Source organism: Coenobita brevimanus, chromosome 38 (assembly GCF_032717465.1).
Source record: "Coenobita brevimanus isolate Jiangsu-jjx chromosome 38, ASM3271746v2, whole genome shotgun sequence".
NCBI classification, from domain to species: Eukaryota; Metazoa; Arthropoda; class Malacostraca; order Decapoda; family Coenobitidae; genus Coenobita; species Coenobita brevimanus.
Window position 1 is genome coordinate 51,348,439 of NC_136991.1, and position 72,089 is coordinate 51,420,527.

The 72,089-nt window shown below is 43.5% G+C and overlaps 4 protein-coding genes across 4 annotated transcripts in view; 3 read left to right on the forward strand and 1 right to left on the reverse strand.

Moving 5' to 3' along the window:
* Positions 1–14,145: 14,145 nt before the first annotated feature.
* On the reverse strand, positions 14,146–18,491 carry xmas (RRM_XMAS2 and SAC3_GANP domain-containing protein xmas). The gene has a single exon (XM_080269844.1). It carries the CDS (start codon positions 18,396–18,398, stop codon positions 14,376–14,378), a length of 4,023 nt encoding a protein of 1,340 aa, XP_080125970.1. The 5' UTR covers positions 18,399–18,491; the 3' UTR covers positions 14,146–14,375.
* Positions 18,492–26,547: 8,056 nt separating this feature from the next.
* On the forward strand, positions 26,548–27,642 carry LOC145396602 (protein FAM200C-like). The gene is made up of 2 exons (XM_080269977.1): positions 26,548–26,570; positions 27,105–27,642. The coding sequence occupies exons 1-2, from the start codon at positions 26,548–26,550 to the stop codon at positions 27,640–27,642; spliced, it is 561 nt and encodes a 186-aa protein (XP_080126103.1).
* Positions 27,643–29,380: 1,738 nt separating this feature from the next.
* LOC145396535 (uncharacterized) lies at positions 29,381–58,307 on the forward strand. Its single transcript, XM_080269916.1, has 7 exons — positions 29,381–29,426; positions 41,785–42,336; positions 44,179–44,301; positions 44,860–44,967; positions 52,433–52,558; positions 53,025–53,249; positions 53,569–58,307. The coding sequence occupies exons 1-7, from the start codon at positions 29,403–29,405 to the stop codon at positions 55,699–55,701; spliced, it is 3,291 nt and encodes a 1,096-aa protein (XP_080126042.1). The 5' UTR covers positions 29,381–29,402; the 3' UTR covers positions 55,702–58,307.
* Positions 58,308–65,254: 6,947 nt separating this feature from the next.
* Positions 65,255–72,089, forward strand: part of LOC145396471 (trace amine-associated receptor 13c) — a 26,417-nt gene continuing 19,582 nt past the window's right edge. The window contains exon 1 of the mRNA XM_080269845.1: positions 65,255–65,455. Coding sequence (XP_080125971.1) covers positions 65,255–65,455 — 201 coding nt within the window. The remainder of the gene's footprint in view (positions 65,456–72,089) is intronic.

Below are 72,089 nucleotides of genomic sequence, written 5' to 3' on the forward strand. Positions count from 1 at the left end.
GGATGCTCTAAGCTTATATCAGTAAAGATTAATAATCCAAGTACTACTATAACGTATCATTTACTTTACCCTTCCTAACTTCAGATGTTTTTACTTGTTGCTGGGGCAGGTCTACTCGTAACATTTTTCACAGTGACTTTTCCAATATTACATCTTAGCCTTCTTTTTTTATGTAATTTATCTCTTTTGACATCAATGCTTGTAGTAACATAACGAAATAATGAGGCAAAACAAGCAGAGTAAATCGCCACCGAGGGAACGTTACGAAATAAATATATTAGAACTAAACAGAATAGTACATGCTATTTGTCATTTTTGTGTAGATACAGGTAGCGTCAGCAACATAAGAGATACTACTGAGGTGTAATGTGCAGACTAAATCGCTACGGAAGACGTATTACGAATCCCCAGGTACACTGAGAATACGAGGGTGAGTCTACGTTGCCATGGATACCACTGGTCTTACCCCTCACACCGCAACGTTGCTGTCATCCTCACTCCGCGGTGACCAGCATAAAAATGGCGATATTTCTATAACTTCACCTCCCAGCTGTGTGTTTTTAGTACAGGCGGATGTGTTTATGGTTATTACAACACTGGATCACTTATGTATCGCCTGTGTACCTGAATAACATTATTTAAGCCAAAAATAATATTCATTCAATGTTGCCAATACAAGGAGGAAACGTACCATCTCAGTTACACTCTTAAAACAAATAAAAACAGTATTACTTTCTAGTTCGTCACAAAGAAATGGTTTGTATGATGTTAATATCAGCAGTAACTATATTTCCTACGCCACAACTCCTTTATTTTCTTATTATCCTTGTGCTAAAATCTACACCTTAACAACAGGCACTGCAGTCATGATGTGGGAACTGTTGTGTGTCAGTCTGTGCTGGAAAAGGTTCAATGTTTTGGTTGAACTGCTTCCTTCACGTCATGTAATGTGTGTTTAAGCTGCAGTTATCATTGATGCGGCTGTCTGGCTGAACCCAAGTGAACACATGCCATGTAACAATATTAATTGGACCATCAGCTGAGTAAATTAAACCCGAGTATTTAGGAAAATGCTGGAGCACGGACAGGTTCGAAGCATGGTTGGTCTGAAGTGGTTGGTGTGGTGGATGAAAGCAGGGTGTAGTGAAGAAAGGGAAAATAGGAAAGGATAGGCCAAGACTGATGCTGTGTGAGAACAGAACATTTGTTAGGGTAGGATAAGACGGGCAAGACGGCAGGTTAAATTTTACTGTACAAAATATACCAGGTAAAATGACTGGAAAGGCTCAGGTAACCTTATACCTGCTGTTTCTCTTCTTGGTATCCAAACCTGGCGGTCTTAACACAACACCACCAAGCAATGGAACTTAGTGTTTTAATGGTAATATTATTTTAGCTGCGTTGATTTATTTCTGTGCTATTACTGTTAATTATATAAGCAGGAAGGAGGCATTTTATTAGGTAGTTACGCAGTATGATTAAAACAGAAACTCTATCTACAGTAGCATCACAGTAGGCAAACCCGCCGATTTAGTTCAGCCAAAACCTGTGCTGTATTTACAAACTATTCTAAACATAAACTGTGTATAAAACTGCCTATAAATTCGTTTATATTCAATCAGGCAACTGATAAACATTTTATAACTTAATCAGTCAATATTAGTGTGCTAAAATATGAAAAAGAAACCACCTGTCATATTAGATAACTTACAGAGTTTGGTTTATCGTGTCCATCGTTTAGGATCCTTTATGAATACCTCCCTGAAGCTCTCACAACACCCACGGGCCATAGTTATAAATTATCCTATGCCTAAGTTCCATATAATATTCACTGACCACAATTTATCTCCATTCATAACGCTACCAAACACTTTACAATCGAACTAAGTGAGCATTACAGTGAAAAATTCAAAAGACAAATTTATTTCTGATATTTCACTGTTGTAGGAATGGGTTTATTGTAAGAAATGCCTAGAATGCTTTGTGAATAAGGCTGGCATAGTTCCCAGATCACACTGTATTACGGGATGAGTTTACGAAGCTTTACAACTCCAGTAGTTATGCATTAGAGACAGTAACGCAAGAATGATATGTTTTACGTATTACTAAGACAATGTGATGCTTTAATTTACTACAAACTAGAAACCTGATTTGTTTTCATTTGTTTTTAAGACCAAAGTGGGATGATGGTACTAGTCTGTAACTTGGCACCATTGTAAAAGTATTATTTTTGCCTTAAATAAACTTGTTCAGGTACAAACGCGATACAGAAATGCTGCTAATGTTGTAATATACTTATACCCACCCGCCTGTACCAAAGAAACAGGCATGGATGTTACGTTTGTGGAAATATCGTCATTCTTATGTGAGCCACCAAGGAGATAGGATGAGGGGGACGCTGTGTGCTCGCTCTCGCTCTACGTCAGGGGTTCCCACACAAGGGGCTGTGTGAGGGACTTGGATATTTCAGGGGGATTTAAACAGACATCGCCTGGGCTCCTCGGGTCACCTCGGCTGCGCCTTTACCTTTTACTAAACATATACAGTAGTGTTGGGTTTATTGTTGTTACTCATCCCCAGTCTGTCTGGCCTCGCAGACCAGTCGACTGTAGGTAATGAACTGCCCATTGGGGTCGACCCGTAGGTTCCCCACACTGTTGATGAGTCTGCGTCTTTAGGTTGTATGTTTAAACAAAAAAATGGGGACCGCGAGTCGCCCTCCAAGCTAACTGTTATGCTTAAACAAATTGTTTGTCATGGCGACTGTGGTTCAAGTAAAATAATTAAGAGAAAATGCTGTCTTAAAGTCTGGTCGAAAAAACTTTGAAAACTTTCGTTTCGTTCGTTTCCTAAGTTCCAACATGAACATTATTGTTAACTAAAGTGATCTGGTAACAACATGGCAGAAAGCATAACTCCTTTCGTCATATCAACGTGAAACCAAATAATAAAGATGTATCTTTGAAATCTGCATCCTATAACATGCCTTATTACATCTGGGGGGCCACCCTCCAGTTAGCGGTAGGGGGGGGGGGTAAATGACAGGTGGGTCGGGCCTAAAATTTCATATGGGTATAAAATCGTCAATTTTCACCCGGTTTACTTCAAATTTTTGATACGTGACATCTTTGACTAGACATCCTGTTGTGCAGTGACTTCTTAACTTCCATACTCACCTCCCTATTTCTCATTACTGCTTTTAGTGAACCAACAACCTTCCTTCCTTGTTGTACCCTTTCACGCACTTCATCCCCCAAAGTTCCATCCTTACTCATCACACTACCCAAGTACTTGAATGCCCTCACATTCTCCATATCCTCACCATCGAACCTCACTGCACATTCTTTGACTTCATTCCTCTCAAACACCATAACTTTACTTTTGTTTACATTAACTTTCAGCTTCCTCCTCCTACACACTGTCCCAAATTCATTCACCAAACCTTGCAACTCCCATTCATCTTCACTCAACAATACTGTATCATCAGCAAACAGCAACACCGGAATCTTCCAAATCTCACCCTCATTCATTAGAGTCACCCCCACATCCACTGCCCTACCTTGCACCTCCTTTACAATCTCATTCATGTATATATTAAACAGCCATGGAGACATCACACAACCCTGTTTCAGTACCACATTCAAAGAACTCAGCTCACCATCCACTCGCACCGTAGCCCTAGCTCCTTCGTACATACTCTTCACAGCACTCAACAATTTCCCCTCCACTCCATATATCCTTAATACCTTCCACATACCTTGCCTATCTATTCTGTCATAAGCTTTCTCCAAGTCCATGAAGGCAGCATACACTTTCTTTCCTATCTATCTATCTATCTATTGCCAGACGCCATAATCCCGTACGGGGTGGCCATTTGACTCTGAGTTATTTGTTTTACAGGGAGGGGCACTAACCCTCCACCAACCCACTTGACACGTAGGGAGCACGTGGTTTGGTTATATGGTTACCACCCAGCATTGTAAATGGTTTCTTGGCTTACAGGAAACCATTTGGCTTGTCACTCAATGTAAAGCCACCTGTAACGGAAAGAAAAGCATTAAGTAGTGACAGGAAACATGGGAGAAATAGGAAGAGAGGAGGGCAGGCACAGAAAAAGAATGATAAAGGCTAAGGAAGAAGTAGGCAGCACTACATCAAGTGAGTGGATGATGGTCGCCACCACCTACCACTACTTTCTTTCCCTTCTCTAGATATTTCTCCACTAAACGTCTTAGAACAAATATCTGATCTACACACCCTTTCCCCTTCCTAAATCCCCCTTGTTCTTCTCCAACTAGCTCCTCTGTCATATGCCTAATCCTATCAATGAGTATTCTACCATATATTTTACCAGTCACACTAAGAAGGCAAATACCCCTATGGTTACCACAAACTTCTCTCTCCCCTTTTCCTTTGTATAAAGGAACAATTATACCTGATTTCCAGTCCTCTGGAACCCTTCCCTCTTCCCATGCCAATCTACACAACTTCCATATCCACTCCACAACAATCTCACCCCCATACCTCAGCATTTCACCACGCACTCCATCAATTCCTGGGGCCTTTCCCAACTTGATCTTCATTGCTTCCATTACTTCCGCCCTACTGATCTCTTCCTCCTCTCATCTATTCTCCCAGCCATCCCCCAACCACTTATACTCGCACTGCTGCCACTCTCTACGTTCAACAAATCCTCAAAGTGCTCCTTCCATCTCCTCAATTTCTCTCTCTTCTCCACCAACAATCTATTATTCCTATCTTTCACTTCCCTACTATTTCCTCTTTCACACTGCCTTACTTTCTTTACCTCCTTCCAAAGTAATTTCTTACTCTCCCTCCATTTCACACTCAGATTTCTCCCAAACTCTTCATCCACTTTCTTCTTACTCTCCTTCACCAGTCTCTTGACCTCCCTTCTCCTGCTCATATATACCTCTCTCTTCTCTCATCTTCTCCCCTACCTCTACTCTCTAACCATTCACTATATGCCTTCTTCTTTTGTTCCACTGCTCGTTTCACCACATCATTCCACCATGCTGTCCCTTGCATCTCCTCCTCACTCCACAAACCACCTCACACGCTGCGCCTATCTCTTCCGTAAATATCTTACATACGTTTTCCACCCCTTCCATCTGCCCTAGCTCATACCTTCCCAATCTTTCTTCCACTATGCTCTTATACTCTGCCACTTTCTCACTATCTTGCAAAATTTCCACTCTTCTCACAGGAGCTGTTTCCTCCTGTCTTCCCCTTCGTCTCCTCAACCATTTTCTTTGCACCTTTACCTTGGTCACCACTAGGTGATGGTCCGAGACTCCATTCCCCCACCCTCTTGCATCCAACACTTGTTTTCTCATTCGCTCATCCACACACACGTAGGCTAGTTTCACACGAGCGTTTTTTTCCCGCGCGGTTTAGAAATCAATAAAGTTCAATGAGGCCCTTCGCACGCTGCCCGCGCGGCAATGATTTACCAGCCGCGTGCACTGCCAACCCGCGCGGCGGCAGGCGGTTTGGAATACTCTAGAAGTCTATGGAGCCCTTCAGAAGGGCGGTTTTTCCCCGAGCGGCAGTCGTGGTTCACCTAGCATCTATAATTACCTGTCATAATTATATGGATATGGATTAATTCATTTACTTATTTTTTTACTATTCATGCGGGTATATACTCGCATTACTCCCACTTTCCATGTTCAACGCAATTACTTTCTCATGCATAACCATTGCAAATCAGTTCCACTTCCCGTTTACCTATATAAAGGCAAATAAAGTTACTGTGCTACATATTACTTTTTCATTTACCTTACACTTACACTTACCTCACAGTCAGTGCAACAAAAAAATGGGAGAAATGGAGTTCCCCCGAGCTAAGCCCTGTATTGGACTATATAGCCCCGCTAGGGTTACAGGAGCGAGCTACCACCCCCGGCACGGCAGCCCGGGCGAGGCTCGAACTCACAATCCCCCGATTACGAGTCCAGCGCGCTACCACTGTGCTACCGCGCCCCCAGTCAGTGCAACAGTTTCTTCAGGAAAAATGGATGATCTCATAACTGTGTCTTGCCTTATAATACCATCTTTCAGTTTGCTCACAAGTTCTTCAAATGTAGGAGTTGACATGCGAAAATAATTGAAGAACTTTTCTTCATCAGCTTTCAGCTCAGAATATATCGTGTAGAATGCTCCTTGAAGGAGCCTAGAGCTGTTTATTGGGTGGGTCCACCATTTACGTTGTCTCTTCTTTTTTAACACCTTGTTCATTAAGTACACATAAATCACTCTCTTCTTTACGTCCTCCATCTCGAGCAATCACCGACAAACTGAGAGGTATTCTGGGCACTGCTGCATACGAACCGCGCGGGAAAAAAACGCTCGTGGGAAGACATGCCTCTTGTACACCTACCCGCGCGGCCTTACTACCGTGCGGGAAAAAACCGCTCGTGTGAAGCGAGCCGTAGTCTATCATTGCCTTTCGTTCAAGTTCACCATCCATGCTCCACATTACTCTCCATGTATACCGGTGGATCATCTTATGCCGAAAGTAGGTGTTGGCTACTGCCAACCCCCTACCAGCACAGATGTCCACCAAAGCACTACCATTTCCATCTACTTCACTTAACAAGTTCAAGAAATTTGCAAGTTAACTAAAGGCATCATTGTGAAGCAGAAAGATTTCCCTCTTGCTGCATATTGGAGAGATTGTTTTCCGAAATTCATGGATACTTCATTTAAATAGCATCAAATTCAACGTAGCACCATTTACGAAAATATTTTTAAATTATTACGATGCATCCAGGAGTAAGATGAACTTTGCAAAGAACGAAAATAGCAACAGTAATATACAAATGTGAGTGGGAAGAGGCTATCCATCTATTGCCAGACGCCTTAATCCCGTAAGGGGTGGCCACAAACAAATCGCCTCCATGTCGCCCTGTCCCCCGCCATTTCACTGCTCTGCTCCCAGCCCACACACCCCCTCTCTCATATACCTCTCCACTCCATCCCTCCATCTCATCCTTGGCCTCGCCCTTCCTCTCCCCCCTCTACCTCATTCATATACACTCTCCTCATTAGTCTCTCACTCTCCATCCTCTCCACATGGCCTAACCACCTCAGTGTGTTTCTCCTAACACCTCCTATCACATCCACGTCCACACCACAATGAACCTTCACTTCCTCATTTGTCAGTGTCTCTCCATGTGACCCGACATGCTCCTCTCAAATAACTCATTTCCACAGCTCTCACTCTTGTGTATGGATTATTTTTTTTTATTCATTTATTTTCCTTCCTCTGTTTTGTTATTAAAAAAAAAAAAAAAAAAGGTAGGGTTTAGCCCGTCTTCTACCATGTCAGCCTGATCGCCAACCATTTGACTGCCCTCCCTCCAACTCACATTTTTTCTCAAGTATCTCCCCTCTCCATCACTCCATCTCATCCTTGGTTCATTATCTGTTGGAAATTTGCAGGTGAAACTCCTGCCATACAGTTATGCAATTTGGAAGTTTTTGATGGTTTTAAGGGCATAACGTAGTGCAGAATTTCATTCTAGTGAAGGAAATGGTGTCAGTATGTACGGTAACCAGGGCAAGTGCAAGTCCAACCATGCATCCATCCTCTAACCCAGTGTTGCCCCATGAGGAGTGTAGGAGCCTGGGGCTAGGCAAGTTGGTCCCGACATATAAGATGAGAGTGACCAGCCTCACTCATCCCTGAGTGGCATTATGTTAGCAATAAACCCCAACCATCCCTTGGATATAAACCTGCACCAGCTCATTCTGATTGGAGTGCCTTAATACCCATTAAACCACCAGGTGCCATATTTTGGTTATACCTGACATGTCATTTTAGCAAATTACGATGCATGATCCCTAGTGTATCGTGGGTGGTCCTACCAGGTATGTACGGTATATGAACTTGGAGCAGTTGATTTCCACTGCACTAATACATTTTTTCTTTAAGACAAAGAATGATTTAGAGTGAACAATAGCTGATTTACTCTCACTGGACAGAAGACTGCAATCAGTATTTTCATTACTGACTTCTCTTTTTCAGTGGTTTTTCTCCTTCCCAGCAACTTGTTTTTATCCTGTGTGAGCTGGTTTGATGCTGCACGTTGTTGGAAATGTGATTTTGGATATTAAGTTAACCTCATCTGTCCCTACATCAGATACATCGGGAAGGGGATGAGGTGTTTTTGGTGAGGGACTGGTGTCGTTTGTTGTTGTGCATGATGAAGTACAGTAAGACCTCCTCAAGTCAGCATAATAGGGGCTGAGGCCTTGTCAACTTAGGCTAATTGCCAGCTTATGGTAATCACTTCTTCCTCTCAAAAAAAAAAAAAAAAAAAAGTGTCTGAGATCACCTACCATGTTTGCATACAGTAGTAGGGTGTAATCCAAACATGGAGGAGGCTTTTGGTAGGATGTAGAGGAGTTTGGGTTGTTATATGTTGGAATTTTGCTGACTTAGGATCAATTTTGCTTTTTTTTTGCCAGGAGATCAGTTTTCAAAAACGATTTTTTGAATGAATATTTTGGAACCGTGCCAACTTGTACATAATTTCAGCTAAGGTGGTTTTTACTATAATTCCATCTGAATATGCTATGATCCCTTTTGTTGTGGCTTGTGGTCAGTTTATTATCTAGAAACATGTTTCCAACAATCTTCAGTATCAAATTATTCCACTCAGGACAAAAACAAGCTGGTGAAAAAGAGAAAACTGCTGAAACAAAGGAGCCCATTAAGTAAATAATGACAAAGACTGTGACCTCTCCACATTGAATGCTGAGATGTTATAGGAGATGGGTAGTAAAATACATTAATAGCTATAAAGACAGGTTAAGGAAATAATGGATGAATAATATAATCCCATTTTGCCATTTAGCCTAATAATATGTAATCATCTAAAAGGGGATGCAAATCTCTGTCAGGTACAATCAAACTTACCCTAGGTTGTATTTCAGGAGACAGCAGCTGGAGAGTGGATGGGTGATGTTCATGGCAGCCAGTATTCACCACACCAGAAGAACTGATATGGATTTACGCTGGCCTTGTGTGGAAGGTAATAGTCGTTGTTGTTGTGGTTCCAGGCTGGAGTGTGATGCCTTCCCCTGGTGGTACCAACAATATAACTTGGTGGATTCACTACCTACTTATACAGTGTCCTTCAGCTTCCTGCCTATATCCCAAGAGGAAGTTGGTGAACTGCAGAAGGGAAACCTTAGCTTGCAGTCCACTGGGTTCACAGTTCAAAAAGTGTGGCTGCAACTACTCCTGCTGCATCTCATCTGAATGTAAACCCACTGGATTGCAGGTTGAAACTCTTTCAAGTCCACCATCCTCCTTTAGGGGGATAGGGAGGGAGGTGAGGGGTGTTTGTATAACTGGAGATACCCAGTTATATTAGTGCCACCACATGAAGGAATCCCTTTTGCACCAGGGTAATAGTAGCAGGAATAGCAGTACTGTAGTAGTTGGGAGGAAGATAAGAAACGTTTGCATAGCCAGGCAGCGGAACTGATTGGTTATATTGTTGTCTCTGCAAGAAGGCATCCCTCTCAAGCACCACTTTGCTTCATAAATCACCCTGATACTGAAGGGGTAAAGGAGGTAATATGTAAATCCTCCTAAACTGAATGGAATTGTGTGGATATAACAAGAATAAAGTATTTAAAAAATCACTGTCCAGCTCACCAAGATGCTTGCCTAATAAAGACTCTTCTTCCATGTCCACAGATGAATTGGGATCATGTCAGTGAAGCAGACACATCAGCCATTGGAAATCAAGGAACTACCTGAATAATGTGTTCCAAGAGTGGAAAAATGATGTTACATGGGACATGAAGGAATTACTGGAGAACAGTACAATAAAAAGTGCTGAAGGCAGAGGAATGAGGTTCTGTGGGGTATCATGGAATTACCAAAGTAATACACTGCAAGAATGAGAAATGGGGTTATGAGGGGCATAAAGGAGTTACTTAGGTACCGGAATAATACATTCTGAGAGTGAGACAGGGGATTATGTGGGGCATGAAAGAGTTACCTGAGTAATACATTCTGAGAGAAACGGGGTATTTGGGGCATGAAGGTAATAAGGAATTCTGAGGGTAGAGAAATGATATGTAGGGCATCAAGGAGTGACATGAGTAAAGAGTTTCATGAGTTGAGAAATGAGGGTACATCTTTTTGCTGTTTCTCAAAAGGATTGAAGCTTGTACTGCAGGCATAATTATCCCACCTTCATCGGTCTTCTTCAAGGGTATTAGGAAGTAGATAAAGGATGTTTGTACTAATGAGGCAGTTGAGCCTCCCAGTTACCTTAGTGCCACCACATTGAGATAACCAGGTGGGATGACGTAATGGAGGTGGTTAAGGAAGAACCTGATGTGAAGCTAGAGTGTGAGGTGAGTGAGGATGAGTGTGTCACTAAGGAGACTCCCCAAGATGCAGCCACCCTCTCAGCTGGAATTGGAAATTTCAGGTGTTTTGAGTGTGGGAAACTGTTTGTTTGTCAGAGTTCTCTTACCCGACACACAGTAGTTCATTCAGGAGTGAAGGAGTTTGAGTGTAGGGAATGTGGTAAAAAATTTGCTCAGAAAAGCAACTGTATGGTGCACCAGCTCATTCATTACGGAGTGAAGAAGTTACAGTGTGAGGAATGCGGTAAATTGTTCTCTCGGAAATATTGTCTCATTCAACACCTGGATGCTCATTAGGAATGAAGTTGTTCAAGTGTGACAAGTGTGGTAAATTATCTGGTTACAAAAGTGATCTCAACAAGCACTTACAAACCCATTCTGGAGTGACGTTCAGTTGTGATATATGTGGTAGAGAGTTTAATCTTAAGAGCACTCTTTTGAATCACCTGCCAATTCATTCAGAGGTGAAGAAGCTCAGTTGTGGTGAATGTGGTAAGGAGTTTAATCATAAAAGCAGCCTGGTCAAGCATCAGATTATACATTCAGGAGTGAAGCGGTTCCAGTGTGATGAATGTGGAAAGTTATTCACTGACAAGAGCAGCGTTACACAGCACTTACTGGTTCATACAGGAGTGAAAAAGTTTCAGTGTGATGAATGTGGTAAATGCTTTGGTCAGAATTGCCACCTGACCCAGCACCAATTAACTCATACAGGAGTAAAGAAATTTAAATGTGACACTTGTGGCAAACTATTTGGTCAGAAAGGAAATCTCTCAAAACACCTAATGATTCATTTGGGGGTGAGGAAGTTCAAGTGCAATGAATGTGGAAAGCAGTTTAACCATAAAAGCAGTCTCATTAAACACCTAGTGATTCATTCTGATGAGAAGCAGTTTATGTGTGATGAGTGTGGTAAGCAATTTACTCTGAATGGAAATCTCACAAAGCACTTACTAGCTCATACAGGAGTAAAGCAATTTAAGTGCAATGAATGTGGAAAGCTATTTGGTCAGAAGAGCCACCTTAATCAGCACTTGTTAATTCATTCAGGAGTGAAAAATTTTAAGTGTGATGAATGTGGCAAATTATTTACTCAGAAAAGCAGCCTTACACAGCACCTTCTAATTCATTTAGGCAGTAAGAAGTTCAAGTGCAGCGAGTGTGGTAAACTATTCAGTGAGAAGAGCACCCTCACCAAGCACTTGATAGTTCATGCAGCGCTGTAGGTACTAATGCAACTTTAATAGCCAGGTTTTCTGCATTTACTGTGGACTTATACCAAAAATGGACATAATAAAGGCAGTGTATAACAAGAATTTATTATATATATATATAATCTTATTGTTCAAACCCATCCTTATACCTGGAACACCTCTCTCACTGTCATCAGAACTTGGGGTTGCCCACACTTTCATGTTCTCAGCATTAATAACATGGCCTTAAAGATGAATGTGTGGCAATAACATATTTGTTCTACCCTGACAAAGAGTACCAACCCTTTTCAGCTTATTCAACTCAGTTGATGGCCATGTGTAGTCTGATTAGAGAGTCAGTTTGCATAGGAAGCAGGGAGACTCTTTCATACCTCATATTTAAGGCCCACTACTGTATATGCAATCAAAAACTTGTATTCAAGTTGTGGGACTGATCCAGTCCAGTCAGGTTAAAACACCCCTATTATAGGTTACATTACACATCACTCCCAGAGTCAGTGGTAGGTGACCCAATTATCTGATAAATTTTTGCTGATTTAACAGTTAACAATGTGCAATAAAAATACTTAGTTTTTTATATCACAATTAATTAGTACTGTATATCAAGAAGTTGTATTTCTGATTACCAAATACTTTTTTATTAAGTGGAATCCAGAACAATATGCTTTACCAGTGAGCTTTCCATAATATATTTTTAGTCTCTCACATGCATAAAAGCAGTTTAACCTGTGGATTGCGAGTCACAGCTCAGGCTGGGTAGCATTGCGTTGCGAGCCACAGCTCAGGCTGTGCTTACCTTCCAGTGACCATGCATCACCGCTAACTACTCCACCCCTACACAAACTTATGCATGGTGCTACGCAAAGACGGAGAGAGAGAGAGGTTTTTTCTATTTCACCAGATGATGCCCTGGATGTTTATCTTCAAGTTTATAATAAACAAAACTATTTTTTTTTTTTTCACTACACCCCTATGCAAACTTACACATGGCACTATGCAAAAAGAGAGAGAGAGAGAGAGATTTTTCACCAGATGATACCCTATATGTTTATCTTCAAGTTTATAATAAACTAAAAAAAAAAAAAATCATGTTTTGCATACCATGGGGTGGGATAAAAAAAAGGTAATTGCACAATCCACAGATTAAGCTCTTCAATCTGATGATGTATTATTCATTTCATTCTCTCAATCTGATGATGTATTATTCATTTCAATCTTGCTATATCCAGACAATCTGTTCACCTTACGATGTTTTTTGAACTCGAGGGGCTAGATACAGCCTTCATTTATCCCTTCATTACTTGGATGTTTTATAATCTGAATAAAATCATCTAACAGTAGCAAAAATAAGGTATACATTATTAGACTAAATGGGTAAATGTAAGTAAATAAAGTGAAACTGAAACATGTATATCCATAATATACAGTAAATATATGCTAACGAATGTAAAGAGTTATGATTACATTTGACCTCCAATTCATTTTCTTAGAAAGTCATTGCTATTAATGTCCACCTTAATTTAGCAGGGGTTTCCATCTTTCTCCATCTTATTTCCCATAGTTCTTTGGCAGGGTAGAACAGTACTACAGCTCTGCATCTTTTATACAGCACTTCTCTGTGACTAGCACCGTATTCTAGTGTTAAAATCTTGTTACAGTTCATTAGCACGATATTCTAGTTGTTGTTGTACTACCCCGTCTATCTGACTGAGTAGACCCAACAACTGCAGGCAAGCAGCCTCCCCTGCAGGATCATCCCGTGCAGTGAACCGATGTTCCCATGTGGCTGACAGTGCCTTGCCACAGCAAGGTGAGGGATTGGTGTGGCTTTGTTCCTGGATGAATGCTGATTTTGTCTCTCTCCATCCAGTTAACAGGGGCACCACAGTAGACTCCATATCACCCTGTTATTTGGCTTTCTGGTTACCACCCAGCATAGTAAATGGTTTCCTGAGTTACAAGAAACCATCTGGCTTGTCACAGTGTTTAGCCACCTGAAGCGGAAAGAAGAATTGTGACGGAAAGGATAAGAAGAGGACAGGCAGAACAGAATGACAAACATGAAGGAAGAAGTAGGCAGCATTGCACCAAGCGAGTGGAATATGGGCACCCCTATCTACCATCATTTCCTTGCTACAGCTCGGCATTCAAGATGGAAAGATGGCAAATTTTGGCCAAGTTAAAGTGGACATATTACTAGTATAATGTATAGTAACAGGGTACATTGCAAACATTATTTTGTCATCATCATCCTTATTATCATCATCCCAAACTCTTTTCCCAGCTAAGTATGGGGTGAGGTAAAGAGGTTATGATGAATAATGCGTGGAATATAGCCAATTATCTGTACATGGTATTAAACTGTTCTGTACATCACATTATGTTAACATATCCTCAACAAATACATCATCATCATCATCATCATCATCATCATCATCCGGACCTCCTTTCCCACCCAAGGGCAGGGTGATAAAAAAAAAAAAAAATAAATAAATAAACACGCATTGTCAGGATGTCTTGCCCAGTTAATGGCAGATGATTATATTTATCTGACAATGAATCATAGGTGCATGAGTGTTAATTCTGTCAGCATTAACTCTCATGGTTGGGACAAGCCAATTACAATATTGTAGCTAATGTCAGATAATGTATATTTAGATGAGTGAGTCTTAGGACCCTGAAAGTGTCAAAAGTAGTTTAAAATATATAACAATACTTAAAGCACATAAAATGAATGGTGTGTTAGAATGATTCCCCAAACAAATATTTGAGTTCCTCCTCAATTTCCAAAATGCTGGTCTCTGTTTTCATACTTAATTCTGCACATTTTTGTTTCTCGTCTTCAATATCAGTGAGCAGTTTGGTGGGCAATTTTTGCACTTTGGACTGATTGTTCCAAGGCTGATCTAATGTGTCTATCTTACGCTTACGAGATCCATTCATGCTTACATCCATCACAGCACAGGCCCATTCAGGGTCTGATGTGTCACAAGCATTCCACCATGACTCTGGGTAAACAAAACTCTCCATTCTCTTAGGCTGATAGAAAACGGTAGCATCAGGCAATTCTGACAACTGATGAGAAACACAGGCATAGATGAGCTCAGTCCATGGCAGCTGTAACACATGCAATTTACATTCTGCAAAGTCTTCATCTTCAATGCCAAAAACTGGTTCCAGAATCTGTCTTGTGTTCAAAAGAATAGTATTTAAGTGTGAAATGAGTCCAGTGGCATCCCCTTCAGATCCTACTACTTTCAAGCCATAGGAGTGAATGGCTTTGTTAATTCCCTGCCAGGTACTGAAACCTCCAACACTCAGCTTGGGAAGCATGACATGACTAAGCAGACGAGTGATATTCATGATGTCTGCTTTATTCCACGTGGGTGGAGGGACCTGACTCATGTGATTCAGCTCAGATGGAGGCCAGTCCAGGTTCTTAACATCATCATCATCAACTACCATTATTAAAAAGGTGATCACAGAGTTGAAAAGGTCAATCAATACAGAAGGATACATTGGGGACTTTCCATCTGCAGTTCTCTCATTATGTTTTACAAGAACTGGCTCCACAAACTTCTTTGCTACTAAACCAGATACAACACTGTTAAGGTGAGCTGCTGTTACTGTAAGAATATTACCATGCTGATGCCATGATCGAAATACCACATTCTGAAGTCTCTCTGAAACTTCAGGCTTCAACAAATCTTCTTCCATTAAACTCCAACCATCTTGTGTGGTGTTCTTACTCTCAAAGAAAATCTTGATACACGAGACTCTAGGCATTCTGGCAATTATTTGAGTTAACTTGTGATACTGAGAATCTTGTGTGCCCATATCAGAGGATACGAACACCACCAGTGAAGTGCCCTCTAAGTCCTCAGCAGAAATGGAATTCAGCAATGCCTCCGTTATGACCCATGCATACTCTATGCCCGTCTTCCTTGACACCACCCTAAAGCAGTGGGTTGATGGTTCCTCGAGATTCTCTGGATCTTCAAATCCCATTTTTGTTCTCAACCAGTGCCTGATGCCTGGGCTAGCTGAGCTATTCACACATAATAACACTTTAAAGTACTGGCTTATGATATTTAAGGATACTGGGGGTAATTTATTGACTTCTTCTTCCAGTCTGGTCTGCAGTGGCAGTGGCATCCAGGCACATTCTCTCATCAGCTGCTTTGTTAAAACTACCTTCTCTAAGCAGGCACTTAAGTCACACTCCAGTTTATTTAGCTTTATAATTGTCATATCCTCCACGGGTTGCCTGTGATAGCCCCATCCCAGTGCCTGATTCTGCTGTCTCAAGGTGAGCTGGGAACACATGGCTGGGAATGTCTCTTGTGACTGTTTGCGTCGTTGTGATCTTTGAGCTAGTTTACGCCATGCCTTAAATATCTCTCCCATCATTCTGAGGTTTATATTTCTTTGGAACTCCTTAATTCTCTGTTCTTGTTCTTCGGTGACAGCATCTAACGCTTCCTGGGAAATCTGTCTGAATTCCTCCGACAAAACTTCATTGATACATCTCTGAGGTATCTCTTCCAGTAATTCTTTAAGAGCTACTTCAGTCTTAATTTCCTTCATGGCTTCTTGGCATATCTGTACAATTTGTTCCTGGATAAACTGGTCACTGTAATCGGCATGGATACTCACAGACATTCTTTCATGCATTTCCTCAATAATCCTGCGCTCTTTTTCCTCTCTCTCCCTCTGACGTCTTAATCTTTCCTTCTCTTCCTTTTCTACCTCTAAGTAACCCTCTTGACTCAGATTTTTAAGTTCACGAGTGACTCCGTCTTCTAAAATTTCTTGAGTGATTGCATTTGCAGTTTCCTTTAGAACCATATCATGTCTAAGCACCTTAAAAACATCACTGCATATCTGGGTAAGCATTTCACTAAGAGCGCTGGATTCAATCATATTATAAATATCTTTCATCCGTGCCAGTAGCTGATAGTTTTGCTGGGTTTCAGGTTTTGTAACAGAGGCGATGGCACTGCCCAAAGGTGACTGGGTAATGTGTTGTTTCTGCTGATCTGATGCATCCTTGGACTCTGGCTTGAGATATCCTTGGTCATTGAAGCTGTTGTGTGGTGTGTGTGTGAGGACAGGGTTGTCTGGCAGGGGACCTCCTTGGATCACCTCACTCACTGAACAATTCCGCTTCACCTCCACCAGCCTCACGGGTCTCACTACTGATGGCCATTCTTCTGGGTGTGCTATGAACGACTGCTTGTCCAGAATTACACTGTCTTCCTCAACACTCACTCCATGTGTTGTGAGGTAACTTACAGCATCATCATCATCCTCAAAACCAAGCATATTTATGATGGTATGTAAAGGTATTGACTGTTTCCCTGTAAAGGTATAAGCCCTCATCATGGTATCCAGGGCTTTTGACCGCACTTGTCTGAAATATCTAAGCAAGAGACAACCCTGTAGATATGTGGCTTGTTGAATCAGCTTGAAAAACTTGATATAATTATTAAACATGACAGCCAAAATAACCTTTAGAGCAAACTGAACTTGGGCTGACTTCTGCACTTCTTCTCTAAACTTTGAGTATTGGTGAACAATTGTTTCACCATCATTGAGATTTAGAAGCATTTCATACGCTCGAAACTCTGGTTCGGTATCAAAGTACTTATCTTTCTCTGAAAGGTCATAGTAGAGCTCTTTCAGGGTCTGCAGACTCTTGGTGAGGTGTTCTGTGTTCATCTTAGCATCAAAGAGATCAGCCGGTTCCCCACACAGTCGTGCAGCTGCATAAATATGGAAACGAGTACATCTCTCCATGATGACCACTGCAATGTCATCAGTTAACTGCTGCTGCATCAGGTCATTGCGTACAGCCCTGGTGCGATTCCAAAGGTAATTGTACCACACATCCAGCAACATGCCTTCCTCATCCACCCGACTGATCACATTGCATATCAGGAAGTCCATTGTTCTTAGCAACACTGGGCCAGGCCTCAGCTCGTGAGGGAGAGGCTCCTCCTTGTCTGCACTGCTTCTGGAGAACTTCTTGGTCACCAGCCTGTGATCCAGGATCCCATCTGTCATCTCAAAGGGGCTCAGATCATACTGGACATCCCGCATGTAGCGCTCAAGTTCAGGGCACATATCTGGGCAAGTGGCAGATAAATAAGCTGCTTTGTTCAGGTCAGAAGTCCGCTGAAATTTCTTCCTCAGGAGTCTGTCTCTCTCTTTGAGGATCAGGAACCGTGCATTGCTATCAATCCCCTGGGAATTAAGATCATATTTCTGGCTAACACTTGATGACTCATTTTCTGCTGACTTTGATTTCACCCTGGATTCCTTCTTTTTAGAAACTGTTGGTTTTGTTTTTTCTGGGGTATCTGTATGCTTGGATGTGATTCTGTATCTGGCTGTGGCCAAAGGTTGTGGCATCACGATGTCCTGTTCACATGGTCGCTTTAAGGGTGTGTATGGGTCAATATCAGGAGTTGGGGGTTGGTGAACATGCTGTAGTGTCTTTATGGCCTTCTTCTTGGACAACATGGCTTCATTACTCCCTTCTTCACTCCTGCGCCTGGCTGGGGTGCCATAGAATATTTTGACCTCGGGTAACTTGGGGTGGATCTTTCTCCCCTTCTTTTTGGCCCTGGAAGCCTCTGCATGGGTGCTGTACTGAACGGTTGCTTGATTCACCTTAGTATTCAGTATCACTCTCTTGACGTCGCCATATTTTGCAAAGTGTGTTCTTAGAATTTCTTTTTCCATGCAACAGTCGGGAATCATGGCAACAATAATTTTGGTCAACTCCTTTTTGCTGATTTCAGGTGAGCTTCCACTGGGAGATACTGGATCTGATTTCCCTATAAATGAAATATCTGGTGATTCTGGTTCATTGGAACTTATAGAACAAGCTGCTGGTATATCTAGTTTTATTTGTGGAGTCTTGGCACCAGCACCAGCAGTAGTGAACAATGATTTACTTCTAGACTTTGACTTACTACTCACACCAGTCTGGCCTTCTTTAGAACCACCAAATATACTAGACACTGAAGAACTTACATTATCAGCAGAGGTGTTGTCACCAGTATGGCTTGCTTTTGGAGATGCAGCTAACGGTGCAGGTGGATATATGTTGGAATCTTTCACTGTGTCACTCTTACTTCTACTTGGACTCTTCACTTTAGCTGAAGTTTCCAGTGCTCCTGCAGAGGATAATACCCCACTACCTCCAAATGAACCACCAAATATGTTTGTAGGTTTACCCTGGTTTGAGCTACTCTCATTTCCTGAGCTTCTTTTGAGAAGATTTGGGGTGAATGTTGCTCCAGAAACAACACCCGTGTCACACTCTGCAGAATGCTGTTCTTCACATGCCTTGGAGTTCTTTGCATCATCTGCCTTTCCTGCTTGTAAGTCATCTTTGGACTTTTTTATGGCACCCCCAAACACAGATGTGACTGGTGATGATGACTGGATGTTACCACCACCAAATATATTCACATTTGTGGTAGGCATTGGCTTTGCAGAAGCTAAGCTGGATGATGGCAGTCCCTTCAGCCCTGTTGTTGCACTGGTTTCTGTTACACTCAGGCCTGCTGCTGTACCAGTTTTAGGTGTAAAGGTGATACCTGTACTTCCCTTTACTTTTCCAGGATCACCAAAACTCCCAGAAAAAGTCACCGGATTGTTCTGAGGCTGGAAAAGTGAGGGAGGAAATACTGAGGCACTGGAGGTTGCTGATGCAGGTTGCTGGGTGGAAAACACAGTCAATTTGTTGCTGGATTGCAACGGTGATATTACGCTGGAGGAGAAAACTGACGATGCTATAGTGGATAATGGCGGGGAGGTTATGGTGGAAGAGAAAACAGGTGATGCTGTACCAGAGAATGGCAGGGATGTTATGTTCGAAGAGAACACAGCTGCAGTAGTTGCTGCAGGAAACATAGATGATGCAGCTGTGGAGGTTAATGGTGATACTAAGCTAGGGGAGAACACAGGTGTTGGCATTGTAGGGATTATTACTGATGATGTGGAAGTCATAAGTGATGCAGAGGTGGTGGAGAACACAGGAGGCACTGCACTTGGGAATACAGGCACAGATGTTTTAATTCCATCTTGGGTGGAGGCTTGGGTACAAAACACTTGGGCTGGGGAAGATGAAGCTGCAGAGAATGCAAATGGGTTGGCTTGGGGCTGTGACTCATTCTTGTTGTTGGGCATGTTTCGGTCCTAGCACAACCTGAAATATCAGTCACTTTTATAGTAGGCCTACACACTGTAGTCTACACTACAGTGTTATCAAGGGCAAAAGTTCACTGACACTCCCCTGCCAGCAGTGTGTCCTGACTTCCATAGGTTTAATTTCTTCCAGACATCTGAAAGTATCCTTCCCTCTCACACTCTTTACTGTCTCTTCATGGTTTTGTCACATAATAAAAATGTTCATGTAACATCACTGTCTCAGCCAGTGAGGAAGTGTTAGCACACGTTTTATCATGAAAGTACTTTTTCAAAACTTTCAGCTTAATAATACAGTATAATTAATAAAACAAGAGATTATCATAAATCAACTGCCATCAAATCCCACATTATTAATAAGAAATAATAATAATAATAATCATCATCATTCATGGCAGGTAAGGACGCTCACCATCCACTCACTCGATGTAATGCTGCTTTGGATGTCTGCCCTTTCCTCTCTTCCTTCCTTCCTCTTCTGTCTTTCTTTTTTTTTTTCATTCTTTCCTCTTCCTTCTGCCTATGGGTGACTTTACACTCCCTCTTCTGTCTTTCTTTCCTTCATTCTTTCCTCTTCATTCTGCCTATGGGTGACTCTACACTAAGTGACAAGCCAAATGGCTTCCTGTGCACCAGGGAACCATTTACTACACTGGGTGGTAACCATATAACCAAATTATGGCACCTGGTGGTTTAGTAAATAATTATGGTGCTCCAATTGGATTGACCCAGTGCAGGTTTATACCTAAGGGACGGTTGGGGCTTGGGCTATTGCTCGCATAATGCCACTCAGGGATGAGTGAGGCTGGTCATTCTCATCTTAAATGTCAGGATCAACTTGCCTAGCCCCGAGCTCCTCCGCTCCTCATGGGGCAACATAGGATTAGATGATGGATGGAAGGATGGATGAATAATAATCATCATCATCCGGACCTCCTTCCCCATCCTAGGGCAGGGTGAGGAGTAGCAATGTCCAAACAGCCAAGGTTTGCCCAATCCAATGGGCCATGGGTCATGTTCCCATTCACTCATCACTGAAGCTCTCAAAATCTTGGCTCCATCAGACAGGAAAAAAAAAAGTTTCACCACGTTCTGTGGCTTCACAAATGCCCATCTGACAGAGCCAATCCGAATGCTGTCACATTAAAAACGGGTATCAAATCCCTGGTTATGCACTTTTCCACACAAAATTCATCCAGCCAGCTCAGTCTCTTGTCAGTCCCCTAGCCTCACCAACTTCTGTACCTCTCTTCCTCACACACTCATCCAATATATCCCTCCACCTTCTTCTTGGTATCCTACCTCCTCCCTCCTTCAAATTTGCTCAGATATATCTTTTTCACCACTCTACTGTCATCCATTCTCTCCACATGACCAAACCATCTCAGTTCACTCTCTTCGATTCTGGTATCCACAGCCTTCCTCACTCCGCACCTTTCATGTATCACATTATTCCGTATTCTATCCACTCTGTACTCCACACAGATTCCTCAGCTGCCCCATCTCCACTGCACATACTCCTGTCTTTTCATTTTCATGCCACAACGTAGTCTTACTTTCATATGTTAAAGTTGGCGCTAGCACTCCTTCATGTAAATCTCGTACAGCTGCAATACTCAAGCCTCTGTTTCTTATCAAGGCCTTCATAGCACCAGCTACTTTCCTTCCTTGTGTCACTCTACTTTCCACTTCTTTGGCAGATTTTCCTCTCTTTTCTATCACTGTACCCAGGTATTTGAACTTTCTCACCAATTCCAGTCTCTCTCCATTCACTGTAGCATCATACTGGGAGTCATCTTCTTTCTCAATAACCATCACTTTACTCTTTTCTACATTTTCTCTCATGGCACAATGCTCACAGACATCTACAAAACTCTGCACTAGTCTACCAAGCTCTTGTCCGGTATTTGCAAGTAGCATCGCATCATCAGCATACAACAAATCTGAGATATTCCGTCCATCACCATTCATTACCAACGCCATCCCTCTCTCATGTTTTTACTTCTCTCATCACCCTATCCATATATACTGGTATACTGAACAACCATGGGGACATCACTCAACCTTGTCGCACGCCTACACTGATCGTGAACCATTCACTAAGATGCCCAGTTACCTTTACACATGCCTCACTACCATCATAAAAACTCTTGACGGCACCTAGCAGCTAGCCATCTACACCATACATGTGCACCACCTTCCACAATACTCCTCTGTCTAGTTTGTTGTATGCTGTTTCCAGATCTATAAATACCATAAACACCTTATTATTGTCCTCACATGCCTTCTCCATCATGTCTCACTGTAACTATCTGATCCACACATCCTCTGCCACTCCTAAAGCCACTCTGTCACTCTGTTCACCTCCCATTAGGACTTCAGATATCTCTCATGCATTCTCTATAATAATTCTTCCATGTATAAAATAAAACAACCGGGTGCTACCTTGGCAACATCCCTGGTTCATCATAGTGTATCCATCATACAGTGCAGGGACAGATCTGATACTTCTGAAAAGGGATGACCCAATTCTTTTGCAGAACTGTCAATTAATTAATTTGGATAATATAACCAAATGCACTTGATGATGATGATTATCAAATGCGCTTTGTGTGCTTCATTCACAGGACTACAGTAATATATGCAAATGCCAGTACAATAGGATGTAGCAATATATTTGTTACATATATTTTGGCAAATACCTTTGTTCTTTTACTCTATTCAATAACTGGTCTGCCAAAAATAGGGGGGGGGGGGGCATATATTCCCCACACCCCCTGTAAATCTGTGCCTACAGTGACATTTATGGATTATATTTCACTCTCATCTTAAATGTTGGGACCAACTGCCTAGCCCTGGGCTCCTATGCTCCTCATGGGGCAATGTAGGATTGGATGATGGATGGATGGATATACGGTACATCTTTTACTGGCTATGATGTTTATTTCTCCCACAAAAATGATGCAATCCATCCTAGGATGGCAAATGTCTGCCTGGAAGAAGGGGTATGCCGAACCCTCATTACTTTGGAAAATGATATAGGGAAACCTCAAAAATATTCATGATTTGACCTGTGTTACACCCAGTGAACCTGGGGATGTCTTAGTCAATGTACTCTTGTTATTTTCTGACAACTTTATTCAGTTTAGCAGAGACTTTTCAAACTGAAGAGAGTACATACAGCATTAAAAACTCCTTTATTATAGGAGGCCTTTCCTAGGCTGAACAGAATCATCTGTGAGTAGCAATAACAGAAACTAAAAAGGATGTCACCTGGATTCCAGGGGTTAACTGAGACATAAGACATGACTGAATGCTTACAGGTACCAGTGTCTGGTTCAGGACAGTTGAGTGGCTTCCTGGTCAACACAGGTCACTTGGTATATGGGCAAATGGCACTGACAATACCCATTGATTCTGAAAATAAAAATGCTTGATTTAACACACCCCTAGTTCAGTCCATCAATCTACTGCCAGACACTTTTATCCCAGAAGGAGTGGCCAACAACAAAATGCATCCATGTCACCTTATTCTCTGCCATCAGGCAGCCCATCCTCCAACTCGCACCACCTATAATCATATACTGTACCTCTCCACCCATCCCTCCAATGAATCTAATGTGAGTAAGGTAATTCCACTGTCAAGGAATGCATACTTGTATTTTATCATTTAGATAAAGCTTAGTGTCCATAATAATACACTATAAATCATAGTAAATGACCTAGCTTAATCATCTACCGAATGTATCAACCTATTGCCAGACGCCTTTGCCTAATTCCGTCAGGGGTGACCGCACCTATCTCTTGCCATTTTCATGCCCTTTCCCCAGCTCACAACCCCTCTCTCTCATAAACCTCTCCACTCCATCCTTCAAATACACTGTTAAAAAATCTGAAGGAAAAAACAATAAGTGAAAATCTGTACCTTTTAGTCCTGTAGTATAAAAGTGTAGCTATTTTTTTCTGTATAAAAATAAAATTGATTGCCTAGGCTGCTACTAAGTTTAAAATGTTGCAAGAATGCACCTGTTAAAAATGTGATTACAAAACTTTATCATTATTACATAGGAACCAAACTGAACAAGACCTAACCTAACCATGAAAGCAGCCTTCTTCAGTCCTAATCATGGCTTCACGTTAGTCATTTCCATGGAGGTGGCAGGTGGCAGTGACCATCATCCACTCACTTGATGTAGTGCTGCCCACTTCTTTCTTTGCCTTTATCATTCTGTTTTTGTGTCTGTCCTCCTCTCTTTCCATGTCTCCCATCTTTCCTGTCACTTTCTTATTACTCTTTCCTACTCAGATGTCTTTACATTTAGTGACAAGCCTAGTGGTTTCCTGCATACCAGGAAACCATTTACAATAGTGGGTGGTAACCATATAACCAAACCCTAAGTGTTAACAAGTGTTGACGAAGGATTAGTGCACCTCCCTGTAAAACAACGAACTCAAAGACAAATGGCCACCTCTTATGGGATCAAGGCATCTGGCTATTGATAGACAGATTTATAAATAACACTATGATGATAATCATTGTCTTAAACATTTCAACATTTCTGAATGGAAATTCCTGACTTTGCCCCCAAATTCAAATGCTTTAATTTCAAAATGAGTCATGGTATACTTCAAATGATCAAACATACAAATGCAGTGTGAACCCCTAAACTAATGGGATGCTGTGAAATAGTTTCAGAGAACTGAAACTGTTATTTTTTTATATATATCTGGGAATTTATTAATTCTGTTTCTAAAGTAGTTCATACATAAGTGTGCTGCTGGTGTTCATCACTTCCTTCCCTCCACATCAAGAGGCTGGCTTTGAGTTATAGAGCAAACTTGATAGGGTTAAAAAAAGGAGAAGGAAGCGTGAAGTTTCAGGGAAATTAAGAGGAACTATAAATTAACCTAACACTGTTGGACACAGTTCCCTTCACTACTAATACACAAATGGCAGGCGGAGAAGTTGTGCCAACCTGTTCACCTATTTCCGTTTCATGGTTTATCAGTAATATTAGAAATTACAAAAAAGGTGACATTCCTTAACCAGTTAGGAAATAACCAAAAAGAACATAAGCTTATGCTAAATTAAGCTACTCTACCATGAACTAAAGCTACGTTTTTGTCGTCCAAGCTGAGGGACTGGATTCAAAGCCATCTTCGGTGAATCCAAGCTGTGCCGTTTTTGTCTGCCAAAGTGTTACGAAGCCAGCCCTAGCATTTGTCGTTGAAACCATGACCATCTTCGAATCTCACCCAAGCGTGGTCGGGAGCAGTCTTGGTGCTGCTTGGGGGGAGTGATAGTGGCCATCAAGGACAAGTAAATGATAAATATCATGAAACTAGCAAATTAGGGTGCAGGTGGCTAATATTATTGACATTACAGCCAGTCCAGCACAAATAAGGACTATGTGTAAACTGTATATACGCCAGATGATCTTCGGCGAACCACTCTAATTACATTGAGACTGGCAAGAGTAATTTTTCAGTTCTCCGTATCCTGGAATTTTTGCGGACAGAAACCAAGCGCTCCAAGACTGGCTTCAAATCACAAGCTCCAACTTGGACAACAAGAACGCAGCTTAAGGTAATTAACTGGGAGGTCCGGAGCTCTGTGGTCGAATCCTGATATTACGACTGATTACTGTAATAGATTTAGTACCGTTGCCCTGGTACCTTAAACATCTTCATTGGAATTTATAAGTTAAATAGCCATTCCTTGATAGTTTCCTGCTAATATGATCAACACTAAATCAGTTATCTCACGTAAGGCAAAACAACAAACCTGTAGCAAGCTGATGCCCATAAAGATCCACAGCGTCACAGGAAGATGTAAACAATAAAGCGTTCGAGGAGACAACATTAGTACAGTAGTCTGTAAAGATTAGATTTATTTCTTTATAAAGGTGACTTGTAACTTTCAGTCTAATAGTCAAAAGTATAAGGTATCTAAATCATAATAATAGTTATAAGTAATTGCGAACGCCATGGACACCAGACTGAAAATTCAAACGGCACGGAAATTTGTATTGCCGTTTTTACTAGTTTCTGGTTTAAGAAATTTTTGCTGTGCTGGTGTGGTGTTCATATAAAGTTAGTGGGTGCGTTTATGTACTCAGAATTGCGTTAATTATATCAATATTAGTTGTTACTGGTGGTAAACTGGGTACATGCTATGACGTCCCTCTCGAAACATTATTTTAGTCCAATACGACATCCACCTTCTCTCTCTCTCTCTCTCTCTCTCTCTCTCTCTCTCTCTCTCTCTCAGAACTATTCATGGTTTATATTTTGCACTCCTACCTTTCTTCACCTCATTTATTATTGCAGTGGATATGCATGATGATGGTACTCACCAGTAGTAGTAGTGGTGGTGGTGGTAGCGGTATCGGGCCGCTAACGCTTGTCCTTCCGAGGGCACCCGGGCTTCGCCCTCGATTTTAACTCTTAGTTATCATGTATATTTGCATAAAACTTGACCTGGACCTGCTCTGACGTAGGCTACCGAGCATGCCCATGCGAAATTTCAGCTCATTCCAACAAGTAATATGGCCTGTAGAGGGTTCCCAGTGTCTGATGAAAAATCGAACACTAAAGTGGGCGTGGTTCGTGCTCGCAACTGACCGCATGCGATTATAATTATTTATACCATCGTTGTCAGCTGTCCGTTCCGCGTCTTTTGATGTCGATCTCGATGTCGAAATCCGAGGGGCTTAGGTGTGAACACACAGACACACACACACACACACACACACACACACACACACACACACGCACAGTGCTTATTCGCATAGTCCTATTGATAAGAAGGCCCATACAGTTGCAGAAACCTTGACCAAGCTATGTATCCTTGAAAGTGCAAAACATGTCCTCTGTCAAATAACAGTCAAGTCATGTGTAACATTAAAGACCAAGTTTTCACCAAAATAGTCATTAAAACATTTTGTCATTTAGTTAGTTGAGATCACTGATATGGCACATCTTACTTAGCTTCTCGTTTTTGCCTGATATGTTGATGGTCAAGACTTCCTGTTCTGTTATCCATTGGCCATGCAGGACAACAAAAGGAGAGGATGAAATGGATTTGATCTCAACTTCTTCCCATAAAGAAGGGCTACGATGGAAGGATGTACCGGTAATCGAGGTATGTACAGATGGTGCCTCAACAACGTTGGGGTCACTTTATGGATTCTTGGCACTTGTCAGGTGTAAGAGTCTTTCAGTGATTGAGATACTCTGCTTGATTCACAGAGAAACTCCTGCTTCCAAGACATTACTAGCAGCCCTGAATGCTAACTTAGAGACCATCATCAAAACAGTCAACTTCATCAAAGGGTCAGCCCTAAACCCGCGACTTTTCCGTGAACTGTGTGAAAATATGGATACGAAATACCAAGCAGTGTTGTTTCACACACAAGTCTGCTGGCTGTCAAAGGACAGCATGTTCGATCGGTTCTGTGAGCTTAATGGAGAAGAAAAAACCTGCCTGGCTCATCACAATAAAGTCGAACTATTCACCAGAACGAACATGCCAGAATTTCTGGTACATTTGACATACGTGGCAGACATCTTCGAAGTTCTACATGAGCACAGCCAGAAACTTCAGTGTAGACAGCTGTGCTACATCATCCACCATGCAGGGATTATCAATGTCCTCACTGTAAGGCTAAGGCTTTGTGGGAGACGGATTCAAGACGGTATTGTGACCCAATTCCACCGTCTTTCTGAAGTTATCAGTGAAGATGCCACCAACCAGGTGCTCAAGGTCAAGATCATTGATGAGTTCTAGAGGTACTTCTCACACAAAATACCAGTCATATTAACACGGCTCCGGCAAAGATCAAATATCATCTGGATGAGATCGTTGCAGAATTCCAGGAAGCTTTTGGAACTCAAACACAACACCAGCGACAGCTGAACTCCATGCTCTAAGTTTCAGTAAATTTTAGGCATAAATGTGCCCTAATTTTCACTGCTATTATTTCCCTATGTTGTTCAGTATCGTCTAGTTTCAGCATACCTGTTTTCTTCATTACGATGAAGTATAATATACGCCATCGTAGCGAAGAAAACAGGTGTGCCTAAATTAGACGATATTGTATTTAGTTTGTTCATGCTGCCTCCAGATGGTTTTATTCAATTTGGGAGACCATTCTTGTTGTGAAAGTGTGTGTGTGTGTGGATGTGTGTGTGTGGGTGTATGTTTAGTGGAGGCCATACCTAACTACTTCCGTTCTTAAACACTCCAAAAGCCGAATCAAATCGAATGTAAGAAGAATCAGATGAAATAGGTCAGTTTCTTTTTCTTTGACAAAGATACCCAACCTCATTCATTTAGTTGATGGCCAAGTGTAGTCAGACTGGTGGGTAACTTGCACTAGTAACCAAGGAGACGAATCCTACCTCTTAGCTGAGACTCACTACATTTCATGGAACCATGTCTTGATATTTGTGTTATTGGAATGGCCCAGTTTCGTCAGAGGAATACAAAGAACCCAAGTGCATCATCCGCAGCTAAAGGGTTAATGACTGTGTGTGTGTGTGTGTGTGTGTGTGTGTGTGTGTGTGTGTGTGTGTGTGTGTGTGTGTGTGTGTGTGTGTGTGTGTGTGTGTGTGTGTGTGTGTGTGTGTGTGTGTGTCTGTCTGTCTGTCTGTGTGTCTGTGTGTCTGTCTGTGTCTGTCTTTCAGTCTGTTTGTCTATGTCTGTTTTTTATAGTTGAGTGTGTCTGTTTTAGCTGCGTAAGCGCGCGTAAGCTCCCGTGTGTGTGTGTGTGTGTGTGTGTGTGTGTATGTGTGTGTGTGTGTGTGTGTGTGTGGAGCGTGTATGTGCTCATGTAAGTGTGTGGGTGATTCAGTGGTATGGCAGGCAGACGGAGGGTAGAGTGCGAGGGGGGGAGGTAGAGAGGGGGAGGAGGTAGATAGAGAGGGCAAGGGAAATAGTGAGGGACAGGAGTAGAGAGAGAGAGGCTGGGGTAGATGGACAGAGGCAGGGGTAGATAGAGAGGGGTAGGAGTAGATAGACAGGGGCAGGGGGTAGGTAGAGAGGGGCAAAAGTAAAAAGAGAGGCAGGGAGCAGACAGAGAGGGGATGGAAGGTATAGGGAGGGAGGGGTAGATGGAGAGGGGCAGGGGTAGACACGGGAGCAGGGGAGTAGATAGATAGAGTGGGGTAAGGGGTAGATAGAGAGGGGCAGGGGAGTAGATAGAGAACCGGGAGGGGGGGGGGGGATGTGTTGGCAGGGTCTCAGTCACTTAGTACCAATGTTGTCAATTTAGCGTTCTTTCAGCGACAGTTAACGAAAGTGGCTCCTGTTTAGCGACTGCATATAATATGTAATCACAAGAAATCTGATGGAATTTAAAGGATTTTCCCCAAACTTTTAACGGATTCGGCTGATTTTGACGTGACTTCTGCATTCTGATGGAGAATTAAGCGGTTTGTGAGAATGAATGTAGCGCTGTTTGCTAAGCTGGGCATGGCACCTACACTGGCACTCATATAGCAAGGGCAGTGTACTAGAGCAGTGTGTGGAGAAGTGACGCACCCCACATGCGTCTGTATACCCCGGCCAAGGTACTCATACACCTTTACTCACACCTAGAAATACACCTATACCTGTGACTCTTCCTCTCTACGTCCGGTTTTTCATCTGTGCCTCTGTGTCAACCTTCACACCTGCCTCTCTCCGTCTACCTTTATTTTTACGCCCAGTTTCAGCTAAACCTCTCTGCTTTCATCCCCATCTCTCTAGTCTACCTCCGCCTCAATCTTAACCTCAGTATCAACCTCCGCCCTCATCTTTCTACCTTCACCTCTCCGTCTACCTTCATTTTTACGTCCAGTTTCAATTGAACGCTTCTTCTTCCACCACCGTATCTCTAGTCCTCCTCCTCCTCCTCCACCTTCATCTCTCAACCTCCAGCTCAGTTTTAATCACAACCTCAACCTCCAACTCCATCTGCCTACTTACAACTCCACCTACACCTTTACTACTTTACGTCTACCTCCACTTTCCTGTTTTTATTTCCTTGTCTGCCACGGTCTATCAACCCTCAGCTCCGTTTCTGCCTGATTTCTTCTTCAGCCTCCATCCTCTCCCCACCACCTCCACCCTCATCCCCCTTCTCCAGTCCAATCCAACCCAACCTAACCTAACCCAATCCAACCCAAGCTAACCTAACCCAGTCCAACCTAACCCACATCAACCCAACCCAGTCTAACTTAATCCTACACCATAAAACTTACTCTAACCCACACCAACCCAGACCAGATTAAGACCAACCTAACCCAACCAAATTAACCCAACACTTCTAACCAAATCTAACCTAATTTGACCTAGCTCAACCTAACCCAGCTCAACCCAGCTTAACCCAACCCACCCTAACCCAACCCACCCTAACCCAGTCCAACCAACAAAACCCAACCAAACTTGACCAAACCTAACCCAACCCAGCCTGACAAAATCCAGTCAGTCAAACCCATCCCGTCCCAACTCAACCCAACCTAACCTAGCCTGACCTAACTTCACCTGTTAGCCACTTCTAGTTTTCTCTTGCTTTTTACACATTTGCATCCTCTCTCTCTCTCTCTCTCTCTCTCTCTCAGACAATTTTATTCAGCTGAGGCAATACATTTCGAAAAGGAGAGGTTAAATACAGATTTCATTAACCCCTTCACTACGACAGCTCTCCCCTAAACTATAGGCTGATCAAAAAGTTCCTGTGCACTTTTATATTGGTAGAGAGACTATGATTTATGATATTAGCTGTGATATTGAAAGGCATTTTGTATCAAATGAAGATGAATTTACCCTGAATAAAAATGTTAGAGTTGTGTTTTGGTTTAAAAGTAAATTCTGGATACATTTTTTTCTCTTTATTTCGCTTTATACAGCATACTCTCCAAGTGGACAGGGAATTCTTTTAGTCACCTTTTTCATCAAATCGTCTGTTTCGCTGCCGGAAGAAAAATACGTTCACGGAATGATTTTTTTTTTTTTTTTTACTCCGATCATTTGTTATATACAGCGTACTTTAGTCATTCTGACAATGGATGATTTTGTTCTTTTATGGGGGATGTATTGCCGTTAGAGGTGATATATTTTCCCTCTATAATTTGACCCTGATTTTCGTTTTTTACCCTATTATCACATGCAGCAGTGGCAGAGAAGGGCAAAACTACTGCTCAACATCATTTCCGTAGTACTTCTTCGTGACAAGCATCATGTAGCGTTAATCTTTTGTTAGAATTCAGCATTCATGATGGAGAGATGTCAGTTGTAGGTCAAGTTAGTGTAAAAAGAGTATAATCAATGCTATAGGCCTGACGTATTAATTTCAAGGAGCGATGAGGAAGTGAAGGAGCGTTGTGGTGTGCATGTGGATGTGATAGAATGCGTTAGGAGAGATACAGTGCATTGAGGTGATTTGGCCATGTGCAGAGGATGGAGAATGAGAAACTAACCAGGAGAAACTAGGAGAGTGTGAGTGAGGTGAAAGGGGGGACAGGGAGGGGAAGACCGAGGATGAGATGAAGGGATAGAGTAGAGAGGTATATGACAGAGAGTGATGTAAGCTGGGGGAGGGCAGCGAAATGGCAGGGGACAGGGCGACAAGGACTGTGGCCATCCATTACGGGATTAAGGTATCTGGATAGATGGATAGATAGATACATGAACTAATTCTGAGTTTAAAATATTTTATAATCATAGATGCAATTCTTAACCGAGCCACAGTTACTAATGACCTTGTGGATAAACTGCGAGGGAGACCACTTTCCCCCACTGGTTTATCTGTAGACGTGGCTGTGAATTCATCTCATGTGTGTTTTCTGGCCCAAACTGGCCTAAGAATCACCTCCACTCTTTAATACATCACGGCCTGCGACTCCGGTGACGTGTGTGTGTGTGTGTGTGTGTGTGTGTGTGTGTGTGTGTGTGTGTGTGTGTGTGTGTGTGTGTGTGTGTGTGTGTGTGTGTGTTTCTTATATGCTAGTGAAATAATGATTCTGGGGATAAAAATGATCCATTTCTCTGCTTTCTCCTTACCCAGTCCAACCCTTATTTTCGTTGGCTATATTTCTTAATACCTCTTCCTCAGCGATTTAGTTATACGTTATACCTTAATCCCGTCAGCTCGGATGACTTTTTAAGATTTATCCTTTGCTATTCCCAAGTTGTCATCATCATCATCATTAATATTATTATTATTATTGTTGTTGTTGTTGTTTTTGTTTTTGTTATTATTATTATTATTATTATTATTATTCCAGTAGGAATGTATTTACTGAACCAGAAGGGTCAGTTCTAGTATTCATGAATGTTTTGGCAGACAATGTAAAACTGAGAATTTGATATCAGCTCAAGAAGGACAGATTCATTCAGCTCTCGTGAAAGGCATAAAGGATGGAAGAAGCTCCTTTTTTTTTTCTTTTTTTTTTCGACAATCTGTGTAACACTTGCAAATGTTAAATCTGATTAGCCTGCATCATTACAAAGTGCAGTTTGCAGTGACACAGACAGGTCAGGCGTATTATCATGATGTGTTTCAGAAATTACCATCAAATACTGGGGTCTTGTCCACCACCTCTCCGTTATAGTAATGCAGTCCATGGAAACTCATCGCAGTCATAGAATTATATACACATCTTCCTTGACCGCTCACCTGCGTCAATATTCTACATTACTTTCATCCTCCTCCTCGTATTTTATCCCCTAAGAGGTGTAATAGGGGCCCCAAACTAAGCTACAGTTGTACACTATATTAATTTTAAGGAGAAATAATCAGCCCACCTCCACTAATGGCATTACATTATCGACCACCCTACAGTTACCTCTTGGAGATGGAAGTAGTGCAAGGATGTTACTCTGCTATGGGAATTTTGATCACTACACCACCAGTACCCCTCTGTCGATCTCTCCATAGCCAGGCACCTTAATCCTGTATGGGGTGGCCACGAACAAATCGCCTCCATGTCGCCCTGTCCCCTGTCATTTCGCTTAGCACCCCCAGCTTACACCCTCCTCTCTCATATGCCTCTCTACTCCATCTCATCCTCGGTCTCCCCCTCCCTCTCCCCTCCTCCACCTCACTGGTATACACTCTCCTAGTTAGCCTCTCACTCTCTATCCTCTCCATATGGCCAAACCACCTCAATGTATTTCTCCAAACACTTTCTATCACATCCGTTTTTTTCCTGCATTAGCTGTGTATAATAATTTAGCATAAGACTGGGTAACGCAATACACGAGTCGCCGTGTGTACTGATGCCCATTGCGTCTGCGTCTCGGATCGTAGGCCAATTTTTGCTTGGTGTCGCTTGCACTGGCCTGCCTGGCTTGGTGTCGCTTGCACTGGCATGCCTCGCAGCTTGCCCCAGTGCAGTCTTGGCCAAGCGCCCTGCCGTAATATTTATAAAGCTACCTGACCGGATTTTACGATAAACACTTCATAACATTTATCACCGTACAGCGTGTTTTTTCGTGTTTTTTTTTTTTTTCTTACTTGAATACGAGGCCTGGGGGAGCTGGGATTATGACTGAACAGTTGAGAGAAAGGATGGGACTTGAATATATTTGTGTTGTGATAAGAAGGGGTAGATTAAGGTGGTCTGGCCATGTCGAGAGGATGGAGGATGACAGTTAAGTGCAGAAAGTGAGAACTTTGAACGTCGGGGGTAAAGCTGCGAGAGGCAGACCGGAAAAGACCCGGGACGAGGTCATAGAGTGTGACCCCAGGGATAAGAGACTGAATAGGGATGCTGCCAGAGATTGAGCAGCATGGAGAGCCGCCATTAGCTGACCAAGACCGACGCCAGCATGTTGGAACCTTTATAAACGATACGACGATACGATACGACTTAAAGATTTTACGATAAACGAGTCTATAACACTTGTAGGTTTGGTCACTTTAATATTATGTTTCATTCATTGCTAAGTTGTTGGTATAGAGGAGTCGTATTTTAGTGCAGGCTTCGTGACACCATTTTCTTAGTGATTTAGTCTGCTATTTACATCCCGATATTGTCTTCTGTATAAATTTCTTTATACTGTATTTAGTACCGACATAATACAGGACGTTGAGGTGTAGTGTGTAGAATTAATCGCCGAGGAAGAGTTGCTACGAAGACATCATGCCACTTGGGAATTGGGAACAAGAACCTAACCAGTTTGTTATTATTATTATTATTATTATTATTATTATTATTATTATTATTATTATTGTTGTTGTTATTATTATTATTGTAGTTTTTTTTGTCACTCATATTTACGTTTCATTTATAATTGAATTGTTTGTGAATCAGTCCCACATCTATACGATTATATTCAGGTCAGGAGATACTTTGGGGGCATCATATTGTAGTGAGAGACTGACTGGGAGAGTGTGAGTGAGATGGAGGGGGAGAGGGAGGGGGAGACCGAGGATGAAATGGAGGGATGGAGTAGAGAGGTAAATGAGAGGGGTGTAGGTTGCGGGGAGGGCAGAGAAATGACAGGGGACAGGGCGACATGGAGGCGATTTGTTTGTAGCCACCCCTTACGGGATTAAGGCGTCTGGCTATAGATAAATAGATAGATATATAGATAGATAGCATGTAAGATGGAGAGAGGGCAATTTTAGGCCAAGTTAAAGAGAAAAAATGTATAATTCGAATGAAGAAGGAGGAGTGTTTATAAATAAGAGTAGCTGGTGGACATCTTGCCAGTCGCCTCAACACATTCCACGCATACCCTTCCCCTGTTCAACACTGACCACCTTCCACTCCCTGTTCTAGCTTCCTAACACCTTCTCCATTGAGATTTATTTTGCATATTGATTTACATATTCTGAGTGGTATAAGGAGTTCCACGGTACCTTTTCCTTAGCGATTTATTTTTGCATATTGCCCTTTTAACGTTCCCTTTTTTTACGTTATATAGTTATCGTGTTAATATCGACATAGTTTGCATCAGTAACATACAGGAGATTACTGACGTGTTAAGTGTATGGTAAATCGCTAAGAATGAGGTGTTAGGAGATGCCCCAGACCACTGATATTGCTTATTCCATTCGCTAAGAGAAGTCGTTCACTATGCTGTGAATATCATAACAAGGGAGAGAGAGAGAGAGAGAGAGAGGGAGAGTACATGCGTACGCGTGTACGTATACTCGTATGTACATTGTGTGTGTGTGTGTGTGTGTGTGTGTGTGTGTGTGTCATGGCCAATATTAGGCCTACTGCTCACTGCGTCTTATTCACACCTAGGGCATGTCCGTCACTTTCCTCCCTGACGCATCATATCAAAGAGAATCATCCATGACCAGGAAACCATACCAAACCTCTCTCAGCTTAGAAATCTTTGCCATCAGAGGACAGTGACAAGGCGAGGAGGTGAAATATTAGGCGAACATTTGTATCTATGGCCAGAGAAACATTCCAAGCCTCTCTTAGCATGGGAATATGAACAGAGGAAAGTGAGGAGCAGAAAAGATGAAGTATATGGCCAGCTTTTGTATCTATTGCTAGAAAAACATATCAAGCCTCTCTTAGCTTAGGAATATTGGCCAAGAGAGGAGGTGGGGTATTGGTCTTTCTTTTTTTTTTTTTTTTTTTTTTTTACCCTGGCTACACCTTTAGCCCTCTCGTGGCCGGAACAGCTCTGGTATTCTGCTCGTCAGGGAGTAAGGCATAGGGTCCTGAGTGTTAATACTGACACCATTAACTTTATGATCAAGCTAATTAAGAGTGAGTCATAGGAGCCTGAGAGTGTTAAGCTGCCATCATTGTCAGTTCTTTGCCTATAATTCTTTCACAGTTGGTCCAGATTTTCCTCCTTTAGCAGCTTATTTCATGTAGCTCAGTGACGAAAACGATAACACAAATCAGTGGTAGAATAAGACAGTACAGTATTGTGTTTCTAACCCTTTCCACAGCGCCTCCTTGTCACTAGTATCATATTGCGGTGTTCATTTCTTCTTACAACTCAGCATTCAAGACAGAGATGTCGATTTTAGGCCAAGTGAAAGCAATATGAGTCTCACATCATAGCTTAGTGTTAATCTCTTGTTACAGCTCAATATTCGGTATGGAGAAATGTCAGGTTTAGGCCAAGTTAAAGTGGAAAGATTATGGGAAGTACATTTAGTAGACGTGCCAATTTTAGGTCAAATTAAAGTAGAAAGAGTTGGTGAGTACACTGAGTAGACGCGTCAATTTTAGGCCAAGTTAAAGTAGAAAGAGTATAGTGACTACAGAAAATCTTGGCACAGTTGGAAGCCGCCAGCCACGTCAATCCCTGACTCACCCACACGCCCCCCCTCCTTCTCCAACTCTCACCCTCACCCGGACCCCCTACCCCACCCCCACCCCTGACAAGTGTTTTTACACCGTACAGGTCCACAACAGAGCCACCACCCTAACACACTCACTCATAATATAAACACACACACACACACACACACACACACACACACACACACACACACACACACACACAAACACATACACACACATTTTAACAGTGGCAGAACTAGCAGAAATTTATTTTATATATGAACTCAATTATACATTATGGGTTTACATAAGGAAAAGAGTGTCTGAGAGAGAGAGAGAGAGAGAGAGAGAGAGAGAGAGAGAGAGAGAGAGAGAGTCACAATCTAACCAGCTAATTTCTCTATCACAACTAGGTCTGTTTCTTGTGGTATTGACAAGGACAGGGGAACTCAGAGCCTTCCTGCGTGTCTTGTTTCTCTTACACACACACACACACACAAAAAAACTAGTTGCGATAGAGACATATACTCTCTTCACCTTAACCTGACGCAGAGAATAGCACTTTTGCAGCTTCTCTCATGTAATTTAGGGTCAGAAAAACGATAAGGCTGCGGCTCTACATCCTTTCCCTCGCAGTTCTTCGTGAGTAGCTCCATAATCTTGTGCTCGTCTTTTGTATCCACTCAGCATTTTAAATGGAGATGACAAGTTTAGGCCAAGCTATATCTGCCTGTCTATCCATCTCTCTCTCTCTCTCTCTCTCTCTCTCTCTCTCTCTCTCTCTCTCTCTCTCTCTCTCTCTCTCTCTCTCTCTCTCTCTCTCAGGCTCACGTACTCCCATTCTCAGACGAACAAAATCGTACGTCTTAAGCTGCCATTAAGTTCTTTATTTTCGGCCAAATGTTAATAATTATCATAGTTTTTAGCAGTTTTTATTTCTGTAACTCGTTGCTGTAGATTTCTCTTTAGCAGTGCAAAATTAAGTGACGGTGGATTATAATAATGATTAGATATTGTGCAGCTGAAGGTTTAAGCATTTCCTAGAATAATTTTTATTTCCTTTAAAGGCAGTTGCTAATAGAAATCGTTTTGTTTGTAGTGCTGCCTTCAGGTGATTCTACGCTAAGTGACAAGCCAAATAGTTTCATGTTACGCAGGCAGCTATTTATTACGTTGGGTGGTAACCATTAACCCAAATGACGCCTGGCGATCTAATGGACTGAGGCGTTCCAACATGAAGAGGCCCCTGCAAGAGGATAGTAAGGCGTAATAGGCAGAATAAGTCGCTAAAGGAAAGGTACTACGAAGCCTACAGCTCCACTTAAAGTACCTCCCTAATACACGACGTAGGTTTTTATAGTAAATGGCACAGGGGGCTTCGTAACATTTCTTCTCTGGCGAATTATTTTCCATATTACACCTTAACGTTCTCCTGTATGCAATTTACCCAGTTCAGTATCGACAGAGTTTGTATCTATAAATGTAAGAGGACGCTAAGGTATAATAAATCGCAAAGGAAGGGGTGTTACGTGAGGGCATGGAGGAAGAGGGGAGGAAGGGTGAGGAGAAGAAAAAAGGGAGAGAGAGAGAGAGAGAGAGAGTGGGGAAGGGGGAGGGGGAGGAGAGATTGTGCTATTTTAACCTACACTAAGATGTCTTCACTGGCAAGCCAATGAGAGAGAGAGAGAGAGAGAGTCCGTTTGTATTATGTGTATGATGTATTTATGATGTGTATGTATGTGTGTATGTATGTGTACCCCTGTGTGTGTATGTATGTACGTGCATTAACAAAATTTTTGATGTGCATGTATGTGTACCTGTATGTATGTATGTACCTACGTTAACAGAGTACAGTAATGCATTCCTAATCTGCTTTGGATGAAAACTGATCAATTCCTTGTGTGTGGACCTGGGAAGGAGTGATAAGATTTGGGCGGCGAGGGAGCAGAGGTCAGCGTCATAGTTTAGAGGTGTGTGTGTGTGTGTGTGTGTGTGTGTGTGTGTGTGTGTGTGTGTGTTCTTTCCACCTTCTGACTGTCATGTGTACGTTATGGGTCTGATGCAGCCTGCCTTTACCCTTCCACCACAACGCATCTCATCTGACTTCTAAAAGATCGTTAAGAGGCAGCAGTAGATATATTTATCCGCTTTAGGATCCTTTGATTCACTTTCAGATGAAAAGAATCGTCTGGAGTTAGCTGGGACAGATAAGTAGAGTTGCGCCGGCCTTGAGAAGGTTAATGAGAGTTTTTATATTGTTTATTATAGCTTGCCCTTATTTAGCCATCCCCCTACGATGACTGCTGAGTTGTAATAAGAGAATAATAACACTGGAATAAAATGGTGTTCTCGAAGAAGTGCCATGGAAAAGGACGTAAATTTTTTTATTTTATGTCAACGTGGTTCGTGAAATAAGATGCAAGAGGACGAAACTCTGTGCCAGATTAAGATGAAAAGAGTATGGTAAATGGTTATAGGCTATCTTTCTCTCGCCAATTCATTCCATAAGCACTTCTTGGAACTTTGGGAGAAAAGTTCACCAACTGTTCCTACCACTTCTGCTTGTCATCATTCCTTCACTGGCTATTGCTCTAAAGCTGAGTTCCAAAGCTGAGTAAGGCTTGATAATTGTCTCTGATATTTCATTTTCTGCCTGTCACTTTTCTCTGGTAGTTAATATTCCTAAGTTGGGAGAGGTTTGATTTATTTCTCTTTGATAATATTTCACCCTTTCTTTTTGTCACTTTACTTCGGTGATTAATATTCCAAAGCTAAGAGGCGTTTGATGTACTTCTCATCATTAACATAAAAGTTTGCCCAATATTTTACTTCCTATACGTGTCACTTTCCTCTGCTGGCTAATACTTCTAATCTGAGAGAGGTTTGATAAGTTGCTCTGTCCATAGATAATTCATTTGAATAATATTGCACCTCATCTGATTGACGTTTTCTTTTGGTGGTTTATATTCCTAAGCTGAGAGAGGGTTGTATGCTCTGCCGTAGATGCAACAGTTGCCTAATATTTAATCTATTCTCCGTGTCAGTTTCCTCTGCTACTTAATGTTTCTAAACTGACAGAGGCTTGATATGTCTCTCTGGTCATGGATACAAAAGGTTTTCACCTTGTCTGCTCCTCACTTTCCTCTACTGGCTAATATTCCTAACCTGGGAGAGGCCTCGTATGTTACTCTGGCAATGAATGATTCTCTTTGATATGGTGCATCAGGGAGGAAAGTGACGGACATGCCCTAAGTGTGAAGTAGACACAGTGGATTTTATGCTGAAATTTGGTTCCCGTCTATACCATTAATCTGTCTATACAGTTACGTCCTGCAAGTATCGTCCACGTTTTACCGCTGTAAGTCAGTGTTGAAGCTAGTACCACCTTCTTTATTCCTACACCGGCATTTATATTCATAGTGTGAATTTATACAGTGTCAGTCCCTTGTTACAACTCAGGCCAGATTTAAGTGAACAAAGAAAAGACTATCCTTTCCCTCATCCACGCACAGCTCTCGTCATCTCTCCACCTTCATATATTTATAATGAGTAAGGTTAAATATATGTACAAAGGATCTCAGTCTATTTACAGGATAAATAAACCTAATAACTGTTAACTATTATTACAGTTTACAGGATGATCAGATCTTAGGAACATTTATCTATTACTACCAGTCTTCGTTGTTTTCCGTACTTACATATAACTTAATCTTAGGATCGTTTATAAATATTCGGTTTCCATGACGACGCGTTGATCCCTGACTCACCCTGTCCGTCACCTCCTTATTTAAGCCCCAGCGTGATTTGAAGGATTCCGTAACACCTCTTCCTTAGCGATTAATTCTGGACAATACGCCTCAAAACCCTCTCGTTTGTTGCGATGAAAACTGTGTCGAATGAAGCCAAAAGAAATAACATGCAAGAGAAAAATAACCTATAATATTCAAGATAATTCGCCAAGGAAGAGACGCCACGAAGCTTCCAGTTCCTCTTAGAATATGGACTTATGAGTACCTTGGGGAAGAAGCGTCGCACCTCTTCCCTGGCGATTTATCCTGCACGATACACCTCACAATCCAGTAGGTACGCCTCAATATCCAGCACGTACGCCTCAGTATCCTGCACGTGCACCTCACTATCCAGCACGTACGCCTCAGTATCCTGCACGTACGCCTCAGTATCCTGCACGTGCACCTCAATATCCTGCACGTACACCTCAATATCCTGCACGTGCACCTCAATATCCTGCACGTGCACCTCAATATCCTGCACGTGCACCTCAATATCCAGCACGTACGCCTCAATATCCTGCACGTGCACCTCAATATCCAGCACGTACGCCTCAATATCCTGCACGTACACCTCAAAATCCTCTTTTATGTTATTGAATGTGAAGTTGTAAAAGGCAAAATAAATCGCAAAGAGAGAGGTGCTGCCATGTCTCTATACCAGTTAGGATACGTTCCTGTGACCAAGGCCCTGCAACCCCGCCTCACTGGGACTTATTCTCTGTCAACACTAGAATATGATGCTAGTCACGAAGAAGCGGCATGGAAAAGATCTAGAACCATAGTACTGTCTAATTCTGCAACTGAGCTGTAAAGAGATTAGAATATGATGCTAGTCACGAAGAAGCGACATGGAAAAGTTGTAGTGCCATAGTATTACTTTATTCTGCAGCTGAGCTGTAACATGACATTAACACTAGAATATTATGCTAGTCACGAGGAAGTGCTATTCTAAAAGATGTGGAGCCATAACATTGTCTCATTCTGCCACTGAGCTGCAACGATAAATGAACACTAAGCGTGGTGCTAGTCACGAAGAAGTGCCATGAAGAAGATGTGGAGCCGTAACATTGCCTTTTTCTACCTATGCTCATATTCTCGCCAGCTACAGCGCTTCTTCGTGACTAATGAATTTCTGCGTTGGTTGTAAAATATATAAACAGAATAAAAGAGAATGATAAGGTGTACTATTAGAGATAAATCGCTAGAGAAAAGATGTTTAGGACTGCTCAAAGTGGTGGAGAGTATCAGGTAATGAGGTAATGTGCTCAAGCTCTCCGTGTGTGTGTGTGTGTGTGTGTGTGTGTGTGTGTGTGTGTGTGTGTGTTGTTCATGCAGTGTACGCTGCCATTAAGAAAATACAAACAGCATGATAGAAAACAGACATTTAATATTCAGAGTAAGTCGCTAAAGAAAAGGTGCTAAGAATCTTGCTAAGTGGGGGAGAATGCCAACCAGTGTCTTCATCGCCTCCCTATATAATGAGTCAGACATTCTTGTGAGTGGTTTTCCTGGCTGCTCATCCATGCGTTTTGAAGAGAGAGAGAGAGAGAGAGAGAGAGAGAGAGAGAGAGAGAGAGAGAGAGAGAGAGAGAGAGAGAGAGATTCTGAGGTACAAATGAGTCATAGGAGTTGGATGTTGTTGTAGGGAATATGCGTCGAAAAAAGGAAATAAACAGCTTTGGAATTTTTAGTTTTTAGTTTATTGTGTTTCTCTGCCCATAGATACAAAAGTTCCTCAAATATTTACCTACTCTGCTTCACGGTTTTGTCTGCTGGCTAATTTTCATAAGCTGAGAGATGCAAGGTGTGTTGCTCTGCCCATAGGTACAAACATTCGCCTCGTGCAGTAGACAGGCATTAATTCTGGGTCTTTTGTTTTGTTTTTCCAGTCGTCATCACCCGGGGGCGAGGATGGCGAGGGCGGGCAGCAGCAACAGCCCACCGTGACGGCCGAGGACAAGAGCTTCCACTTCGACTCTCGATCACTCACCGACCGCCGCCAACGAACAATCGAGAATGAACCGCGACTCGACGACAAGCTGAGAGGCGACGACAGCAAAAAGCAGCTGCAACTGACGCGACTAGACGACGCAATACAGTTCAAAAGTCCACTGCAAGATGACAGGAAAATAGCGACATCGCAAAATTCGGGATGCAGCCCAGTGCGGAGCGTCATTCTCCCGGAAGTGAACGGGACACAGAACGGCTCCAGTGCCATAGACGTGCTAGAGAACGGCTCCGATACCATACGTTCATTGGACAGTGTACCGTGGAATTTGGAAGGAATAGAGACGATAAAGGAAAATGGGTGCAAGTCGCTGCTACGGGAATGGTCGCTTTCATCGGACAGTACTGGCCTGGACACACAGTCTCTCTCGGAGGAGGCTGAACTCAAACAAGTCAAGGATGAGAATAAAAGACTGAAAGCTGCACTGAAGGAGGTAAGAAGATTATGCCGGTACTCGTAGTTCCATAGGTCTACTCACTGTGATGGAAACCTACTCAGATTCACCCATGCCTGTTTGAGTGTTTGTGTACAAGACATCTAACAATGAAATGTAGTGGATTGGTTGGCAGAGGATCAAAGAAGAGATGGTTGCCTTTGAGATGGTAGTGTACATTTCTTGGATATTGTTGAACAGAACACACAAAGACCGTAGACTTAATTGCCTGTGAGACAGTAAAACAACTCGTCCGGTTAGATTTGGAGGTGGATCGAACTCCAGATTCAGGAATAAGTCATAGATTTTATTGGCGTTGGAGGAGATATGAGAGTGCTTTCTTGTTAGTTCACTTTAACTAGACAGTGCAACGCATTTCCCACCTTACTACAACTCAGCATCCTTTCCATGGTGCTTCTTCGTGACCAGCACCGCATTTTATAGTGTTAATCTTTTGTGACAGCTCAGCATTCAAAAAGGAGAGATAGCAGTTTGACTTCTATTCTCTCCTTACTTTAGCTGGGCGTAAAATTGCCGTCTCCACCATGAATGTTGAGCTGAGAGCGGTTTGGTATGTTTCTCTGGCCATAACTGATTCTCTTTGATATTATGCGTCAGGGAGGAAAGTGACGGACATGCCCTAAGCGTGGAGTAGACGTGGTGGAAGTGTAGGCCAGCTTTTGTCTCAGGCTATTATAGCTAACAGACACTCATCACCGTTGTCATATTATGTACACTGCACCACACACTGCACATCCTACACACTGTATCACTCGCTGTACCGAGGAACCTGAATTTAGCTGTTCATATACTCAAGGGCAGCTTCATAAAATACTGTGTATTCTAGACATCTGTTTGGGCGCAGGATGACAGCACAAAAACAGGTAGGCTGTCACCCAGGCCACACACACACACACACACACACACACACACACACACACACACACACACACACACACACACACATGAGCGTTATACTGTGTAGGGACCACCCTTTACAACTACGGTGTCTACTCCGAAGAGAGTGTACAAATTAAGGAAAATTCTGAACTGAACCTGTCCTAAAACATTCCGTATTCATTTCTAAAATACCATATTCATTTTGGACGGTCCGCAGCCGTGGACCCAAACTCAAGAGTCTCCACATACCCCTGGACTCGTAGCCTTTTTCCTCGAGACATCGGTGCGCGGCCTGTCAGGGGGCCTTCACTAGATGCTGTGCCCCAGGGTCCCCAAAACTCTTAATTTCACTCTTCGAACAGTTCGTTCCCTTATTTACAGTCATTAAGTAACAGTGTGATTTGTTGATATTCTTGTCAGAAGGCAACAATATTATCTGTAATAACAGTAAACTGCTGCGGAGACTTGTTTCTTGTAAAAATTGTTCATGTTCCTTTATAAATGTGTCTCTTTCTTCTTGACTGTGGTGCTGTGCAGGTCTTGGGTCACTGTTCTAGGTGGCATACCAGACTTCATAGCACCTTTTCCCCAAAGATTTATTTTACTTATTGCCGGACCCTCCCAGGGGCCGGACTAAAAACGCCAGAACCACCGAGTTGCTGACTTCCGAGGAACTTATTAGAAATTTGCCCTTTGCAGTCCCCCTAGAGTCCCGGGACAGTTGTAGGTGCCTTCCCACGACCCTTTAGATGATTCTCAAGAGATCTGACGCATATTTAAGATTCTTGAGAAGAGAATTGTTATAACTTAAGATAGTTTATGAATATGGTGTCAGCCATAAAATGACCTGTTTAGGGTACTTTTAGGCCCCTTTAGGACCATTAGTCCCGAGGTTCGCAGTAAACACCGTGGCCGTTCTTGTTACACTTTTCTCTCCTCCAGGCCGCCGCGGTGAACAGTGAGTGGCGGGGTTACCACGAGCAGCGGCAGCAGTACGTACAGCGGCTGCTGACCACCATACACGAACTGCAGCAGCCACGATCACAAGCACATTCACCCAGGCAGGTATGTGTGCTACACTACACCTCACTGCACTAAATTACATTATGCCACACTATAGCACACCACGAACAGTGGCAGCAGCACGTTCAGTGGTTCCATACTACTAGATACGAGTAAAATGTGGCCTATAATGTGGCTCAAATGGACTATAATATTACAGGTACTAGATGTGGAGTGCGAAGGTGAGGGTGAAGTGTGCCATAATGCTGGCTATAACGTTGGCTATAACGCCTATAATGGTGGTTATAAAGAGACCATAACGAATGTCAGTGTTAAAGATGTTGCGTGTGGAGTGTGCAGGTGAGAGACAGAGGTGGACTATAAAGCTGGATATAATGGTGGGTATAAAGCCTATTACTGTGACTATAATGATTATATAATATGTCCCGGTGTTAGAAGTGGAGTGTTGTGGTAAAGGCTGTGACGCTGGCTATAACGCTGGCCGTAGCGGGCTATAATTTTACAGGTGGTGGATGTCATGGGAGGTGAGCTATAACGCTGGCTATACTGCTGGCTGTAACCTCTATAATTCTAGTTTTAACTTGTCTTTTACTATTATAGATGCTAGATGTGGAGTGTGGAGGTGAGGGTGAGGTACGAAGACTACGTGGTGCGGTGGCCAAGCTACAGGCGGATCATGAGGAACACGTCGCTCTGCTGGAAATGCAGGTTAGCGCTGAGGAATCTAGTTTAACTGCAGCAACTTAATATTAAGAGTAAACCAGTGTGTTAGGAAGCCCCTAATTTTTGACAGTCATTTAGGGAACACCTGTTAGAAGTAATCTGCCTGCATCCAGTGTCATCAGCAGTGATGCACAAACGTCAGCTTTGTTCTGCCATCATCACCGGAACTCCTGTAATTACCTCTGCTAACGAAGCTGAGGTAGGGAATTTATTCACCCGTGTCTTTGTGTACAAGATGTCTTTAAAAAAAAAAAAAGTCGGATGTCAGCGAAAGCTAATTGCTAGATGCGCAGTGGATCAGGAAAGAGTGTTCTAGATTTTGAGGTGAATCTGGATCCGGATGTAGGAATAAATAATAAACTTCATCGACGTTGATGGAGGTGCGCACTCGCTGAAGTTGTGTAAGAGTAGACTAAGGCCGTAGATTTAACTATGTAAGACCATAAAAGTACTCGTCCTGTATGAAAGAGGAATTATAGTAATAAATCGTGAATTTTATCAGTGTTGGTGGTGGTATGCGCTCTGTGAGTGCCGTCTAGTTCTCATTGTCATTACCCTGCATGTCACATTACAGAATGTAGTCAGGAACGATACGGAAAGGTCATATATGTTTTATCATCATCATATGCTTCGGAAACCGTCGTAAAAAATTGTGAGCTTCACTAAACTGTCCCGCTTTCAGTTTTCACGGCACGACATTAGGTGCCATTGGAGATTTCACAAAACCCCTTCCTTAGCGCTTTATTCCCCGGGACCGAGTCTTCTCAGCCTCCACTGTCCTTCTTACTGAAATATTTTCCTGTACTCGTTTGCCCCAAACATGACCTAAAATTGCCACATCCCCATCTTGAATACTGATTTATAAGAAAAATTAACACTAGACTATAGGCCCCTCCAAGGGGGGAATCACACCAGCCGCCAGCCGATACATATTTAACTTGACCTTGATCTACTTTCACCAATTTCGACCTCGTAAGAGATTTTCATCTCTACTCCACACCTGTAAAAATTTGTGATGATATCTTGAGCCATTTCGAAGTTATCATGGTAACATACACAGACCTTGAACTACTTTCACCAATTTCAAACTCGTTGGGAGATTTTCATCCCTACTACACTCCTGTACAATTTTGTGATGATATCTTGAGCGGTTGAGAAGTTATCGTGCTAACAGACACCCAGACAGACAGGCAAACTGAAAACAATACTCAGAGGAGATTTTCATCCCTGTAAAATTTTGTGATGATACTTTGAGCGGTTGCGAAGTTATCCCGTTAACAGACAGACATACCTTGACGTACTTTCACCAGTATTGAACTCGTGATCGATTTTTTTTCCCCTACTACACACCTATAAAATTTTGTGATATCTTGAGTGGTTGAGACGTTATCATGCTACCAGACACACATACAGAGAAATTGAATATGATGCTAGTCACGAAGAATTGAAGTGGAAAGGATGTAGAGCCGTAGCATTGTCTTTTTCTGCCACTGAGCGACGTGAAACAAGCTGCAAAAGGACGAAAACCTGGGCTCGTTTATAAGGAAAGGTATAGTTACAACAGTTCGTAACTACCGTGTAATGGCGCATGGGGAACCCACGTTGATCTGCCTTTTCAGCCTGGGCACCGGTTGCCCTAGCTTCTCCGCTTGCACTAACCCCCCCCTCCTTCCGTGGGTCCACTACATTTCCCTCTCCTCCGCCAGGACCTAGAGGAACGCCCTCCGACGCTTCGCACGCTGCTGCAGAATCTCCGCTTTCCATGTTAAATTTGAGAATATAGTATATATGCGTGTGATGTGAATCAACGTCCTGGGCTATATATACGTGACACTAGCCCGAGTATAGCCGGTGTGGGTGGGTGTGGGCGAGGTCTGAGCTATATCCGGACCCACATTCCTGAACTGTTGTCGAGTTGGCCACTGTTTCGCTTCCAGGATGGTGTAGGTTAAGTTCATTTAGATTAGGTTTTAGCTGTTTCCCTTCCAGGATAGTCTAAGTTAGGCTAGTTTAGATTAGATTAGGCTTTTCTACTCTTTTTAGTGTAACTTGGCCTTTCATTCCCATCTCTCCATCTTGAATGCTGAGATGTAATAGAATATGATGCGGCTCATTAATTTGGGTGCGATGTCGAAAAGATGTAATACCGTAGTACTGTTTATTTTTGCCAATTTGCTACGTGAAATAATCAGCAAACGGACGAAAGCCTGGGCAAAATTAGAGTAAAAAAGATTTTATAATATTTGTCGACTCGGAAACAATTTCTTTTTCAGGATGGTCTAAGTTAAGAACCATAACTTATACTAGATTGTTGGGAGGCACTGTATTTTTTCCAGACGGTCTAGGTTGTTAATTTAGATTAGGTTAGGATTCGTAGTTGACTTTGGAGATTTTATAACTGCCGTTTCTTAGCAACGTGAGAGATTTTATAGCAACTCTTTCTTAGCAGCGTGATAATATCAAGATTAAACCTTTCGTGATCGGGACAACTCTAGTTCTTGTTATAGTTGTAGTAGTAGAAGTAGCAGCAGTAGTAGTTGTTGTTGTTATTGATGGTGGTGGTGTTGCTGTTCTTGTTACTTAACCTTGGTTCCTCTGGCTGATCAGACCCGTCAGTCACAGGTAGGCAACTGGTTCTGTAAGACCGTCCTACAGGTGCACTGCATTAACATCGTGCAGGGGCCCGAAGCCCTCTTTGTGGTAGACAGCGCCTCACCCGGGTCGGACCAGGTTCCTTCCCACGGCGAGATGCGGGGAAATATGAAGAAGTCTGGTCCCCAAACGAACACCTCACCTGCTCCACCCAGGGTGCACAGTGTCACCACTTGTAGGCTCCCCATTAGCCAATTCCAGTCTATTTTATTAAGTTCAAAGTGAGTATGGGAACATGAGAGTGTTATTCCTGGTGCTGTTAACCCAGTTATGGTCGGGATAACTCTTGTATTCTATTTCAGCCAGCGCCAGATGATTTTATGAGGCTTAAAGTGAGAATGAGAGCCTGAGGTCAGTATTACTACAGTCCTTTTACTTTGACCTGACCTGCTGTAAATTTTTATCCTTTTGTAGCTTATTTCACGCAGCAGTATCGCAGAAGAAGACAGTACTGTGGCTCTACGTCCTTTTACTAGCACTGCTTCGTTGCTAGTATCAGATTCTAGCTACAACTCAGCATTTAAGCTGAAGAGAGAGCAGTTTTAGGCCAGGTTAGATGACGATGATGTACAGGAATACTCTGTGGCCAAAACTGTCCCGTGTAGGCCATTACGTGCGCCAGGTGAAAGAAGCAATGCGAGTGAATGAGCTTGCTTTCTTCTGTTGCCCCGCTAGAGAGGGCAACAGAGAACATCGATTTGAAAAATATCTTATACAGTCATAGGAGATGGGAGTGTAGTGATGTTAGGGTGTGGTGATAGCAAAGTATAGTGATGTTAGAGTGTAGTGACGCCACAGGCAGGATATAGACTGTAGTGTTATATGGACCACAGAATATGCCTAGGCTCTGTGGTGTGGTGTGGTGTGGTGATGTGGTGTGGTGTGACGTAGTGTGGTATGGCTAGGGTGTTATGTGGTGTTATGTGTGATGGTGTGGTGTGGTGTGGTATGGCTAGGGTGTTATGTGGTGTTATGTGTGATGGTGTGGTGTGGTGTGGTATGGCTAGGGTGTTATGTGGTGTTATGTGTGATGGTGTGGTGTGGTGTGGGATGGCTAGGGTGTTACGTGATGTGTGGTAGTGTGGGGGACAGCACACCCACGCCCCTGGACCTAAGATATATTTAGTATGGCCTCACACAGATATACCTCGGGACACTCTACACCTCCCCTCCCCCTCAGTTCATTCTACCCCTCCTCTCCCTTCTCCATCTGCCTTCTTCTCCCTCCTCCCCCTCCCCCTCCCCCTCCTCCTCCTCCTCCTCCTCCTGTCTTTTCTCTTCTTCCCTCTCCCCTCTCCTAGCTTGTCTTCTCTTTCTCCTTTCTCACCTACCACTCCTCACCCTCACCCTTCCATCTTTATCCTCCCTCCCTCTCTCCCCTCCTCCCTCCCCCTCCCCTTCTCTCCCTTCCTCCCATCCTCTTCCCCCCACCCCTTTCTCTGTCTTCCCTCTATCTCCACCCTCCCTCCCTCCCTCCCTTATTCCATATCCTCTTCCTTCACCTCCCTTCCCTCCCCTCTCCATCATCCCCATCGCCTCAGTTTCCCTTCCTCTCCCCTCCTCCCTTTCCTCCTCTGCGTCCTTCCTTCTCTGTCGTCTTCCTCCCCCCAACCATACTTCAGGACAAAATGTGTGTTCCCTTTGCCCTTGTTTACCCAGCAGTACAATTGGGTATCTGGATTTAACATCGATTGTTGTGGGTTCACTTCTAGGGGAAAACTGTGGCTAAGCAAAAGCTGAATGTCTGCTTTGATGACATTTCTAGCCTTTTTTTTTTTCTTTTCTTTCCTCCTCCTCCTTCCTTTCCCCATTTCCCCACTCCTTTCCCCCTTTCCCCTCTCCTATCCTCCTTCCCCATTTCCCTACAGCATTCCTCCCCCTCCCCCATTCAACAAACTTCGAAAAATCACACGAAATCGAAGCGGATAAAAAGACCTATTCTTGAATCTGGAGACAGTGGAACTCTTATGGAAATGGAAAGATAAAACGTTAGAATGGCACGATGCAGCAAGAACAACTGTGATGGCTTAGACGGCCACAACAGAGTAGAGACGTTACCAACAGGAGCAACGGTAAATTGTGACACGACTTATACAATCAAGCAGCGCAATTTGAAGCAGAGTAGTGAGATAATTATAAGATGAAGGAAGAGCGCAGCAGTTAACTTCCAGGCTCTTATGACCCTCTCAGTTGAATAAGATCTAGTGTCACAAGCGTGGAATATAGAGTTTTCCTGACCATGAAGGGAATGATTGTGACACTCATGTTCGTATGACTCCTTCTCAGTTTAATATAACAGTTGGCATCTGTAGGAATGGCACATGAGAGTTGATTCATTCAAGAAGGAGTTAAAGAAGCACAATAAAAAAAATAAACTCAATCCCATGTGAAGTTCATTGGCATTAACTATATCTCTTCCTCCTCCTCCTCTTCCTCCCTATGCAAACTTGTTACTCATACCTTATAACTAATAATTTTAGCCTTACACACACACACACACACACACACACACACACACACTGTATATATATATCCCCCATCTTCGTCCACCCCATCCCCTTTTCTCTCCTCTTCTCACAGCCTCTCACCATTCCCCCCGTCTCTCTCTCTCTCTCTTTCTCTCTCTCTCTCTCTCTCTCTCTCTCTCTCTCTCTCTCTCTCTCTCTCTCTTTCTCTCTCCTTTCCCCCTCCTTCACTGTGTCACCCTGTAAAGAGATCAGTGATAGAATTTAATGTTTTCAGGCTGCTATAACTCACTCTCAGCTAAATAGAATAGTTTGGCCTAAGCTGGAGTGGAATATTAGTGTTGTCCAGGGCAGGGAAGGGATGCTTGAACAGAACGCTAGAGTTTTCCCCAGCATGAGAGAGTAATAAGCCATAAAATTAACTATGTACATCAAGCGCTATTAGAGAGAAAGAGAGAGAGAGAGAGAGAGAGAGAGAGAGAGAGAGAGAGAGAGATGATGTACCCTTGTAAATAATAACTCACCTGTTGTAATTCCTACTTTCATTCTACTTGGTTTCCATCCAGTTTTTATTTTATTCTTTTCTGTGACCAACCACCCCGTTTACTTACCACGGCATGAATGAAACCCAGGCGTACACACACACACACACACACACACACACACACACACACACACACACACACACACACACACACACACACACACACACACACACAACCTTAAATATTCTACACACTCACACAAACCTTTCCTCATCCATATCCATGACACTGTTACATAAGAGCCTTTGCACGGCCATACACACACCGCTGCCCCTTCACACACACACACACACACACACACACACACACACACACACACACACACACACACACACACACACACACACACAACCCCCCCTCCTGCCATTAAGAATCGAGCCAAGGCTGGTGACTCATGGTTAAAACGGGAAGTCTAGCTTGTGTAGTGATGTGGTGGTGATGGTGGTGGTGGAGGTGGTGGTGGAGGTGGTGGTGGTGGTGGTGGTGGTGTGATAGATAGATAGACAGATGGATAGATAGATAGATGGATGGAGCGGCAACACGGTACCCTGTGGCTGTTCCTGAGCAATGCGAAATGGGTTGCCATGATGCTAGAGATCCATCAATTCATCTCACGTTGACTCACTCGCATCACTTCAGAAAGGATCGATCTGAAACAAAGTAAACTGGTTCATCAACATAAAATGTGGCAAGTGAGATGCCAAATGACCACATAATCATCCTGTATATATACCATCATTGGCGGGGCTGTCATTTCGTCTGGACAGTGGGTGGAAGGGAGGGGGGTGGGAGAAGTAAGGATTTTGAACATCATGTAATATGGGGCGTCGCTGAAGCCTACGGGAGTGAAACATGTACATGGAAAAATCCTAAGGGAGTGACCGACTGACCAGGCTGCATTTAAAAATGCGTCATCGAATTTGCTCTGCCTCCGTCTGTCTGTCGATCTCTCTGTCTGTCTATCTATAGCCAGACGCCTCAATCCCACAATGAGTGGCCACAGACAAATCGCCTTCATGTCACCCTGTCATTCGTCAACTCACACCTACGTCTCACATATATGACTGAAGTATAAGTAATTAATCTTCTAGTTTATCACAAGAACCCTTAAATTCAGGCACTTGAGATTTACCATAGTGTATAAATAGCCCACTCCATTCATACCAAAGAAAATCACAGCAGGGGGGACTCAACTAACCTATTTGTTTTCATCTGGCGGAACTGGGCCACTCACAGCTTCAATACTTGTACCATCAGTAGTGGTTGAATGGGCGTATAGCTCCTGGAGGGGATGGGGGTATATTATCCCCTCCCTGCACTTGGGTGGGGGTGGGAGGGGTGTCGTAGGTCGTCAGCCCCCAACAATTCAGGCATTTCACAGCTCCAGTGGTAAACCTCTAGTTACTCTTAAAAAAAAAAATCATTGTATACTTTGAAAATATAGTTATTTAAAACTACAGGACAAGAGTAACCGCAGAATATATATCTATGGATACATGTAATGAGTTGTGAGACTTTTCATGACGTAATGTGGTGTGGTGTTGACATGGTGTGGGGTGGTGTGGTGATATAATGTGGTGGTGACGTGGTGTGGAGTGATGATGGCTGGGTGTGGTATGGGGTTGACATGGTTTGATGTGGTGTTGACGTGGTTTAGACATGTTGTGGAGGGGTATGATGAGATGGTGACATGATGTGGTGGTGACAAGGATTATGTGGTGTTGACATGGTGCGGTGCGGTGATGTAATGTGATGGTGACGTGGTGTGGTGTTGATGTGGTGTTCCAGGTTCGGGCACACCGCGACGACTGGGAGGCAGAGAGGAGCGAGAAGCAAGCCACACAGACAGCCCTAGCCGAGGCGCAGGCCAGGACCGCCTTGCTTCTTCAGGAGCTACAACTGCTGCAGGCCAAGGTACGATGTAACTCCTTTGTTTTCACCTGATTGAACAAGAAACATGAAAAGCGTTTGCTCTCCTCTTCCCTGTTTTTTCGGCAAGGACAAGAAAAGAAAAATAACTATGATAATTTTTGGAGAAAGGCCCCAAGACATAGAAAACTTCTGCATTGTCCTTGGCCTGCCTGCAGATCAGAGCCGGTAGTACGGTAGGGGACAGGGCAGAAGAATGTTTGATCATCCCACATCTGTTACTAAGCTGATGGTATAGAGATTTGTGCTCTCTCTCTCTCTCTCTCTCTCTCTCTCTCTATCTATCTATCTATCAGTACTGTTCAGCTGGCAGACAGTGAAAGCAAGCGAGGTGTATGGTGGTGATGCGGCGGCTGCTTAATATAAAGACATAACCAGTTCTGTCTGTAAACTACTTATCTACCTGTCTATCCACAGTATCTGTCTGTCTATCTATTTACTTACTGTTTAGCTGGCAGACAGTGAAAGCAAGCGAGGTGTGTGTTGGCGATGCGGTGCTGCTAGAGGTGACGGCCAAGGAGTAACCAATAACAAAACACCCAGTGGTTCCACCCTGCGCAACAACAGCAGCAGCAACCCACCCAGTGCCTCACACAGCACACAGGCGTCTCCCATACCTGCGCCCTCTCCTGCACCGTCAGGAGTCTCACCCACACCCCTGCAGGAACCACAGCAGGTTGGTTATCACCCTCATGGTTCGAAGACGTCTAGCATTTAAAAGCATAACTAAAACGATTTAGATTCAACCAGGAGTGAGTAATTGGAGCCAAAAATTGTTGATACTGGTAACATTAAGCCTCACACGAGAGAGAGAGAGAGAGAGAGAGAGAGAGAGAGAGAGAGAGAGAGAGAGAGAGAGAGAGAGAGAGAGAGAGAGAGAGAGAGAGAGAGAGAAGAGAGAGAGAGAGAGAGAGAGAGAGAGAGAGAGAGTGTTGTCCCCGTCTGTACAATGAAGTCAGTGCAATAGATACTTAGACCACTGTTCCTTACCGCAGGCTCCACTGAAGGGTTGGATCCCCGTGTCAATGCTGCATCAGATAGCGTTCAGCGGTGCCACCTCGGAGCACCAGACCCCCGTTGTGCAGCCCCAGCCCCAGCCCCAGCCCCAGTCCCAGTCCCACTCCCACTCCCACTCCCACTCCCAGTCCCAGTCCCAGTCCCACCTTCGTCCTGCCCCATCCCGCCCCACCACACTGAATACCGGTAGAACACCCAGCCCCCGCCCCACACCTGAGCACTCCACAGGGTCCGAGGAGAAGAGACGCTACGAGGCGATGGGGGCGCGGCCTAAAATGAATGTGGGGAGTGGGAAGAGTTTTGAAACGGGTGGTAAGGGGCTGGGGCTGGTGGAGGAGGCTGTGAAGGAACTGGTGGCGGGTGGTAGTGGTGTGGAGGGTGCTATGAAAGGAGCAGGCTTGGTGGAGGACGAGAGGACAGCGAAGCACCGTGCCCGCTCTATCCTGGCCAGTGCTATCCCTGTGTCGCCTGTTTCTGGTGGTCCGGCCCCTCCCTTCCCCCCAGCGCTGGTCAAGTCTCCCTCCACTCCCACCATGCCAAAGGGTTATGTCCCCATCACCTCCACCGTCCTCACCCCAGTGAACTTCCGACCGCCTTTTGTAGCACATAAACGGCCCTCCGCCATGAAGCAGGCGGCGCTCCAGGCTTCCTCATCGCCTTCACCGCCCTTACACGCTCGCAGTGGGTCTTCACCAGCTGCCATGACCTCCACACCAACGACCACTGCAAACAACAGCAGCAGTACAGACAGCAGAGGTGGCTGTGATGGCAAGCCTAACAGCATGCAACAGAGAGCTAGTCAGAGAGGTGATGGAGTGATAGAGAGCAAAGGTAATAAGAGTAGTAGTGACTGGGGTGGTGGAAGGACAGGAGGGCAGAGTGGCATCAGCAAGAGTCAGACGGTAAGCAGTCCCACGATACCCACGTCCTCGCCGCCTCGTCTCCCTTCTAGTCACAATCCAGACCAAACAACAAGCTCTATAGCTGCTAAACGAGTCGGACAGGTCCACACTACCACTTCCCAAGCTTCCTCCAGATCCACAACTCCTTCCCAGTCCCACTCCACCCGTAAGACAGCCTCCAGTAACAAGACACCTGGATCTGACAATGCTGAGGAGGGTGAGTGTCCAGGGGGAGGTAGTAGGGGACAGGACGTGGTTATATCTCCTCCTACGGGTGTTACCACAGCCAGCACTGCCTTTGCATCCATTACCGTCACCACTACCGGGGCGATGGTACACCCTACTTCTACGGCCTCTGCGTACTCATCAACGGCATCATCACGGTCCTCCTCACCCGGCATGTCTCTTACAACCTTTGGTCTTAATTCTGAGGGGCGTGGCATCCCAGGGGCTATTTTCTTCGCCATGGGGTCTGACCAGCGAGCTGGTCGCAGTCCACAGCCCGTTCCAGGAAACAGGCGGCCGCCTACATCATCAGCAGGGGTCAAAAGCCCCACACCAGACACCATCACACAGAGAGATGCTCGACCTCCCTCAGGAGTCAAGAGTCCTCCCGCCAGTGTCAACAACTGCGGTGGTAGAGGTATGGCCAAGGAGGAGCATTGGTGGTCGGTGGAGAATGGTGGGGGTGGGAGGCAAGGGGGTGGAAGGCTGGTCAATTCCACGTGGGTGAGGCTGATGGGTGGACAGCCCAGCAGCAAACCAGGGTCGGGGCTGCCGTGGCGCACAGCTCGGGCAGTGTCTGGCCAGCAGCTGGACCAAGCCCGGCGTGCGTCACATGACGATCCCTGCGTCAGCCCTGCCACGGCCACCTTCACCTGCACTCCTGCCGTCAACTCACCAGCGTCATCGTCCCTGTCTTCTGCAGCCAGCTCGGCAGCTTCGTCCCCCCCACCCTGCCCCAACGCCAGACCCACACACGACCTCAAATCCATTGCCTCCAAGAACATCTCCTCCGCCATCATGAGCTATGAGCTTGGCAGCAAGTGCGAGGGTGGTACCACGTCCGTCACTAATGATGGCGTAGCGACATTTACCCGCCGTGACCTGGTCTGCCCCTCCTGCCAGATGCTGTTCCCCCCAGAAAAACACGTTAATTTTCTTGATCACTTTGAAGCCTGCCGCGGCCCTGAGTATGCTGACCTTTGACCCGATGCCACAGACGTATATACCTGGGTACACGCGTTGGCCAGAGTTTTCGCGGACTCGCTAATCCTCCACGTAACTGGAGAGGAGCCATAGCTAGAGCTTCACACCGAACGGAGACCCGTTATCTAGTGCCAGGGTGTTAGTATAAAGCTCTGCTGTATTAACCTTTTGACAGACGATTACCTACTTTGCATTTCTTCGGCTAAATACAAGCGTTTCATTATGGTCAGTGCTAGAACACAAAAAATGTTGAACTGTAACGACTAATATTTTACCAGAGAACAAATAAACTTTGTACAGTATTATAAGCGTTGACGGACGACTTTGTTCGGCTCCTAGAAACTCATTGCTGTCACAGGGTTAGATTACAGGAGGAACAATTTCTAATGGTACCTCCAGGCTACCGACAACAGGTCTTCGTTCGGTGCGACTTCCATTCATTCAGGGATATGGGTAGAGGGTGAGCAGGAACTCTGGCTGACCACTGTACCTTGCAGCTTACGGCTTTGTATTGTTGAATATTGTGGGGAACAAATTTTCTGGCACACACACACACACACACACACACACACACACACACACACACACACACACACACACACACACACACACACACACACACATTCCGACACCGTTAATCATACCCCATTTTATCAGACAAATTATGGTACAGTGAATCAGTACTATGCAGATACCGCAATGTAATAAATTTTACAGTGAGTTTAACAGTGCATTTATTGATATCATTACTATATAAGCAAGATGGGGTAAAGCCTGAGCCCCATCCTTGGAAGTCCTAATACATTGCCAGATAATGCCCCCGCAATCTGACTATACATACACTATACCTTAACGACTGAGGACGCATTCTTCATTTTATTTTTGCTTCCTCAAGACGATGTTATTCAGCTTTAGGGAGGATCTCTAGTAAATGTAGTAGTAGCAGTAGCAGTAGTCGTAGCAGTAGTAGTGGCTGTTTTGTAGCCCCAGACTCAATATGAACGCGAATTTGGTGGATCACAAGCTGATGCTGGTTCTTTCCCGCATTTCACCACCCTCCTCTCGGGGACAGAGAGGAAACTGATGGACGTTAATGTAAAAAGGCAGTGGGTCACCTAATTGTACCGGTGCTACCACGTGAAGGCGTCCCTCTCCAGCTCCCCTCGGTGGGTACATCTAATCATTTACAATTAGACAAATCTCTCCCAAGCTAAATAAAATCGAGTGATAGTTGTTTAAAATGAAAGGAAAATACGTCATCGGATTGAGTTCGTATTCTAAATGGCTTCGGGGATTTCGTAGCATCTCATCCTTAGCGATTTATTCTGCACATTGCACTTCAATAACCTCTTGTGTGTTACGCAAACTTTGTCGGTATTGAAGCGATAGAACTGACGTACCAGAGAATGCTAAGGTGTAATGTGCTAAATAAATCGCTAAGGAAGAGGTGCTTTAGAGCCTCCTGTGTCACTCAGTATACAAACCGAATGTGTTGAAGAATATCTATGTAACCTTTTTTAAATTTAGACTTAAATGGCTTAATTTTATACCTATCTTTAAATCAGTGCTGAATGCTTCTGTATATATATGTACCAAGTATGAATGTATAATTGTATGAAGTTTTATATATACCGATATATTATCTACAACAATGTATGTGAATGTATATATGCGTTTGTATATGGACACGTGAGTTTGTATATATAAACGAAATGTATGGATGAGTGAATTTGTATATATATATATAAACAAAATGTATGGGTGTATATGGATGCGTGAATTTGTATATATATAAACGAAATGTATGGATAATTTGTATTGGAGTACACATGTATATATGGTGGTATCGTACATGCACAAGTTAATAAGTATAATAAGTATTCTCCACATGTATATATGTAGGTGTACGTATTTACATTGTCCACGTCAGTACAAGCGAATGTGAGGAAATAAGGTACCTTAAGGATAGTATGATAGGCTCTTGAGAATAACGTTTAAGATTCACGTTGTTAGCCAAATTAATGCTATTGGCACGACACGGAAATACTTTGACTTATAACTCTCTCTCTCTCTCTCTCTCTGTATGGCGTCAGTAGCTGCACCATCTACGGCCTCAGATAACAAAACCTTCAAATTATTGTGCTCTTTCTCCCATTCATCCACACTTCTTCCCACTAAATCCCCGATATTCGGGTGGTCGAGTGATGTCTAACGTATAGATTCTAAATTGCCCCTAATTGTAAAACGTTATTGCTGAAGTTATTCGCGAGAGCCTGCGGTATAAGGCCGTTACCACACCAAAAGCTTGCTGATGCGGTCGGGAGTTCAGCATTGCTATAACTTACAGATGTTCTCACCCACACCGCCCGAGTCCAGAGGGGCCAACTCCCTCCCGTGCAAGCATGCATTTGATGTGGATGCGCCCTAAGGTAGCCTATGCTGTTCAACAAGACGGGGGGTTATTGATCCACTGTTCCCTCTTGTTTGTATCTCTTTTAAATCACAAGTAATTTTGCTTTAACAATAAACTCACTTTTTTGCTCATACGGTATATGAGCATTAAAAGTAAATCCATATGTGATTCATGGGTTTTAATTGTCCACTCTTGTATTCAGATACGAAATTTGCGCTTTGATTTCAAGTGCATTACTCTTCTCGTTTGATTCATTTTTGTAGCGCCCCCCCCCCCCTTGGGACTCTAAGGCTGATTATGAAGACAATGTATGATAATCACAGAGACTGTATAATAATTAAATAATCATAATACTGCACTTTGATACAGGCTGTTAGAGGAAAGTGCTTAGATGAGTACATTGAATGACTCTTAATAATCCTGAAGCACCAAGAGAGGTAAGCAAGGGAAGATGGTCAGGAGTTGGGTCCGGGGTCATTCTTGTGGACTATTGAAACATGATCCCTGGTTCTTCCTCTACCAGCTCTTTATCCGCCTAGGGAGTACTGCCCCGTTCGACTGGTGCTACAGCTTACATGCAGATTTTTGTGTGTGGGAGGGGTGAATCACTGGAAACAAACTTATTATTTATTTTTTTCATTTTTGGAGTGAATCACCCTTGTGAAGGTCTTTTTTTTTATACAAATTTTGGCACCACGTTATTATTATTATTATTATTAGACCCACAAATACAAATTATACTTAGATTTATGTCCAATGACTGCCTCGGGTCTTTAGGGTAGACAGTTAATTTTTGATACATCCCAGTCTTGCCTTACATTACGACCCGCAATAGTCGATGTTACAGCCATGTCCGCAGGTATACTGCTAGGTGAACAGGGACAAGGGAGAAACAAACCTTGTCCATGTACCTGACCGGCACAAGACCTGAATTTGGATCCTTCCATTTGCGAGTTCGGTGCGATAACCAGTGGACCATCGCCTCCCCCAGAGTGAGATGAATGAGGAAAGGAAAGGCATGGAAACACACAGGTACCAGAGGAAGAGGGGAGGTAGAGGAGTGGGGGAGAGAGAGTGGGAAAGGAAGGGAGAGGAAAACTGGAGGAGGGAGGTACAGGGGGCCTGGAGGGTGGAGAGAAACCAGGGAAGCTGACTGGAAGAGGAGGAAAGTGACAAAGAAATGAGCAGGTAGCGATGGTTAGATTAGTTGAAAAATAGGGGGTTAAGAAAAAGAGAGACGGAGAGGTAGGCTATGGAGGTGAGAGACGGAGAGGGAAGGAAGGAGTGGGAGGAGAGTGAGACGAAAAGAGAGTGAGAGGAAGCAACGAGGTAAGAAAGAAACAGAGGGAAACAGAGGGCTTGGGGAGGCGAGGGAGGTGGGCGGGTTGAGACTTGCGCAGCTGCGAGGATAGTGGGGGCGGGGCGGCTAACACAGCACAGGGTTGCTAGGTTAAGGTTTCTTAACTTGATTTGAAGATCTAAACTCCTTTAGCAATAATTTTTAAAGTGTAGCGTTAATGAATGTAGCTATATTCTAAACACCTATAGCAATATTTTGAGATTTTGGTACATTTCCTTACAAGTTTCTATATTTTTTGTGTGTAGCAGTATTCCAGCGATTCTTGAGAGCATGTTTTGCTGTATTCAGGAATTCGGATTTGGCAACCCTGACAGCAGCTGCCTCAGTGTGGTCCCAGTGGCCCTGCTGGAAAGTGGGAGGTTTAGGCATTTGTTGATTGGTGTTCACGCTCAAATGGAAGTCTTATTGACTATGAGGTTTTCGTGGAAGACACTGGTAAATAGAGCTCGCCTGGTAAGTTCATCATAAACTGCTGTCTGTTAGGATATACTCTGGGCTGAACTGCTGAACCTGAAACCACTGAAATACCAGGAAGGCGTATTCATGTGTTAATGCAGAAAGGGTAATTTTGATTACCTGGAATGACCCACAGGTTGGACATATGCACTGGAAAAACACCCGTAAATAATAGACTTGTAACAGATGGGTTATTTTTTTGTAACTAAGTCTATAAATCTACAGTATTGTTAGCATTTTTAACGTTACAGTGAATAATTCTGGTGAAATAAGAGAAAAATCTTTGAGTACATCCATCAAGACTGAAATGTATATGTATTTTTTTTTTTAAATTCATGGTAAAGCGTCTAGAGGAAGCAAAAATATAATATGGTAGTCTGCCAAAAACTGACGCTTCTTTGTTCATCCTCTGTGGGGCAATAGGCATGTACAAAAAGACAATCGGGCCCCTATAGCTCACTTTCAGATGAATAAAATTGTCTTGCGGAAGATCAGTAGAATCAGCCTTACTGACCTTGGTGTGGGGTTAGTTGGAAGAGGACATTAGATTTGCCCCGACCGTTAAAGGGCTTATGGTGGCCGTGTTACCTGGGGCTCCTATGACTCATTCAGCTGATTGACACCACTTGGAATGATATACTGTATATACCAGAGCTGTCAGGACCTTGAGGGGATTAGCTCATTCAGTCTTATAAGAACCAGCCAGGAGTGCTGATTTGTCTGTATATCGCATTGGTGGCCTGTAACCTGTCGGGTTGGTGTCAGCTAGTATCGTCGTCGTCGTCATCATGAAAGTCATCGTTATCATCATCATCATCACCACCGCCGTCATCATCATCACCATCATCATCATCATCATCATCACCACCGCCGTCATCATCATCACCATCATCATCATCATCATCATCCCTCATTTTTCCACCCACGGACATGAGTCCTTCCATCTGAATAAAATCAGATGGAAGTTGTGGAACCCTAACTCAGTGACGAATTAACGTAGGACTGCACAGGTGATACAGAAGGCTTTGTAGCACCTCATCCTTAGCTATTTATTTAGTATATTACATCCTTTCTATGTCAGGATTATCATTTATTTAACTACATAGTTTGCATTAGTGCTGAGGTGTAATGTGTGCAAAAAATCGCAAAGGAATAGATGTTACAGATTCTCCAAAGCGTCTTATAATACGATCCCGCAACTCAAGATCCCTTTTTCTTTCTTCATCTGACAGAACTGAGTTACTCTCATAATCCTAATACTAAGTCGTGGTTACCTTACATAAAATTTGACGAACCTTAGGTATGAGGTAGAAGTGAGTCTCCTTGGTTACTAGTCAAATCTGCCCTCCAGCCTGACGAGCTTTGGGTGTTAGGGATGTTTGGCGGTTTGGAGTAAATGCACTACAGACAATTTTATTGGCCTTAGGACTGATCTATAGCAACGAAGGAGTCTATGAATGTTATATCTGATCACTATAGTTCGAAAAGTCTTCTCCAAAGTAACTAAAATTGTGCCTGGAGGTGGTAAGTAACATATGAAATACGCCATCTGACTGAAAGGGCTTTGTCGTGAGAAACCTATGTAAACAAGATGAAAGACCTCACCACAAAGTTTCTTGTTAGTGTTTATCGTAGTGCAATCTTGCCAGTGTTACTTAACCCCTGCCTGTCAGGCCGAGCACACCTGTTAGTTAAGCAAATGCTCCTGTGGGGCCGCCCTACGGGTGCAGCACAATACAGTACATACAACGTATAGGGATCCAGCGCTCCCTTACAGTAGACAGCGCCTCACCTGGATTGGATAAGAGTCCTTTCCCAGGGCGAGGTGCAGGGAAATATGAGGAAGTTGGGCTCCTGAGCAGAAGCAGCGTCTGCTTTGCTCCACCCAGGGTACACAGGGCTACCACGGGTAGGCTTCTCTTAAGTGCCAATTATTTGTGTAAATATTTACAATTTTACAATGGAAAATACGTTTCTGAATATAGGATGCCGTATTAATCCAAGAAACTATCAACACTTCTTGCGTGCTTGTACTCCTTCATGTGACTGAAGGTGCAGGAAAGGGACACCTTCATGTATTGGTACTGATAAAACTGCCTGGTTATACAAACGTCCCACAATTACTTCTCTATCCCCTGAAAGGAGGATGGTGGACTGCAGGATGAAGATGCCTTCAACTTGCAGTCCACCAAGTCAGTTGAGCCTGGGGTAGCAACTGCTTTTATAGTCAGTTTGTTTTTATGTAAGGAAACTGGGTTACCCACACCATGGGTACTAAGTCGTGGCTGCATGAAATTCCATGAGCCTTAGTTATTAACTTCCTTGACTACTAGTCAGATTCCACCCCTCGATTTAACTACATTTGACCGTCACCTATGCCGAAAGAAACTGGGGATCTGTATCAGATGAGAACATACCAACAATATTGCTACGTATGTGAATAGAACTCTTGAATGGCACACTCCGTCCCTTGCCCTTACCTCCACGGCAGCTGAGATATGAGTGGTGAGGGCGGTGGTGATGGTAATGATGATGAAGGAAGGGAAAGGGACTACGCTGCAGTCTCTTCCGGCAACCTATATAATACCTTGGCCTCTTTATTACCCGTCCTTGCCCGGAGGGGCTTGGGGACGAGTATTGTTTTCGCTCTGTTTGTCTGTTTGTCTGTCTGCCTGTCTGTTAACAACTTTACGCGAAAACTACTGGTGCTATTTTGACTAAAATTACAGGGGTGATGGACTATGACCTTCTGATCACCTGATTAATTTTTGGGCACAACTGGGCCAAGTTCCAGGCTGTAGGCCCAAAAAATATAGGGAAAAAAATTCTCCATAACTCCTTTCAAATTCATGAAACCAAGACTAAAGGTGCATCTTTCAAATCTGCATCCTATAACATGCCTCATTACATCAGGGGGTCACCTCCCAGTTAGCGGTAGGGCGGTCAGTGTAGGATGGGTCGGGCCTAATATTTCAAATGAGCATAAAATCGTAAATTTTCACCCGATTTACTCCAAATTTGATATGCGACATCTTTGACTAGATATCCTGTTGAGTTTATACGTCAGAACGAAAATGACTGCCGGGGACGGGTTTGCTGTGCCTTGGTACCGCTTTCTTGGTTTGACACAATTGCCATCTTGAATGCTGAGCTCAAATACGAGATTGCTAGTTACACAAGAATATGATGCTAGTAACGAAAATCCGCTGTGCGATGGATGGAGGTCCGTAGCAGTGTCTTATTCTACAACTGAACTGGAGCAGGAGATTACTGTTAGGAAGAACATGGCTTTAATCTTGAAGAAGCGATGTGGAAAGAATGTACGACCGCAGTTAGAAATGATCATGATACCTACAGAGGGAAAAAGTACCGCTGAAATCTCTTTCCTGTACTCTCAGCAAGAACTAGTCTACTAGTTCACTCTTTCTGCTTTACACTTAATGCTTCTCCGTCACTTTCCTCCCTGACACATCAGAGAAATGTGTATGGGCAGAGAAAGGCCTTTCATAGTTGAAGAATATTAGCCAGCAGAAGAAAGTGAGATGTAATATGTGTAATACTGGGGGAACTTTTGTTTCCAACTCCAAATATTCCTTCGAACACGCCAGGTTAATTGAGTTTTAAAAATATCCCGTCAAGGCAGAGTAACTCACTGCTAATTTGTAGACAGGAAAGACAAGCTCAGGCGAAAGCTGCTGTAGGCTACATAGTTTTATCGTTAAGATAGTCTTGCCGTTCATTAGTAGTTCTAAAAGTCACATGGTAATAAGATAATTGTAATGAATGACTTGAAATCTGTGTGTAAACAAACTACAATGTTACTTAGATTGATTTTTATATTTATCCCAGGCACTAGAAGCACTCCATTAAAGAAATCAATATCAATATGTACTTGCAGGTTTGGCTCAGTGTATACTATTTTGCTAAAAAATATGGTCTTGTAATGTTAGTACACACACACACACACACACACACACACACACACACACACACACACACACACAGACATCGACACCAAAATGTTACAATTAGTCCTAGCACGTCCACTGCAACATTCCTTCACCATTATTATATTCCGGTGATAGTATTTCCATCACTGAACTGTGTAACAACAAGCATCATCACTGCAGCTGGCTCCGTGCACGTGTAGCACTGCAAGGTGAAGGTATAACTGGTGGAGGTCAGCATAATGGGGAACAACACTGGATAACAGTTTTAGTAGGACTGCTGCTGTCATGTCACACCAACACAAACTTTATCATTCCAGTAGATGTCCCCCCTCCTCCTCCTCCTTCTCTCTCTCTCTCTCTCTCTCTCTCTCTCTCTCTCTCTCTCTCTCTCTGCCAGAATCACTAATCTGAGTTTTCTGTCTTTCATTTCAGATAAAAGCATTCGAGTGGTTTCAAACAGCGATGTTAGCCATGATAACACTGATTTAATAGTTGAAAAGTGAGTCGATGAAAATATGCAAATTATCAAACATGTGAGTTGAGCAAGGACAGACCTTTTGTGCCAAAGGAATTGGGGTAACGAACAAAGATGACAATGAAAGAAGTGATGTTAATGAAAGTAACGACATGGAGAGAACAAGGTGAGAACATGAGAGGATAACATCGGAGCCTACAAGCACCCACAAGCAGTCAAAGAATATCCGTGAACTGGAGTAACAGACAAAGACATGAGTGAAGTGGGAGGGATTATAATGGTCTCAGGTGAGCGAGGTGAAAAAACCAGCAGCATGTAACACCGGGCTCCTCGCAACCAGCCAAAGAAAATTCGTTTATTCGAGTATCATACACAGACGTAATTGAAAGAAAAGTGTTGGTAACAGTAATAATAATAATGGCATCGAGTGAGCAAGGTGAAAGCATGAGAACAGGCGGAAATATCAGGGTCCGTGGGGAGACCAGAAAAAGGGTCCCAGCAGTAGTTGCCAAAACTAATTCTACAAATACAGCTGAACTTGCTCTTTAAAAAATCTCTAGAATATCGCTAAGCACAGAATACACTAGGAAGTCGGTAGAAATGATGCTAAAACCTCTTGGAAATTGCTAAATATTGTGAAAAAGTACTGAGATACCTTGGGATTTGCAAATATCGCTTTTGTCGCTAAATGGAGGTAGCTCTAAATCCAAGAGGAAAAATGCAGAATTGGCAAAGTGCTGAAACCATGGAAATTGCAAAACTTTGTAAAAATAACTAAAATATGGCTAGAGATATTGTCATAAAATGGAGGCGGTGTCTCAAGATCTATCGAAGAAAACGCTAAATTGGCTAAGCTAGCTGGAGGCTCCCCGGGCTGCCTTCAGCACAACGTCAACAAGATGGTGGGGCGGGAAACGGTGCCGGATGTAAACAACTTCTCCTGCTGGACGCCCGTGTTCCAGCATCCAACATTTCCCTCTGCGGCAGATATTGTGAAGGCGGTGGTGTCATCCCTGTTGGGCCTTACTGTTATTGTGGTGAACAGCGTTTTCCTTGTGGCTCTTAATAGCAAGCGACACTCCAGGCATATGTCATTCCAGGTCAGTCAGTTTGTCTATCTTTTTTCATATGTCAGTCTGTCTTCTTGTTGGCAGGTGGGGGCGCTCACCATCCACTCACTCTGCTCTTGGGTGCCTGCCCTTTCCTCTCTTCCTTCCTTCTTTCCTTCCTTCCTCTTCCGTCTTTCTTTCCTTCATTTTTTTCGCCTTCCTTCTGTCTTTGGGTGACTAAGTGACAAGCCTTATAATTTCCTGTACGCCAGGAAACCATTTACTACGCTGGGTGGTAACCATACAACCAAGTTATGACGCCTGGTGGTTTTGTGGGTAATTTAAGCGTTCCAATCGGATTAAGCCGGTGTAGGTTTATATCCAAGGAGTGGTTGGGGTTTATTGTCCACATAATGTCACTCAGGGATTAGGCTATATATGTATATATATATATATGTGTGTGTGTGTGTGTGTGTGTGTGTGTGTGTGTCTATCTGCCTATCTATGTGTGTGTCTGTCTGTATATATGTCTGTACTCTATCTGTTTATCTATATGTGTGTGTCTGAGTCTCTAGGCAGTGTCTGTCTATATTGATCTGTCTATCTGTGTGTGTGTGTGTGTGTGTGTGTACCTATGTCTGTTTATCCATATATATGTGTCTTCTGCTTATGTGTCTGTCTACTTATACGAGTATATACCAGTCTGTATGTTGATATCAGTTTGTCTGTCTGTCTGTACATCAGTCTAGCTGCCTATAACTAGACGACTTAATAGCAGAGAAGTTGGCCACAAATTGCCTCTGTATCGCCCTGTCTTCCACCATGAGGCTGCTCTACCTCCAAGTCACGCCACCATCAGTCATATACTATACTTCGCCCCAGTCCTCCACCCCATCCTCGGTCTCCCTCTCTCTTTGTCCCCCTCCACCTTATACTTGGTCTCTCTATGTCCTTGTCCACCTCTGCCTCACTTATTTAGCTACACTCTCCTGTAAAAAAATAGTCAATCTTTCCTTCACCGTTGTCTCCACTTGGCCAGATCACGTGAGGGTACTTTTCCTAACATTTTCCAGCACATCCGATGTACCTTTTGCTAATAACTTAGAAGAATGTTATTAATATTTTGTTCGTGCTGTTGCAAACGATTTTATTCAGCTCAGGAGAGACTTTCAGAAGTATAGAGGATAAGCTAAAGCATTCACTAACCCTTCTCTCCTATAATTTGTCCATCTTAACTTGACTTAGGTTTTGTACTTTTGCAGAATTGTAGCTAATTTCACTAGTTCAGAGACAAAATAAGGCAGTGCTACGGCTCACCATCCTTTCCGTGGCACTTTCCTTGTGAATGGCATCATAGCATGGTGTTAATATATGTTACAGGTCGGTTCGGTACTCAGGAAGGTGGGATGGAAATTCAGTATAAGGAAGGAAGGGCAAAGGGTGCTTTCAGCATCGTTCTGATGATATATTTTGTGTTCTTACGAGTCCACCACCATAATATTTTATTTTACCAAGGGAGGGTCTCTGGTAGTGAAAGAATCAGTGAAAGCAACATTTCTCTCATCCAGTTTGAAAAAGTATCTAATAAATTAATATAATCATATATGATAAGAAAAAGGCGGCAAATACTGTACGTCGTCGGTATCAAAGAGTTATCGGATGTTAATAAGCTGAAGATTTTTGACAGACAGTAACTTTGCGAATCTTTGAAGGAAGGTTTGAAAGAATGGGTGTTGCAGTGGCAGGAAATAGTGCAGAGTGGTGCCTCAGGGTAAATACCCAAAAGTCAGAAGTACTGATTGGTAACAAGCAAGAGGGAGATGGAATGCAGGCCAGAGATATAATTGTCAGGGAAATGAAATAGATTGTAAAGTTTAACTAATTAGGACTGATGATAACAGAAAAAGGTGCTTGTGAAGAGGAGGTTGGTGAGAGGGCAAAGGCAGGCTGGACGAAATGACGGGAGGTAGATATCTGCAATAGCGTGCGACAAAACAATGCTACAGAGGTTTAAAAAAAATGAAATGGTGATAAAGCAGGCTTATGGCTCGAAGGGCTGGGCAGGGGGAAAGAAAGGAAAAAAGCTTGAAACAACTGAAATGAAAATGCCCGGGTGGTTGTTGGGCGTTTCATTGAGAGACGAGCGGCGGAGGGTAGGTATGGTGTGTATCAGTGAGGAGATTAAAATAACAAAATTGAGAAGGTACGGTCATGTGGTGAGAAGAGAGGAGCAAGACCCAGTCATGAAAATATGGAGAATGTCAGTGGAAGGAAGAAGGTGAAGAGGGAAGACAACTGATTGGGTGGAAAGATGTGGTTCAGAGAGGTCTGAGAGATGTTGGATTCATGGAAGACTATGCCATGGACAGATGGCTATGGAAAAGGCTCTTTGTACACAAGAAACAATTCCTGTCAATAGGGAATGACTATTTGAAGAAGAAAAATGTTTCTTTCATAGTACCTGGTAGATATTGCCCATGGAAGTATGGTTGGACTCTGTGCTGTTCATTGTTATTGTCATATACCCATGTTCAGTACTGAGCCGTAACAAGACATAAACATCAAAGTATGGCGGTAGTCATGAAGATGTGTTATGAAAACAACGTAGAACCGTAACATATTCTTACTCTGCCATCGCGCCACGGAGAAACAAGTTGCAAAAGGACGAAAATCTGTGCCAGGTTAAGGTGAGCGCACTGTAGTCACGAAGAAGTACTGCGGAAAGGATGTACAACCGTAGCATTATCTTATTCAGCCACTGAGCTACGGGAAAATAAACTGCAAAAGGTCGGAATTTTGGACAAGTCAAAGTGTCCGAAGAATAGTCACGAAGAAGTGCCAGAGAGGAAATGTACCGGTAGATCCAATTGAGCTGCAGGGAAATAAGCTACCATAGGACGAAAATTTAAGCCAGGTTAAACTGTCGTAACTGTAAACAATCTATGAAGGTAATATTAGCAGCGGGGATGAAAGCCTAGGCCGTAGGGGTTATAGCCATTAGAGACAGTGGCCAGGCTTACCTCACAAGGCAATTATAGACGCAGTTTCGGGATCAGAATTATAACAGTTGGCGATTTTGTTTCACACACACTTTTAGGGAATGTTTATGATATGATTCAGGACATTTATAGTTGCTCCAAAGTGTTGATAGTTGTGTTGGCGAATATTTATAATCCTGTTTACCAAAGCGTATATAGTAATGAGTTTGGAGAATGTTTATAGATGTGTTTCCAGAATGTTTATAGATATCTGTTGTCTGTTGCTTTTACGTTTACGAGTGCCGATACTTGTGTTGGAAAATTAATTAATTCGTGTTCCAGAATGTATATAGTAATGTTCTGGAGAAACGTTTATAGTTGTGTTTCCAGAATGTTTATATCTGTGTCCCTGAGCACATCCGGGATACTGAGCCCGGCCCGTGTGCTAAAATACAGGCCATTCTGTTCAGTAAGATGGCCCTGCTGGTCTAAATCCGGGAGGCCCATTACAGCCACACTATGCCCTGAGAGAGAGAGAGAGAGAGAGAGAGAGAGAGAGACAGAGACAGAGACAGACAGACAGACAGACAGAGACAGAGACAGCCAGCCAGACAGACAGACAGACGGAATCCGTTTGTGTGTGTGTGTGTGTGTGTGTGTGTGTGTGTGTGTGTGTGTGATCTTATCTCTCTCTCTCTCTCTCTCACGTACCCGGATGCACTCCTTTCACCGTCCCTTATGTCCTTCCAATACTTCCTGTAAACAAACTATTTAAATCCATCTCGAGATTTTATGTTTTTTTTTTTACCACAGGGCTTATGGCTGTGGTGGTGATAGTAGTGAAGGTGGTGAGGGAGTGGTGATGTGGTGGTGGTGCGGAGGGGGTGTGGTGGTGATGGTGTGAGAGTTGGTGGTGGTGAAGAGGAGTTGTGTGATGGTGGTGGTTGTGATGATGTGGGGGATTGTGGTGTAGGGATGGTGCTGGTGATGAGAATGGAGATGACTGTGATGTTGGAAAGGATGGTGGTGAGGATGGATGAGGTGATGGTAGTGGTGATGATGAGGGTGGTGAAGGTGGTAGTGGTGGTGATGACGATGAGGGTGGGGTTGGTGGTGAGGGTGGTAGTGGTGGTGGTGGTGGTGATGAGGGTGGTTGTGGTGGTGATGATGAGAGTGGTTGTGGTGGTGGTGGTGGTGATGATGAGGATGGTGGTGGTGGTGATGATGAGGGCGGGGTTGGTGGTGAGGATGGTGATGGTGATAAAACTAAAGGTGGTGGTGTGAGGGTACTGGTGGTGATGAAGATGGTGACAGTAATGAATATGGTGGTGATGGTGAAGATGATGGGGGCACTAATTCCAAACTCTGTGTGTGATATGACCGCCTGTCTGTGTGGGCTTCATGCTGTCCTACCCTGCGATGCGTCATTCTTAGCCATTATCTTCGTTTTACAGTTTGATTTGATAGAATGTACTAATCATTCACAAGACTCATGGACATATCGTTTCGTTTATAAAGGCTCCAACATGCTTGCATGTGTCAGCCTTGGTCACCTAATGGCGGCTGTTCATGCTGCTCGATCTGTGGCAGCCTCCCTTTTCAGTCTCGTATCCCTGAGGTCACACTAGGTATTTTTTGATTTGCCTCTCGCAGCCCTACTGCCAACGTCCACATTTCTCGCTTTCGCACCCAGTTGTCATCCCTCATCCTCTTCACATGCCGAAACCATCTCAGTCTACCACTTCTCATCGCAGCATCAATATAGTGCACTCCAGCCCCGTCCTTCCTCTTGACTCTTCAACACATGCCGCTTTCAAAGATCCCTTAGCACGGAGGGAGATCCCTGTCAATGTCAGGAGAGGCAGCAGCTCCCTGAACTTCTCCCAACCACTCCTCACTCTATCCACGGAGCTAGCTCTAGTCCCACCTCCAGCACATAAAGTGTCTCCCATGTAACAAAACTCTGAGAGATCAAGCCTATCACGCCTGACAGTCTCCACATGCGCACCCCGACACACTGCACACATGAAATCAGCATTATCTCTCAGCCTACCTCCAGTGTCACTACATCTCTTATGCATTCACTTGTCACAAACACTGCATTAATTAAATTAATTAGGGGGAAAGACAGACCACAGGCCCCACCCACTTGAATAGTCCTAAGTTCAGGCATGGGACCTGGGACTCTTAGACCACCAGCCGGGACCAGTGATTGTGGCAGTGGAGACCGCGATACCCTGCCAGGACACAGCTAGCCTAGTGAGACACCCTCAAGCCCATCTTGGCAGTGTAACAGCCCCACCATTATACGAGTACACCCACTGACAGGGCATCCTCCTGGGGCACTGCTTCCGGGTTCGGGCCCCTCTCTATTGGGCGGAAGTTGCAGCCTAGAAACCTCATTTTACTGTACCTTCTAGCACAGATGCGAGCCCCATCCTTTCCCGGTAAAAATTATGCTGGCGGAGCCCGCGTCACACCTTCCCTCAGTAGGTCCGCCACTAGGTAGCAGGGGCAAAGTTTTCTGGTTGCACGCCCTTGTTAGTGTCAACTGAAAAAGTCAGCAATTGGGGATGGTGAGGATATTCTGATGGCTAGTGAAACAGGGGCTCCAGCTCTCCCTGTCACCAGCATTCCCATACCACCCTGATCAGCTGGTCCTACAGCGTATTCCTTACTATCGTGAAAACACCCTACGAGATAGACCTAGCTGTAATCAAGACGGTTGGCTTGTATTAATGCATAGAAGTGCATACACCCGGAATCAATAGACTTGCAGAATTGTCAGATGTGAAGCAGCGGTTAATTTATCCATGGGTGGTTCAGTGCGGCATGCAGTACATCACTGGGTGGGTGTGTACATATAACTCTACGGAATCGTCTCGCCGGGTTTCACTAACATATTGAAGGGATACATGGGGCTTCCTGATCCCTTCCAGGCTTCCACTGCGATGGCGTTTTATGTGTCATTCTTACTATCTGCAGATGATTTTATGAACGTTCAGGGAGACTTTCAGAACTTGATGGGTTAGAAATAGCGTTTGTTAACCAGTTCATTGCAACAGCTCTCTCCTTAACTCATAATATTCTTGTAACAGCAAAGGTGAAATACGAGAGGACACAGGTGAATCTAGGGGTGTTGCTCATGCTGCCCAGCCAACACCTCTGGCTTATCACACTAAGTTACTATCCAGTATTGTGTCTAGGTAGGTGCAGCTTTTATTGGCTCTTATCTCACTTCTTCCTCATAAACCACCCTTTCTGACAGATGTTACTTGGTTGACTTAGAGCAAGGGGATATAGAACTCACATTCCCATGGAAAATGATATGGGCAACACCCCAGAAATATTCCTGGTTCCAGCCCTGGAAGACGTCAACTCCTTCACTGCTAGTACTTTAGGTCGTTTGTGTTTTGTTCCTGTTGCGGTTAGACAATTATAATCAGCGTTGGAGAGGCGGTCGAGCTAGAAGGGTTACAGTAGGTACAGATTTCATTAACCTTCATTACACGTGAGGTATTTCCCACATTAATATATTTTCGAGGTACTGAAGAGCATAGTTATGTTTTCTCGCAGTAATTAAAATCGTTTGGAGAGACAGGAGGGCGTAATTGTAGGTTGAGGTCGGGGTAAGGCCAAGGATTGAGTGTGATTTTATAGCGGCCTTGATTCACCTTAGCTACACAAGAGGTTTCGCTTACATTAAA

What these genes read in the sequence shown, in the direction of transcription:
- xmas (XM_080269844.1), bottom strand. Translation starts at nt 18,398, where the DNA reads ATGATTCCCGACTGTTGCATGGAAAAAGAAATTCTAAGAACACACTTT.
- LOC145396602 (XM_080269977.1), top strand. Translation starts at nt 26,548, where the DNA reads ATGTCGAAATCCGAGGGGCTTAG. An exon ending in TCGAAATCCGAGGGGCTTAG is followed by an intron (nt 26,571 to 27,104) that starts GTGTGAACACAC and finishes CTTGATTCACAG; the next exon opens with AGAAACTCCTGCTTCCAAGA.
- LOC145396535 (XM_080269916.1), top strand. Translation starts at nt 29,403, where the DNA reads ATGCGTCTGTATACCCCGGCCAAG. An exon ending in AAGCACATTCACCCAGGCAG is followed by an intron (nt 44,302 to 44,859) that starts GTATGTGTGCTA and finishes TTACTATTATAG; the next exon opens with ATGCTAGATGTGGAGTGTGG. An exon ending in TACAACTGCTGCAGGCCAAG is followed by an intron (nt 52,559 to 53,024) that starts GTACGATGTAAC and finishes CTTACTGTTTAG; the next exon opens with CTGGCAGACAGTGAAAGCAA.